The sequence below is a fragment of the Solanum lycopersicum genome, chromosome 8 (genome assembly GCF_036512215.1).
Source record: "Solanum lycopersicum chromosome 8, SLM_r2.1".
Lineage (NCBI taxonomy): Eukaryota > Viridiplantae > Streptophyta > Magnoliopsida > Solanales > Solanaceae > Solanum > Solanum lycopersicum.
The window spans coordinates 27122236-27194324 of record NC_090807.1 but is presented as its reverse complement, the minus strand read 5'-3'; the positions used below and the strand labels follow the sequence as shown (position 1 = coordinate 27194324).

At 37.3% G+C, this 72089-nt stretch overlaps 4 protein-coding genes and 1 long non-coding RNA gene across 5 annotated transcripts; 4 read left to right on the top strand and 1 right to left on the bottom strand.

Annotated features, from left to right (window-relative positions):
• Positions 1–25718: 25718 nt before the first annotated feature.
• LOC104648764 (uncharacterized) lies at positions 25719–26225 on the bottom strand. The gene has a single exon (XM_010326628.1). The coding sequence runs from the start codon at positions 26223–26225 to the stop codon at positions 25719–25721; it is 507 nt and encodes a 168-aa protein (XP_010324930.1).
• Positions 26226–33216: 6991 nt separating this feature from the next.
• Positions 33217–36292, top strand: LOC138337741 (uncharacterized). Its single transcript, XR_011211135.1, has 2 exons — positions 33217–33411; positions 36051–36292. It is a non-coding gene; the product is annotated as an uncharacterized lncRNA (long non-coding RNA).
• Positions 36293–39074: 2782 nt separating this feature from the next.
• Positions 39075–49439, top strand: LOC101263737 (DEAD-box ATP-dependent RNA helicase 3, chloroplastic). Its single transcript, XM_004244900.5, has 10 exons — positions 39075–39619; positions 40341–40477; positions 40559–40970; positions 41227–41325; positions 41411–41635; positions 42406–42783; positions 43494–43637; positions 43776–43871; positions 43993–44267; positions 48818–49439. The coding sequence occupies exons 1-10, from the start codon at positions 39224–39226 to the stop codon at positions 48894–48896; spliced, it is 2241 nt and encodes a 746-aa protein (XP_004244948.1). The 5' UTR covers positions 39075–39223; the 3' UTR covers positions 48897–49439.
• A 539-nt stretch (positions 49440–49978) lies between these two features.
• LOC101256203 (uncharacterized) lies at positions 49979–50903 on the top strand. The gene is made up of 2 exons (XM_004244940.1): positions 49979–50459; positions 50542–50903. The coding sequence occupies exons 1-2, from the start codon at positions 49979–49981 to the stop codon at positions 50901–50903; spliced, it is 843 nt and encodes a 280-aa protein (XP_004244988.1).
• Positions 50904–69376: 18473 nt separating this feature from the next.
• On the top strand, positions 69377–70537 carry LOC109120875 (uncharacterized mitochondrial protein AtMg00810-like). Its single transcript, XM_019215125.1, has one exon. The coding sequence runs from the start codon at positions 69377–69379 to the stop codon at positions 70535–70537; it is 1161 nt and encodes a 386-aa protein (XP_019070670.1).
• The last annotated feature ends 1552 nt before the right edge of the window (positions 70538–72089 follow it).

The window sequence follows — 72089 nt, the reverse complement described above, 5'->3', positions numbered from 1 at the left end:
GGCAGTTAAAAACAAGGTAATTACCTCAAATGATGCTTCCTCGATACTGATCACATACCGAAATTCCATTATAGTCCAAAATCTAGAAGAGGGCGAGGGATCGAAATCATCTTGGGAGCCTCGAGATGCACACGAGGGTCATTTTAGTCCAAACCCCATTTCAAAGCTAACCAAACTGACATAATTCTCATTTGGGAATGTTTTCCAAGAATGTTACAAATGTCAAAGTTAGGAAAAAACTCAAAAGTTAAAATTCCAAATGACACAACTCCCTCGAAAGAAAAAATCTTCGAAAACGTGATTTGGAGTGAAAACTATTGGATAGAAATTCCTTCCCTAAAGGACTATGACCTCTCTATTCTCTATCATCCAGGAAAGGTGAATATTAACGAATGCCTTGAGCTGGAAGGCAGTGAGTATGATTAGTCTAGTCTTCTTGTCTAATATGGAGCGACCTATCGCTTTGAACATTCAGTCCTTAGCCAATAGAGTGAATTAGTTGGATAGTTCTGAGTCTAGGCATGCATTGGCATATGTGGGAGTTTAGTCTTCCTTGCTTAAGCATATTCGTGGTCGTGAATTTTGAGGTTGATACCTTGGTGGCTCTTTGAGATCGAGTGTTAAAGGGTGATGCTGGTTAGGCTAGTGTATATTAAAATGGGGTTTTGAGATTTGTTGGCGGCATTTGTGTTCCAAAAGTCAGGGATTTGATTCAGTTTATCCTTCGTATGACCCATTATTTCTTTCAATTGCTTACGCAAGTATACGTGGTCACACAAGTAATATAGCGACTCTTAAAAGAACCGGATTATCAAACCCAAAGGATTTGTGAATTAACTATTTACTATATTATAATAATTCTAATTATTTATTAAAGAGGTGGGGGATTTCAAAGGTGAATATATATTAGCTAAAATAAAATTAAAATAAAAGAACTAAAAAACAATTAACTAAAAAGGTTAGATGTTTACACAATCAATGGATGAATCGATCTAGGATTATGACTTAACTAACAATCTTATTTAGCATCAAATTCATCAACTTATTTGATTATCTAGTTATTGATTCATGGGGTTGATGATATAGTCATGATGTCCTGACCTCTAACCGTCTACCATAATTGACATCCTAACTACATCGTTGAGCTGGGATAAACTGAACCAACTATGGAGAATTACATTGTCTTCCCATATTTAGGACACACAAGACACCTAGGTATATCCCTATACTAGACACAAATCAATTCAACTGATATGCAAGAAAAAAACATGCTCCTTATATTCCACGTTCTATCCCTTTATTCCTCTTTCGAGTTCAAAAGAAGACAATAAATTTATTTAATGGTGGCCAAGTATCAAAATAAAAATCACAAGACTAAGAGAACAACTAATATGATAAACAAATCATACCGAATCAAAATCACTAAATAATTATTTTGTAAGCAAATATAATGCAAGAATGAGAAATTTAACTCCACATATATATAGAGCAATTACAACGAATCATTCAGAGAAAAGACGTAAAATAAAATAAAAGAGAAGAAAAGATAAAACCCTAAATAAACGTTATTTTCTACATTGTTTTCTCCTCTCTCAATATTTATTCCCTTATGGACTATTTATAGATGCAGGAACACTATGTAAAATAATTGTGTCCAAAACAAATTAGGAATCCAAAACTAAACAAAATTATATTTCACCTTAAACTCCTTTGCCGCCTCAACTCTATACCAACTTCCATCAATTGGCTTGCGTCTTCAGAAATTTGCACGTAGAAATGAGATACGAACCCCTATTTTGCTTTCTTTACTGTGCTAACATTTAATAAATTGAAATATTAATATAATATTCAATTTGATTCCTTAAGTTGTCTCCTTGATTTCCTTCTTCAACCATTTATCTTAATTCATTTTACCTTCAAACTACTTCATCTTCACACCAATTTAATCTTACAAATAAAATATACTATTAAGCACAATCCATAAAATTCATGGTCAAAATGGAAAAATATAAATACTAAATGTGAGGGAAATAATAAATTAAAATATGTAATTTGGCCTCATATCACCCATGATTCTAGATACTATTCATTCGGGCATCACGAAGATGTACCCTAATTTGAGGCAACACTATTGGTAGGACATCATTAGGAGTATATTGAAGATTATGTATCCTATTGCATGTGTTGCCAACAAGTTAAAGCTGAACATTTTGAAGTCTGGTGGTGACCTTAAGAGATTACCTATTTTGATGTGGAAGTGGGATCACATAACTATAGACTTTGTGGTGGGTTTGCCTCGAAATTAGGTGTTTACAACATTTAGTTCATCATTGATCGATTGACCAAATCAACACACTTTCCCTGTTTAGTTCATTTAACGCTGAGAGGTTGGATTGTATCTATATTCAAGAGGTGGTCTGTCTTCCTAGTGTGTGTTTCTCAATTCACTTCAAGCTTCAGGATGAGTTGGGCACTCGTGGTGACCTTATCACAACTTTAAGCTAGGGGATTGATGGGCAGTTAGAGCTTACTATCCATGTTCTTGAGGATTTGTTGAGTTCATATGTTTTGGCGTTTTGAGGTCATTAGGACCATTTCTTAAATTTGGAGGAGTTTTCACACAACAACTACCACTTTAGTATTGAAACGGTCCTAGTCGAGGATTTATATAGTAGGCATTGTCGCTCTCCAGGTTGGTTGGTTTGAGTCTTCAAAGCTGAGTCAACATGGTACTAACTCGATTTAGGAGGTCTTGAACTAGGTGAGGGAGATTCAAGATAGGCTGAAGGCAACTCAGAGTAGACAACATAGTTATGTTGGTCGTAGCCGTCTTTATTTGATGTTTTGATTTGGTGATTAGGTTTTGACGGAAAGCTTGCAAATAAATATATAAAAAAACTAAATAAAGTGAAGACTATTTTTTGTAAACAAACAACTTGTTATTAGAATTTATCCGACGTATCATTCATATTATTTTGAATATAGAGAACCAACGGTCCATAAGAAATAATTCAAGTATAGCTAATCCTAGCGTAACTTAATCCATCATAATTTATCCTATAATAAGTAATCCCATGATAACTTGTATTCAAAAGAAACGACCCCTAAAATATATAATTCACAGTCATATTTAGTGTTTCGTAGCAAAATTATCTCTTCCTTCCCTTTTCTCTTTATGTCTTGCCTCTCTCGCCCAAAGAATGTTCCACATAGTAAGGCAAACATGTATTTTGCATCAACTATATTTGTATTTGATATCAGTTGTATTATGACAATTTGTGTTCTACCAATTGTATTAATTAATACACATTATACAAATATATTCGATCATGCAAATAAAACGTATGAACTATTTCTTGATACAACAAATATAAGATAAAAAATAACTTCAATTAACCATGATTCAAAAAAATATTCCTTGTGGGATCTACACTATCCTTGTTTAGGTTTTATATTTTAGGAATGAACACTTTACACTTATTATGGGAGGTGCAGTTTGGATGTATCATTGTCTGCAAGAGTTAACATCTTCTAGGTTCTTTTGGATGTATAAACACATTCGTTCAAATATATATAGCCGATACTACTTAGGTCTATATTTCCACAATATTGTTCTATGGAAGTAGAGCTTTTAAAGATTTGGCTCATTTCACTTGGTTTCATAGGGTAGGGATTGACATTTTTATGTATATATAGTTCTTTTGATATGGTCCTGCTTATTTTTTTTCATCAAAGCACCAAGCAACACAAATCGATTTTAATTAGCTAAACATGTGCTTTTCTACAAAAATGATTTGCTTTATCCAACTCCTTTTTACATAATAAGGCAGAAATCCGCGACTTGTCACTTATTAGTTTCAAACGAAGAATAAAAAATGCCCTACCCTGGAAAAGCACCGCCTATCCAAAAGCAAGAGTTTACCAAGTAGGCAATAAAGATTATTGGAAAAATGCATAAGTACCCCAATCTATGCCCGAAATACGACACACTCACTTATATTATATGAAGGTCCTATTACCTCGTGAACTTATTTTATAAATAATTTTCTACCCCTTTTCGGCCTACGTGACACTATCTTCTGGACATAGCGCGTGTGAAATATTTTTCAAAACTGACACTTAGACCGAAAAGGGGTAGAAAATTATTCATAAAATAAGTTTAGGGGGTAATAAGACCTTAGTATAGTATAAGTGTGTCTCGGGGATTTCGGGCATAGATTGAGTGAGTACTTATGCATTTTCCCAAGATTATTTTATCTTATTACTCAAGCGCTAACAAGAAAGAAAATGGATGCACTAAGAAGAAACTACTTTTTTTTTGCAACTGTTGTGCCTTTGCTTTATATTACATAATAAAGCAACCTTTTGTGTTAGACTCTCACCTTATTTATAAAATAAAAACTTGGAAATTAGTAAATATCTACCCCTTGTTTCAGTAAGAATGATTCCTAAAGACCTCAGGATATTGACATTCGCCAATAGTGAACTATTAAAGATCGCATCAGTGCATTCTACATATGGCCTACGAGTGTTTAAGCTTTCATTTTTGGGAGATAAAATGGAGCTCGATTATTTTTTTGTTTCACAAGATATAAAGAACATAAAAAATACAAGAAGAAAGGAAATACCAAACGAAATGTGCTTTTGCACAATCACAATCTCACTCATATTACAAAAACCTACACATATTAATACAATATATGAGGGTCCTAGGCCAAAACCACACATGAAAACTTACTTATATATGACTCATTCGTACTTTTTGAGGTGATGATTGTGACTCAACATGGGAAAATGGGGCAAAAGTGCACACTTTTGTGTTTAGAGCATTGTTCGAGTGAGTAGACAACGTCTTCCAAGAAAATATTTCTTGAAGAGGCTGGGATGGTTCCTTTTTGATGCCCCCTTGTATTTATTTATAATTTTAGGTAAATCAATCCCTATAAAAGTATATCTAGGTCCATCTTAATCTCGATCAACATCTAACTTTTGAGGGGGTAGGGTCCTATAGAGAACAAGTCATTTATTGTGTTGCCCCATAAAACACTCCGAAAATTCAAGACCTAATCTAGAACCTCACATGAGTGTATACGGTTTGTAGCACTGTTTTAAGGTCAAAATTAATGTTTATAAGTCATGTAGGAAGTTTTAGAGTCAAGACATCAAGAAACGTCCATGACGTCCAGAGACTAGTGAAAGAGGTGTTAGTGTGCCTTAGCCTATTTCACGAGGTTTTAGGAGTTGGAATTTAATGAAATTTGGTGGAAAGGTGTAAAAATAGTATTATATTAGGTTTAGGTTCAAAATTCTGGGTATCTATCCCCAAATATAACCCTAAGGGTCCTTGAGGAAGACCCATCCATTTCGGCCAAAAAGCTGTCACGAGGCAGTGTCTACCTACGGTTCCAGGCGACGAGGCATAGGTGGATCGACGGGGAAACAATGCATCTTCGATATACACTTAGAAATTTTTACAAAATTTCCAAAAGACAACTCTCTGAACTTATTAACCGACCTGCAGGATGGTGGGTGTAGTTGGACGTCGACTGACCTACGCACCGTAGGTCGGGGTTTCCTAGGTCAGTCTGCATTTTCACTGTCTTGTTTTATGATGGTTCAATTAATTAGTTATTAGTTATGGGTTTAATTAGGGGTTAAGGGGTGTTTAATTAAGTTAGTTAAAGTGACTATATAAACTACCCTACGCCTAAACCCAACTTAACACCTCACAATTCCCAAACCCAAATTGATTTTCCTTCTCTCTACTTTCTCTCTACCAAAGAAGACTCAATAGAAGACCAAGGTATAAGGGTTATAGGGATGCAATAATATCACTTTTCACCATCAATCTTCAAATAATATCAAGGAATCACTTTTGGGATTTATTTCCCCAAAGGGTTCTTCCAAAATTGGTTTTCAAAAATAATATGATTTCATAATTGTTTCTTTCTAATACGAATTTGATATTCTAAAGTGTATTGTTTATGGTTTTTTATGACTTAACCTAGTATGTGGAATAGATCACAAAATGACCCGAATTCTCTAACCCTAGGTTATAAACTCATGTTGAATTGATTAGTATTGATGCAATTGACTTAGTTATTGTGTTAATTACTATTGAAAGATGTTATTACACCTATTGATGGATGAAATTGGATTGGTTGAGGTTAATATCAATGATGATGACTTTTGAAGGAGAATTGGTAAGACTTTGTGATCTTGAACCTTTACTTCAATTGTGATGGCTTGTACTTGGTGATGAAGTTCACTTGAAGTATATATTGTGATTGTATTAAATAGGTGTTGGTATGATGATTCAATTTAAATGTCTTGATTATGTGAAGGCTTGAGATTATCTTTAAGAGTAATGATATATGGTTGGTTATGAATTGCCTATGTGACTTATTATGATATGATGATGATGATGTGCTAATCTACATATAAGGGTTGTATTGAAAGGATATTCTCATGCAATTCCTAAATAGATAATGACTATGACATATAAGGGGTTATTATTCTATGACCTAAACTAAGTTATGATGAATAATAAAGGCTTAAAGACAGTTTAAAAAGGGACCCTAGTTTAGAACCGAGTGAGCTAGTAGTGAGGAGTGTCCCTTCCCAAGTAGGGAATGTAGGTTCACTGTTGTGCATTGGAGACTATAATGCAATGTGCATAAAGAGGGTCCCAAGTATATCTCCTAGTTCTTGAACTATGTTTCCCACATAGGAATAGCTAGTGGATCCACCCAAAATGCTATGTTCATGTTTTGGTACTACCTTGACAAGTAGTCCACCTTCTTTCCGTGTAAGGTTTCATGACACTAGATTCCACATTTAGCTCTTGTGGTCTAGGTCAGTTAAGTAAAGTGTTCCCGAAAGTAAAATGAACACTAACTAGGGTGACTTGAGGGATTGACTTAGTCTAGGTAGGGGTATGAGACTCTACCTATACATTGCATTAGTTAGCTTTGAGGGAAATCCTAGAAAGTTGTTCTTATGTCTATAAAGTAAATGATTATGCCTCTGTTGACTTTAAATGTTGATGATCCTATATGATATTAGTTTCACATATGAACATGATAATGGTCTATATGGCTAAATATGATGATGACTACTCTTGATGCTATGCTATGTGATGTTAGGCCTTTTTTATGATCCTTTATTGGGTTTACTTGGTTTAGTTAAGTTATGAGGTTTTGCTTGGTAATTGCATACATGTAGACTTGATGGTGGGTTATGAGTACATGTCTTGTATATGTTGTAATGTTATAATATCTTATATGTGCTTTGTGTTATAGCATGGTGTTAGAGTTGTTTTGACTGTGTACTCAAGTATGCTAGTATAAATGTTGATTTGATTATGCATTGATGATGTTGGTATTGTGTTATACATGGTTCTTATGTTGAGTTGTATTGATTATGAACATGACTTATGCTAGTGTGATTCTTATGAGGTATATGCTCTCTTGTATGTGCGATAAAGGTTTCCAAATGACTTAGCATGTTTTCTAAAGAAAATGTCTCTTTCTCATTCATTCTTTCAAATGTTTTATGTGCACGTTTCCATACTTATTACAAGTGAGTACTAACCCATATTTCTATGTTTCTACAATTATGTAGGTTTCAGCCGTTGAGGTTTTAGAGGGACATTGAAGATAATTTGGACTCTCATTCTCCAAGTTTGGTACGTCCTCACTTTTCGAGGACGATGCCACTATCTACCTATTGGATGTTGTTTTAGTCTTAAAGATAATTTAGTTTCTTTTTCTTTCATTAGAAGACTATTATTGTATATACCCATATGTGTTGTTATTGTAATGAAGTAAGGGCTATGCCCGAATGTTGTACTCGATTTAGATTATTTAAATGTGAGACAATTTCCTATTAGAATATATTTATATATTTTGTGTGTGAAATAAAAGTGAAGCCTATGTATTGCTTCCTATGCGAGGAGTCTATGTAAACTCCCTATAAATATACATATATATATATGATGTGTAAGAAAGAGGTCTATGTAAATATCACATGATAGAAGTATATGAAAAGTTTTAATTTTTTTGCAATTTAATCTATTATATGTAATGACGAATGCTAAGAGGTTAGTCTTAGTCCTCTCCAAGGACAACGACACCGGTTACGTCTAGAGGGTGCTCCCCGGATATGACACCCCAACCCAAGGAAAGACATTTGGTGAGGAGAATTATTTTAAGGGAGAGAAACTGTGGTTCACAAATAAATAATCAATGGTAACTATACTTCTTTCATCAAATAATGAATATGTACTAAACGATTTCAATTGCAAGTGGTTCCATGATTCGGTCATACCAGTCGAGAAGAGATTCAATAGAGACCACGACTATTATAAATCTTTTTCCTTGTTAGCTAATAGGGACATGGTTTCCTATAGTCCCATTGTGGCCTCTAAACAATCATCCCATTTTAAATAGATACGGACACACTTAGTGTCAGGATCCGAAGTATACCCAAAATGTGGCATGACATATAAGACCCTAAGAGGCCCTACACAATCAACTTGACATAGATACACATAATATCATAGACTAAAGTAGGAAATCTCGTACAAATAAAACAGTTTGACATTTATAAGCATAAATCTATTATAGTCTTTACAAGGCATCTGGTACTTTAAGAAAGTGTTCAGAACATAACTCGTGCACCACATACAACATCTAAAAACTAAAGACATATGAAAGATATAAAAATGATATGGTCCTCGAAGTATGATGACTCACTGTAACACTCTAAAAGTTCATCACATAATCTAGAGTCTCACTTGATGAACAAAACCTTAAAACAATGTTTCTAAGCTTAAAAAAACATAATGAACTTGTTTAGGAAGTATTAGAACCAAAACGTGAAGGGACGACCACGACGTCCGGAGATTTGTGAAAGATCAACTAGTGTGCCTTGGTATGTTTCAAGGGGTTTAAGGAGTCAAAAAAAATATCAAATTTAGTGGAAAGGTGTGGAACATACATTAAGTGTGTTTAGGGTCGAGACATTTGTGTACGACTCCCCAAGGACCACCCCAAGGGTCCTTGAGGAGGACCCTACATTTGACCCTCAAAATTGTCTTTTGGCAGTGTGCAAACACGAGACAAAAGGATGAGCCATCGTTTGAACGACGCTCCATCAATAGTTCTCATTGGTTTAAACTTATACAATTCACCAAATGGTCCCAAAATGCAGGTTCTGAACAAAACCACGGATGACCAGTATGGTCCGTGGTTTGGTCTACGCCCCATCGATGGGGAGTCGTCGTTTGGGCCTTGACTTCATTGCCCAATTTTAGTTAAATGAGCAGAGTTTAGTTAATTAATTAGTAATTAATTGGTGTTTAATTAAGTTAGTTGGGGAAAATAAAAGGGTAAGACTTCATTAAACTAACTTACTACTTCATTATTTCCCAAACCCAATTCGCTCCCACTTCTCTCTACTTTATCTCACTACCCAAGACATCCATTGAAGACGAAATTCAAGATTCATTAGGGATTAAAAATTCAAGTTTTCCATAATTATTATTCAATGATTAGAAAGGTATAAAAATATTCACTCTTGGGATCCCTTTCCCCAAGAGGCTCTTTAAAATTGATTTCCAAAGATGTCTAAAATTATGGTTTTCATCCAATTTCGTGGGTTGTCTTCTAAATTGATGTAATGTTATATTCCTTTGATTTATATTGATATATTATGATTGTTTAATGGTGGATTTTTGTAATTCCTTAGACTTTTGCCTAGTTTCAATAAAAGATTCATGAATGACCCATTTGCCCTAACCCTACCTATGAATTAGGTTGATAGATGATTAGGGATGTCGGAATTGGATATGTTAATTCTTAATTTACTATTATATGATGATTATGAGTGAATTAATGGATAAATATTATAGAATTGACGGTGAAATCATGAAGGAGATTCTTTGAAACAGTTAGTAAGACTTTTGAGAATATGATTCTTTACTTCAATTATGATGGTCTATTCTTGATGATGATATTCAATTGAAGTATAATTATGTGAATAGAATAAGAAGATGATAATTTGATGAATATGATGGCATGTTATGAATATGATATCTTGATAGGGATATTATCATGCAAGGTTGAAAGTGATTCTCTTATGTGTCTTATTATGATATGACTATGTTGTTATGATCTCAATAATGATGGGTTGTGGTGAAAGGAAGTTCTTATCCTATACCTAAGATCTATTATCTATGATTATACAAGGGGTTAGTCTCTAAGGCCTATATTGAAATTAATGTTCAGGATGGCTTAAAGACATTTCAAAAAGGGACTTTAGCTTAGCACCGAGCGAACTAGATATGAGAGATGTCCCTTAGAAATGTGGGAATCTAGGTTCAATAATGTTCTCATGACATAGAGACTATAATGCAATTGTGCATAAAAGGGTTTCAATACATATTACCTAGTTCCCTAACTCTGTGCCCCCATAGGAAGACTATCCACTGGATCCACTTAGAATGCTATGTTATAATTCATGGTTCTACCTTGGAAATAAGAGCACCTTCTTTCGGTGTATGGTTTCTACGGCACCGGACTTCATGTTTATCTCACATGGTCTATTGTCAGTTAAGACGAATTTTCCCAAAAGTAAAATGAATGAATGAAGGTAATAAAGATGAACACTAACTAGGGTGACTTAAGGGATTATACTTAGTGTAGGTAAGGGTATGAGACTTTACCTATGCATTGCACAAGTTGACTTTGAGAGGAGTCCTAGGAGGATGTCCTTATGTGGTGATGCTATGAATGAAATACTTAATGTTGACTTTACATGATGATTATTCTATATGATGTTGGTTTCATTGATGAACATGATATTCATCTAAATTGCTATATATGATGATGACTATGCAGGATATGATGTTATATAAAGTAAAGACATTTCTCATGGCCTCTTTACTAGTTGACTTAGTCTATGTTGGGTTAAGGGGATTCACATGAGCATTGTACTAGTTGTCTTGGCTTGGATTGAGATTGTGAGTAAGGATCTTGTATGTTTTGTTGATATGAACTCTAAGATATGATATGTTGCTTATGGCTATATTATGATGTTGTTCTTGTACATGAGTGTGACTATGTCTTAATGTTGATATTATTATTGACTTGTATATGCTCTTAATGTACACAAAGGCTTTCAAAGTGACGTATCATGGTTTTGAACAAAATGTCCCTTTTGTGCAAGATTTCAATGGTTTTACTTGCATATGTTTCCATACTTAGTACATGTGGTTTGTAATAACCCATATTCTATTTATTTCTTCAATAATGTAGGTTCAAGCCATTGAAGAGTCCAAGCCATTTTTAAGGAAGACTTGGATTTGTTCCTAAGTTATTGATGAGTCTTCAAGTCCGAGGATGATGCCACTTTTCTACTCTAGCTATGATACTGACTATGTCTAAGATAATTGTTTTTTCCTTATATTTTGAGACTTTTTTGTAAGGCTATATGAGGCATATTGTATTAGTGTAAGGACTATGCCTAAATCTTATACTTCTATAATAGATGGTTATGTGTGAGACAATACTAGACTACTTTAATTAATTGTCTATGTTGCATAAATGAGAAGTCTATGTACATTTCATTAATGAAAAGTCTATGTAAACTTCATATATGATAAACGAGAAGTCTAAGTATACTTCATATGTAAAATTTTATGTTTTCCACATTTTCTCTACCTATGATATGCAATGATGTATGCTAAGGGCTAGTCTAAGGCCTCTTCGAGGACGAATATGCCGATTATATCTAGGGGTGCTCCCCGTTCATGACAAACTTTGTACCTGATCATGATAAGTAATCTTAGGATTGATGTCTTACTAAACCACGTCTATGTAGAGTCTTATTCATAATTGTGAAGTGCACCACATTTATGAATGAGAGGCTATGTGATGCTTAGAAAATTCTCACCTCTTTGTTATTCTTGAAGTCGTGCCTCAAGAGTCCTAACTCTATGTGTACTTTTATTCTAATCTTTTTCTTGTGGTTATATGCTATTACTACTAGAAGGGCATCCTCAAGAATGGTTGAAGAGGAGATTTCCAATGAGGGAGTTCCTCCCCACGATAATTAAGCTCCTCCTCAAGGTGACTAACCTCCGGTCAATCCTCCGGCCATGATGGATGGAGAGATAAGGTCGGCTTTTCTAAGTTTGGATCAAGATATGACTAATCAAGCTTAATCTATAACGGCTCAAGCAAATAGGGAAGTTGGACCCTATGTGAACCAAAATGCTAGTACCACAACTTCTCACTTGAGGGACTTCATTAGGATGAACCCTTCAATGTTCTTTCTGCCTAAAGTAAATGAAGACCCCAAGAATTTCTTATGAAGTCTACAAGATCTTGTATGCTATTGGAGTGATTTCTAATGAGAAGGCCAAGCTAGTCGCTTATCAACTCAAGGATGTGGATCAAACTCGGTGACCTCCATGGAAGGACAATAGGGCTTTGAGAGCGGGTCGTATAAGTCGGGAAGTCTTTAAGAGGGCATTTCTTAATAGGTTCTTTCCAAGGGAGAAAAGAGAGGCTAAGGTGGAAGAGTTCATCAACCTTTGTCATAAGTTCAAGAAGAGGTTCTCCAACTAAGTTCCATCCAATTTCCTCAAGGCTCGTAATCATAGGGTGTCTAACCCTAGATCTCAAAGGGGAATAGGTTGTTATTCACCAAGTGTCAAACCTAATTGTACCAAATGTTGTAAGAAGCATGTGGTTGAATGTCTAGTTGGGATGGATAATTGTTTTGGTTGTGGATAGACTGGCCATTAAGTTAGAGATTGTCCCTTGCTTAAGGCTAAGGGGAAGGAGAGTAATCAAGCAAAAACAAGAGGTCCTAGTTCTGATGCTCCAAAGAAGAATCATTTGTATACTCTCCACTATAGGGGGTGATCAAGAAGATTCTCCCGATGTCGTCACTGATATCTTACAAGTGTTCTCCATTAATGTCTATGCTTTAATAAATCTTGATGCTACTTTTTATTTTATAACTCCATTAGTACCTAAAAACTTTGATGCTCTACGCAATATCTTAGTTGAACCTTTTTTTTGGTTACTACCCCGGTGGGTGACTCCGTTGTCGCTAAAAATGTATATAGGAGTTTTCCCATATTGTTGTCCAATAGAGTTACATTGGCGATTTGGTATAACATGACATGTTAGACTTTGATGTTATATTGGGGATGGATTGGTTACATGCTTGTTTTGCTATTATTGATTGTTAAACAAGGTAGTTAAATTCCAATTTCCTAATGAACCCTTATTAGAATGGAAGGGAGACAACTCAATCCCTAGAGGCCGAATCATTTGGTGTTTAAAATCCTGTAAGATAATTGATAAGAATGTCTTTACCATATTGTTAGGGTCAAGGACCTTGAGTCCAAGGTTCCTCTATTAGAGTCGGTACGCGTAGTGACGGATTTTTTGGAAGTCTTCCCCGATGACTTGCCCAGAATTCCTCTCGAATGGGAAATAGACTTCAGCATATATTTTTTGTCAGATATGAAGCGTATTTCAATCCCTTCTTACTGGATGGATCCAGCCAAGTTGAAGGACCCAATGCTTTAACTCAAATATTTACTAGACAAAGGTTTCATACAACCTAGTATTTACCCATGGGGCGCTCCTGTGTTGTTTGTGAAGAAAAAGGATGAGTCTCTTAGTATGTTCATTGATTACCATCAACTAAATAAGGTTACCATAAAGAACAAGTATCCTTTACATAGGATTGACAATTTGTTTGATCAACTCCAAGGGGAAAGCTACTTCTTTAAAATTGATTTGAGGTTGGGGTATCACAAACTTAGGGTGAGAGATGAAGACATACCAAAAACGGCTTTCTGAACTTGGTATGGTCATTATGAGTTCCTAGTTATGTCTTTTGGTCTAAGTAATCTCCCGTTGGATTTTATAGACCTCATGAATAGGGTGTTTTGAAATTATCTTGACTCATTTGTAATTTTATTCATTGATTATATCTTGTTATATTCTAAGAGTGAGGATGAACATATGGATCATTTGAGTGTAGTATTTGTAAGCCCTCAAGGAACATAAATTCTTTTCTAAATATAGTAAGTGTGATTTTTGGTTGAGATCGGTTACTTTTTTTGGTCACATTATTTCAAGTGAGGGTACTGAGATCGATTTGAATAAAATGGCTGAGACCTTAGAATCCAAAAGTTTTTTGGGTTTAGCCAGGTATTATAGGAGATTTGTTGATGGTTTTTCATCCATTGGTTCTCCTTTAACAACCTTAACCCAAAAGAATGCTAAGTTTGAGTGGTCAGAAGCTTGTGAAAGAGGTTTTCACGAGTTGAAAGATAAGCTTACTTCCATTGTGGTGTTGACCTTATCCGAGTGTAATCAAGGGTTTGTAGTGTATTGTGACGCTTTCTCAAGTAGGTTTGGGTTCTGTCCTCTTGAAAAATGGTAAGGCGATAGCATATGCCTCTAGACAACTCACGGTGCATGAGAAGAACTATCCAACTCATTATCTTGAACTAGCGGTCGTAGTATTTTTTTTGAAAATATAGAGACATTACCTATATGGGGTACATAATGATGTGTTTAAGGACCACAAAAGCATTTAATGTGTTCACTCGAAAGAACTTAAATCTCCGACCAAGAAGATGGTTGGAACTCTTTAAGGACTACGACATGAGTGTTCTTTACCACCCCTTCAAGACCAATGTGGTTGCGAACGCTCTAAGTCGGACGTCATTGGGTAGTGTAGCCCATTTCCCGAAGATAAGAAAGAGTTAGTGAAGTAAGTACATAGATTGGCCTACTTGGGTGTTCAGTTAGAAGATTCTCCAAAGGGAGGTTCCATGGTTCATCATAGATCCAAGTTATCTTTAGTGGTGGAGGTGAAATCTAAGCAACACCTTGATCCTCTATTGATGGAGTTGAAGGAATCAGCTTTTAGTAAGTACAATGAGCCATTCTGCAAAGGTGGGGATGGGGTACTTAGGTACCAAGGTAGGTGGTGTGTACCAGATGTGGATGGTATAATGGGGCAAATTTTGGAAAAAGCTCATGGTTCCTAATATTTTATTCATCCGGGTGCCACCAAAATGTATCGTAATCTTCACGAGGTCTATTCGTGGGATGTTTGAGTAGGGACATAGACGAGATTGTGGATAAATGTCCTAATTGTCAACAAGTCAAGATCGAGCATCAAGAACAGGAGGGTTTACTCAAGTGATGGATATCCTTACTTGGAAGTGGGAAGATATTAATATGGATTTCGTAGTGGGTTTTCCTCAAACACATAGGGAAAATGACTCAATATGGGTGATTGTTGATAGATTGACGAAATTTGCCCACTTTATCCCTGTCAAATATACTTATTTGGCAGAGAAATATGCTAGGTTGTACCTTATTGAGATTGTGAGTCTACATGGGATTCCTTTGTCATCATCTCGGATAGAGATGCCCAATTCACTTCTCGTTTTTGGAGGTCTTTTTCAAAGGGACTAGGTAATCAAGGTAAACTTACCACCGCTTTTCATCCTCAAACGGATGGCCTAGCGAAGTGTACCATCCAAACCGTAGAAGATATGTTAAGGGCTTGCATCATTGACTTCAAAGGTAATTGGGACGATCACCTACCGTTGATAGAGTTATCATATAACAATATTTATCATTCGAGTATTTGTATGGAGCCATTTGAAACACTCTATGGTAGGATATGTAGGTCTCCGATTGGGTGGTTTGAGATTGGTGAGTCTTCACTCCTTTGTCCCGAGATAGTCTATGAGGCTCTGGAGAAGGTTCGAATGATAAAGTAAGTGATTGGGTCTACTTGAAGATTTCACCCATGAAAAGGGTGACTAGATTTGGTAAAAAGGGGAAACTTAGTCCCTGATATGTGGGCCCTTATGAGATAGTGAAACAGGTAGGGAAAGTTGGTTATGAGTTGAAATTACCAAGTGCATCAGCCTCGGATCACCCGATATTCATGTCTCTATGCTCAAGAAATGTATGGGCGACCCGGTGTCTATTTTCCTATTGAGGGGGTTAGGGTAGAATGAGAACCTTTCTTATGAAGAGGTTCTGGTTGAATGCTAGATCTTCAAGTCAAGAAATTAAGGAATAAAAAGGTGTCCTCCGTAAAAGTCCTATGGAGAAACTACCCAGTTGAGGATGCAACATGGGAGGCCGAGGCCGACATGAAGTCCGACTACCCTCATCTCTTTCCTCTTACTAATAGTCAAAGTTAAGGTTAGTAGTTCCTCTTAAAATAAAATTTTTGAATAGTGTGAATTTGATTTTTTTTCTAAGTATGTGCATATCTTTGTAAAGGTTCATGCTAAAATGAGTTTTTATGAAACATGTTCTCTTGTTTAACTTGCACTTATATGTCTGTGTATAATTGTCTTCACAAGATTTTTAGTGAGCATGTTAATTGCATGGTAACTCTTGATGTTCATGTTGATCTCATGTTGATATTTGAGAAGGTAGTTCCTCATTATGTGATATGAAATGTTGAGCTGTTATATATGGTAAATTGTGAATTGAGTTGCTATGTGTAATGTCACAATTATATGTTGAATGGAGTTGTGAAGTACTCCTATGAGTTGTGACTCATGATGATTTTATGTTGTTGTTTTTGTTGGTTGAGATTCTAGTATTGAGTATCTTCTCTCTCTATAAAGAGATTTACGTGTCATTCAGGTACGAATGCTCCTAAGTGGGGAGATAATGTAATACTCTGGAAGTCCATGACTTAGTCTAGAGCCTCACTTGATGAACAAGCCTTAAAACACTGTTTCTAAGTTTAAACAAAGGTAATGAACTTGTTTAGGAAGTATTAGAATCAAAATGTCAAGGGACGGCCACGATGTCCGGAGATTTTTGAAAGATGAACTAGTGTGCCTTGGTGTGTTTCGAGGGGTTTAAAGAGTCAAAAAAGGTCAAATTTGGTGGAAAGGTGTGGAACACACATTAGAGTGTGCTTAGGGTCGAAACGTCTGGGTACGACTCCCCAAGGACCACCCTAAGGGTCCTTGAGGAGGACCCTACATTTAAACCTCAAAATTGTCTTTTGGCAGTGTGCAATCACAAGACCAAACGACAATCCATCGTTTGAACGACGCTCCATCGTTTGAACAACACTCGGTCAATGGTGCTTGTTCGTTGATACTTATGCAATTACAAATAGTCCCAAAATGCAGGCTCTGAATAAAACCACGGATGACCAATAAGGTCTGTGGTTTGGTCTACGCCCCATCGACGGGGAGTCCTCATTTGGGACTTGACTTTATTGCCCAATTTCTATTAAGTGAGGGGAGTTTAGTTAATTAATTAGTGATTAATGGTGGTTTATTAAGTTAGTTGCGTACTATAAAAGGGTTAGACTTCATAAACTAACTTAACACTTCGTTATTTCTCAAACCCGATTCACTCCCACTTCTCTCTACTTTCTCTCACTACCTAAAGACCCCATTGAAGAAAAAAGTCAAGCTTCATAGGGCTTAAAGATTAAAGTTTTACTACATCATTCTTCAAGGACTAGAAAGGTATGAAAGCTATTAACTGTTGGTATCTTTTTCCCCAAGAGGCTCTTTAAAATTGGTTTCCAAAGATTTCTAAATTATGGTTTTCATCCAATTTCGTGGGTTGTTTTTCAAATTGATTTAATGTTGTATTCCTTTGATTTATATTGATTTATTATGATTTTTTAATGGTGGATTGTTGTAATTCCTTAGACTTTGACCTAGTTTCTATAAAATATCCATGAATAACCCATTTGCCCTAACCCTAACTATAAATTAGGTTGATAGATGATTAGGGATGTTGGAATTGGATAGGTTATTGCTTAATTTACTGTTATATGATCATGATGAGTGAATTGATGGATAAATATATTGTGAAATTGAGGGTGAAATCTTGAAGGAGATTCTTCGAAACCATTGGTAAGACTTTTGAGATTATGATTTCTTTACTTCAATTATGATGGTCTTATTCTTGATGATGATGTTCAATTGAAGTATAATTATGTGAATAGAATAGGAAAATGATGATATGATGAACATTATTACATGTTACGAGTATGTTAATGTGAGATACTGATAGGGGTATGATCATGCAATGTTGAAAGTGATTCTCTTATGTGTCTTATTATGATATGAATATGATGAGTTATGATAAAAGGAAGTTCTCATCCTATAACTAAGAGATATGATCATGATTATACAAAGGGTTATTCCCTAAGGCCTATATTGAAATTAATGTTAAGGATGACTTGAAGACATTTAAAAAATGGACTTAGCTTAGCACCGAGCAAACTAGATATGAGAGGTGTTCCTTCTGAATGAGGGAAGGTAGGTTCAATAATGTTCTCATGAGATAGAGACTATAATGAAATTGTGCGTAAAAGGTTCCAATGCATATCTCCTAGTTTTCTAATTATGTGCCCCTACAAGAAGACTAGCTAGTGGATCCACCTAGAGTGTTATGTTATGATTCATAGTTTTACCACCTTCTTTTGGTGTAGGGTTTCTATGACACCGGATTCCATGTTTAGCTTATATGGTCTATTGTCGGTTAAGGTGAATGTTCTTGAAAGTAAAATGAATAAAAGAAAGCAATAAATATTAACCCTAACTAGGGTGACTTAAGGGGTTCTACTTAGTGTAGATAAGGGTATAAGACTTTACATATGCATTGCACAAGCTGACCTTGAGGGGAGTCCTAGGAGAATGTTCTTATGTGATGATGTTATAAATGAAATGCTTAATGTTGACTTTACGTAATGATGATTCTATATGATGTTGGTTTCATTGATGAACATGATATTGGTCTAAATTGTTATATATGATGATGACCATGCATGATATGATGTTATATGAAGTAAAGGCATTGCTTATGGTCTCTTTACTAGTTGACTTAGTTTATATGGGGTTATAGGGCTTCACATGATCATTACACTAGGTTGATTTGATTGGGATTGTGAGTAAGGGTAATTATGCTTTGATGATATGAACTCTAATATATGAAATTTTACTTATGGCTATATTATGATATTGGTATTGTACAAGAGTCTGACTATTTGTTAATGTTGATATGATTATGGACTTGTATATTCTCTTATGTGTGCACAAAGGCTTTCAAAGTGACTTAGCATAGCTTTAAACAAAATGCCCCTTTGTACATGATTTCAATGGTTTTACTTGCATATGTTTCCATACTTAGTACATGTGGTTTGTACTAACCCATATTCTATCTATTTCTACAATAATGTAGGTTTAGGCCATTGAAGAGTTCAAGGCCATTTGCAAGGAAGACTTGTATTTGTTCCCAAGTTATTGATGAGTCCTCAAGTCCGTGGGTGATGCCAATTTCCTACTCTAGATATGATATTGACTATGTCTAAGACACTTATTCTTTCCTTATATTTTGAGACTTTTTTGTAAGCCTATATGAGGCATATTGTAATAGTTTAAGGGCTACGGTCAAATCTTATACTTCTATAATATATGGTTATGTGTGAGACAATACTAGACTACGTTAATGAATTGTCTATGTTGCATAAATGAGAAGTCTATGTACATTTCATTAATGAAAAGTCTATGTAAACTTCGTATATGATAAACGAAAAGTCTAAGTATACTTCAAATGTAAAAGTTGAGTTTTCCGCATTTTCTCTACCTATGATATGCAATGATGTATGCTAAGGGCTGGTCTAAGGCCTCTTTGAGGAAGAAGTCATTGGTTACATCTAGAGGTTGCTCCTTGGTCGTGATACTCACCAAGTCTTCAAATTCTTATAGTTATCAACTAGCCAAGGGCGGTAAGAGAGGAAGCATCACACCCTACATTAGTGGAACAATATTGGTAAAAGTATGCATAAGTACATGAAACATGATAATAAGGGTACATAATCAATAACATGATATGCATGACTAAGATAAAATAGAAAAGTCTTTCTAAAGAAACATCATAAAACTTGAACATTGTCAATGCATCTTAAATTCATAAGGAAAGCTTCATAAAATATTTAAGAACAACTTAGTTAATTTTTCGTGATATGTACTCTTAACCGACACAGACCACTTGAGTTGTAACGTGGAATCTGGTGTCTTACTCCTGAACCGAAAAGAGATTTTCTTACATTCCAATTTAAGGACCTTAACTTCTATCTTAGGTGGATTCCCTAGCTATGTTACTTAAGATAACCTACGGGGACACATAGTTAGGGACAAGGAGGTTTCTACTAGAGACTTGGCCTTTACCAATGAGCGAACCTCCATCTCAATATCCTCTCGGTGATAAGTAAGAATCTCAACGGAATAGTCATAAACATAAGCATATCATCATGGATGAAAAAAATACAATGAAGTTACTAATCCAAGCTTAAACATCATAGAATAATTCTTTAAATCTTGAATAATGTATGTGACTAAAAACCTCTCACCAAAGCATGATCCTTTAATGTAAGAAATCCTTTCAAAATTTAACTTGTGTTAATCTTAAAGCAACATATATCATAAGGCAATCTTTATATATATATATATATATATATATATATATATATATATATATATATATATATATATATCCTTCATCAGAACATTGATAGTTGTTTTAAAACTCATTCAAAAATTCACTCTTCTAGGTTCTTGTCAAAATCATGCATCATGTTGTAACATTTGCAACTTGAAATACCTATGAAGAATCTAAGAACTAGAAATAGTCATTTTTGGAAATAATTAAAAATCTGGAAATTATCTTATTTTAGAAAAAGTGAACTTTTGATCAACTTCAAGCGATCATAACTCCTAGCATGATGCGCTGGGTGTACTTTGAGATACAGTTAGAAAGATCTTGGAATAATCTTTCCAACACTTCTGAGTTTGCTCGATTTCGAGTTCGTATGAGTAAATTATGCCTTTTGGAAGTTGGACTATTGGAATAAGGAAAGTCCCATCTTACTTTTAGAAGGGTAGTTTGGTCTTTTCCTTTCCTTTTTATTTTATTCATTTTTGGTAATCAATTAATGTCTAAATCAGAATTATACCAGTTATGCTTTTACCAAAATATGCTAAGGCTTGGAGAAAAGAGATAAGAAAAGAACGAGGAAGAGGAAAAACAAGAATTCGCCACGAACGTTCGATTTTGGTTGTGGATTTGCCAAGGAATTGATCCTGCAAGGTATATTAGTCTTTCATAGCATTGAGTTCATTCACCCACGCGCCAAACATATTTAGCTTAGCACAGTTCGTCCTAAAAGAGTTTGAAATTTGATGTTCTTGACATGTATTCATGAATTAATGTTGTTCTTGAATTGGGCTGAATTGTGGAGTTTTCAAGATCTTTACGTTGAGTTTTAGAGTTATATTGAGTCAGGTTCTTGAGTACATATGTTGGGTACTAGTATCTAAAATGAATTTCAGAAAAAAATTCGAGATTAAGCAAATTGGGATTGTAAAATGAAGAAAGAAAAAGTTAAGCGCAATCTGGCACGTAGGTCCGTGTCGCAGACTTGCTCCCCCAGTGAGAAAAGAGTTGCTATGTGTTGTGGTTAAGACGCATACTCCTCAGTCTAAGAATTAAAATTTGGGAGGAATTCTTTAAAACATCTCCGCGTCGCGGAGTTGTTACAAGACGATCATTTCGTAACTTTTCTCTTGTTTAGTTATTCAAAATCATTCCTAAACATGATGAGACCTTTGCTATCACAATGTCAATCCTCGAATCCATAATGTAATTCAAGGATCGGTTAAAAGTCAAGTCAAGAGAAGTTAAGAGTCAAGTTAAGAGAAGTTCATAAAGTCTTCAAAATTCCTTTACCAATGTTTTAACTTTGTTTTCAAGCTTAAGTTTTGAGTTCAGTAAACAGTAAAGTTGAAGTTCTTTACTTCAAAGTATATGGGGACTATGTATTACCAAAAGAGTTAAAAATGTTTTCACATTTAAAGAAGAACGGAAACTAAGATTTCAAAAAGAGCATTTGAGCTAGTTATTCAATAAAGAGTCTTTGAGCTAGTTTTTCAGTAAAGAGCCTTTAAGCTAATTTTTCGAGTAGTGAGCCTTTGAGCTAGTTTTTCAGTCTAGAGCATTTGAGCTACTTTTTTAGTATAGAGTAAATTCTTTCACAATTAAATAATAGAGGAAGCTGAGATTTCCAAGATAGCCATTGAGCTAAGTTTTTGAGAAATTATCTCAAATCACAGAAATAAGTATGTTTTCAAACATAAAGCACTAGTATCATACTATGGGATTTGTACTGAGCACCAATATAGGGGAGCGTTCATAGAACTCACAACCCCCATAAACAATGTAGTCATCATGCTTAGAAAAGGGTCCTACTTTTTAGATGAATCCTTTAATGTTATTTAGCATAGACAAGTGGATCCACTTAGCGAGTTAGGTCCTACACCCTTGGCATGGTATAGGATAGTACTTGGCAGCGTGAGGTTAAGTGTTGTATCATCACTGTAGCTCTTAAGTGATGGTTGTTGGTTAGAGAAACTCCTACCATATTATTTGTACTTTTATATACATTAGATATATTTGTTTTTTCATATACAAACAGAATTCATATTGTATATTTGCATACATAGAGACTTATTATTGTATTTTTAAATACACAGAGCTGAAAAGCATGTTTTAAAGCTCTTTTTTATATTGCACTTGTTTTAAACTACTTTATATTAAAATGAGTTTATCATTTTGAGTTCAGTTGAGCCAGGTAAGTTATTCAGATTCCTTTCAAGCCTATGTTGTGTATAGAATTCCAACTCGCATACTCGTACAATCAATACAAATGTGGGTAACTAGTATCAGCATCCAGTGCATCGTTGATCCAATGAGCAGTTCAGAGTTTGTTGGTGAGCCTCTTTGCATTCCGGAGGACTTCTTTTATTGATTTCAGTTCTTTTCAATATTTTATTAGTTAGGATGATCAGGGGTCCTATCTCGACATCCATCTTAGTTTCAGAGGCATCATAGATAGTCAGTAAGATGTTAGTTCATTCGTCATTATCTTGTTATTGGCTTATGTTCATATTTGAGTTGCCACTTTGGCTAAGTTAAATGTTTATTTTTAGAACATTATGAGTTAAGTTTGAGAAATTTAAGTTGTTTAACATTTTAATTCTTTTCTTAATGCTGTAATTATTTCATTCAGTAAGTAAGGCAGGTCAATGGTTTGTTTGAGACCAGCAATGGTCTTCGAGTGTCATTTCCGCCCAGGATGTAGGCTCGAGGCATGATACATGCATGGATTCATGTGAAATAAATTGGAAAGAATGTAATTTTTTTGAAAAAATCATTAATATATTAATATCAAACGATTGAATCAACACTGTTAAAACCCATGAAGAATTAAATGAAAACCTAACCAATTTAAGGAAATGGAATTGGAGAATTTGATAAATATTTGAGACTCAATGGGTGAACGGAACCCATTGATGAACTCCCACATACCTTGATATTGAATCTCAAGACAAAGGAGGAATTGTAGACTTGAAAGCTTGAAGAACCCTAGAATCCCTTATGAGCCTTGGAGAGAAAACTAGAGAGGAGATTTTGGGATTTAGGGGAATAAAAGGTATGGATAGTTTCTTAGGAATAAAATCAGTTATAAGATCTTTTTTTTATCAGAAAAATAAAGTCGTATAGGTATTAGATGCATATGAAAAGTTCCAACTACCCATAAAAATAACAGCCAGAAACACAATATGGTTGAACCTATGGCTTTTAGGAAATCCAATAGACCTTGCTAGTCAACTATAGGTTGAGTGACTAAGGCCTAAAATTGACCAACTTTCTATGCACTCTTCTACAAACCGCCTAAATATCATATGGTTTGTAGACCCGGTCAGTAGACCTCAACTATTTAAATCAAAATTTCACTAAGTCGAGATTCGTTCTATGAGACAACCCTTTGACCCGTAGAAAAATCTATACCCTATCGACCCATTCCATAAGACTGATGTCTTAATCCAATTCTATAAATCCATCCCACAAATGCAAAACACAACTTTTCAAAACTCCTAGGTTCTTCATGTCAATTCGTGGGTCAAACTTCATGTTCTAAATTTTCCAAAATCAATTTTGGGTTCTACGATTCACTTCCTACGGCCCATAGGTTGGACTCGTAAAACATTGCCTTATCCATTTTCTAGTACATTTCTTTCCAACTCAACTTTCCAACATCTGAGGTGTTACAATATTCCCCTTTTAGAAAGATGTGTTCTCCAATGGGACTCAATGTAGCACCAGTAAAGTATGAGAGAAACTAATAACCCAACATGAATGGAAATCTCATCATAATGCACATAAACATGGAGAATCCTCCAAGCTTAATCATAACATCAAAATCAAGTTTTCATGAACATGCATGCATATGGAAACATGAGGATAACGCATGAATATGATAGAATGAACCATAGGGATATAATAATTATATCTAGAATAGGAGAGAAAGGAAAGATTTGAGGATACCGAAATATCATATCGGCTTCTGCCTCCCAAGTAGATACCTAAACTAATTGATTCCTCCCAAGAACCTTCATGGAAGCAACTTCTTAATTTCTCAGCTTCCAAACTTGTCGGTCTAAAATCTCAACCAGGACCTCTTCATATAAACAATTTTCTTAACTCCCAAACCTTCTAAAGGAACAATGATGTAGGATCTCCAACAAACTTCATCAACAAGGAGATATGGAATACCATATGTACCAATGTAAATCATTATGCAATTTAAGTTCATATGAAACCTTGCAAATACGCCTCACAATTTCATATGTGCCCACATATCAGGGACTAAGCTTCCCTTTATTTCTAATTCTCATTACACCCTTCATGGGTGAAATTTTCAAGTAGATCTAATCATCAACATTAAATTTGAATATGTACTTCTATCATCACAATAAGACTCTTATCGACTTTGAGCCATTTTCTATAGTATCATGCACCAACTTGGGCCCTATCAAAGCAACCTCACCAACTTCAAACGAACCAATAGAAGACCTACACTTTATATTGTAAAATGTCTCAAATAGTTCCATCTTAATGCTAGAATGATAGTAATTATTATAAGAAAATCCAAACAAAGATAAATGATCATATCAATTAGCCTTGAAATTAATACACAAAGTCTTAACATATCCCCTAAAGTCTGAAAGGTAAGATCAGCTTATCCATCAGTGTGATAGTGGGAAAGTTGTGTTGGCTTTCACTTGAGTACCAAGACCCTTTTGGAATGACTTCCAAAACTGAGATGTAAACTAAGTACCTTAACCAGAGATAATGGAAAAAGTTACTCCATGAAAACTTATAATTTCCCGAAGATAAAGCATGTCTTAATCTTCTGAGGAGAATGAAGTCTGGATGTAAAGAAAGTGAGCCAATTTCGACATTCAGTCCACAATAACCAATATTGAATCAAACTGTCAACGAGTGTGACTTAAGCCTATAATGGAGACCATATTCAAATATTTCCACTTCTATGCCAGAAAACAAATGTTTTGAGCCAAACCACCCAGTTTCTGATGCTGAACTTCCACTTATTGACAACTCAGACATTTAGCCACAAATTTTGCAATATCCTTCTTCATTTGATTCAACCAATAGACTTCCCGTACATTAAGATACATATTGGTGGCTTCTGGGTGAAATAATGAGAACTATGAGATTCTATAAGAATATGATTTATCAACTCATCAATATTCACAATACATAACTGACCTTGATATCGAGGGGCACTATCTCCCTATTAGAAAAAAGCCTTGATGGATTTGTCGGAATTGACTTCTTCAATTCAACCATAATCATATCAAGGTCATGCTTAGCCATTATATCTGATGCAAAAGATAATTTCAAACCATTATGAGCAAGTACACCACCTTCATTAGAATCAACAAAATGAACACCCATTCGGAAAAATTTATGCACATCATGAACCAACTCCTTCTTATCATCCTCAACATGAGCAACACTACCCATCAAAAATGGACTAAGAGCATTCATTACCATATTCACTTTTTTGAGATGATATGGGACAGTCATGTCATAATTCTTCAACAACTCGAGCCACATCCTTTGGAAAAGATTTAAATCCTTTTGAGTGAACACATACTTTAAGCTCTTATGGTCAGTGAATACATAACCGTGAACACTATACAGGTAATGTCTCCAAATCTTTAAAGTAACACCACCGTTGTTAACTCCAATCATGAATCGAATAATTCTTTTCATGCATCTTCAACAAACTTGAAGCATACGCAATGAATATCTCATGAACATCATAATATAACTAAGACCAATCCATGAAGCATCACAATAAACAACAAAACCATTCAATCCTTCTGGTAATGTCAAATTAGGCGTCAAAATGAGTCTATCCTTCAACTCTTGAAAACTCTTCTCACAACTTCCGACCATAAGAATTTTACCTTCTTTTGAGTTAATATTTCCAAAGGTGAATAAGTAGAGGAAAATCCTTCCATGAACCTTCTATAGTAACCGTACAAATCTAACAAACTCTACATTTGACATAGACAATGGTGTAGGACAATTCTTACCTGGCTTGTTTTTTTGGATCGACTCAAACACCTTCGTCGGAGACCATATGGCCAATAAAAGAAACAAACCTCAACCAAAACTCACACTTCCTAAGCTTAGCATACAACTCATGGTCCTTAAAAAATTGTAACATGACCCTAATCGACATGTTTTTCTCACTCCATGAGTATATCAAGATATCATCTATAAACACAATGACAAACATGTCGAGATATTGCTTAAAGGCCCTATTCCTTACCATAATCACTTTTTAGAGATGATATGGGACACTCATGTCATAATTCTTCAACAACTCGAGCCATATCCTTTGGCAAAGATTTAAATCCTTTTGAGTGAATACATCCTTTGGCAAAAATGAATCAGTAGAGGGAAATTCTTCCATAAACCTTCTATAGTAACCGGAAAAATCTAAGGAACTCTATATGTATGACGCAGACAATGGTGTAGGACAATTCTAAACTTGCTTGGTTTTCTTAGGATTGACTTAAACAGCTTCGCCAGAGACAATACAACCAATAAAAGCAACAAACTTTAACCAAAACTCACACTTGCTAAACTTATCAAACAACTCATGGTCCTTAAAAATTTGTAACACGGCCTTGATCAACATGTTTTCCTTACTCTATGATTAAATCAAGATATCATCTGTAAACACAATGACAAATATGTCAAGATATTTCTTAAAGACCCTATTTATCAAATCGATGAACACTAGTGGAGCATTATTCAAAAAAAAACATTACCAAAAATTCATAATGTCCATACCAAGTTTGAAATATCATCTTCAGAATGTCATTCTCCTTCACCCACAATTGGTGATAACCCAACCGGAGTTCAATCTTGTAGAACTAACTCGCTCTTTGGAGTTGAACACAAATATAATCTATTCTTGGAATATGATACTTATTCTTAATAGTAATCTTATTCAATTGTCTATAATCAACACACATTTTGAGAGATTCATCCTTCTTTCGAACAAACAACACTGGAGTACCCCATAGAAAGATACTCAATCTAATAAAACTCTTATCCAACATATCTTTTGATTGGTCCTTTAACTCCTTAAGTTTTTTGGGTCCATATGATAAGGATGAATAGAAATAGGCTACGCATCTGGGAGATTTCCCTTTCGTGAGGAATGCTAGGATGATCATCGATAAACACTTTAAAAAACTTATTTACTATTGGAACTGTATCACGAGTAGGGTTCTGGAATCCTTATCCCTAAACCTAACAAGATGATAAATGCAAACCTTAGAAATCATCTTTCTAGCCTTTAGGCAAGATATAAATTGACCTTTAAGAATACAATATTTCTCCCTTGCCATGACATGATAGGTTCATTCAGAATCTTGAAAGTGACCAATCGTTTCTTCAATCTATGGAAGCATAAGCTGAATGAAGTCAATCCATCCCAGGAATAACATTAAAATCTAAATTATCAAGATTTATAAGATTAAAATGAGTGACTTTGTGAGAAATACTAATAGGACAACTTCAGTGGACTCTCTTAGACACTATAGAATCACCAACGAGAGTAGAGAAATGAAAGAGATTAGAACGGACTTCGGAACAAAGATCAAATCACATGGACACATAAGGAGTAATAAACGGTAAGGTAGCACCCAGATCAAGTAAAACATGCACATCGAAATGAAAGATTTTCAATATGTTGTTCACTATATCTTGAGAATACTCGCGATCTTGTTGAGCCTGAAGAGCATAAATTTATTATGCTTTGGAGCACCCAAACCATAGCCACTAGATTGAAATTTCCTACACCCCTTTCCTTTGTAGCAAGAAATGTACAATCTCTCATGTTGTCACTATTTTTCCACATTTAAGCAACCATCTATACCGGCCAAACACTTGTCCTCATGCTTCTTACTACACCTAGTGCAAGAGAGAATAGAAGATCCATTTCAACCATTTCTTCTTTCAGGTTAAGGGTTAGACCCCCTATCTTTTGTTGAAATTAGGAGCCGGAACATTCGAATAACCTTGACCAAAAAAATTTTTCCAGAATGGAGCACACCCTTATCTACTAGACATAAAATGAGAATAATCACCATCACCAACCCTTGCCCTCTTGGACCCTTTTTCCCATTCTTGAGCTTCTCCTCTTCAATTTATTGGGCATGTATCATCAAATGGGAGATATTTATATCTTTAATCAACATGGCAGTACGACATTTTAATGACCATATTAGACACACCCGACATGAACTTACTCATTCTTGCCCTAGAGTTGGCAACCATACTTGGAAAATACTTAGATAATTGAGTAAACTTCAAAGCATACTCCTTCACACTCATATTTCCTTTTGAAGGTTGATGAACTCAAAATACTTTCGCTTCTCTCATTTCAAGAGGAGAGAAATGAAAAAATGCTCCTTTGAATTTCTCACAATCAAGAGGACTCATATCAACCATCCTCTCACTTTTTCATTGTTCAAATCACACTTAAGAAACACCATTGAGTTGATTAGACCTATTCTGCTTTCTCAACTGTAAACAATATCATAGTTCCCACTATATTATATACCTCATCAGTGAACTCGTAAGGATCCTAATCTAAACCCATGAAACTCCATAGGATTCATATTAGTGACTTCTTTTATCCTTGTCACCACCGTACCCACTTTTGGGTTCATAAGAGCAATGACCTCTCTATTAGTTTGGGTCATTATGGCTTGAGACAATACTTTGAAATTAGCTTAGGATTCAGCAGGATTCACTTGCTCGGCCAAAAGGGTCAACAGAACTAAAGAACCTCGAGCTCCACATTCTCCCCAAAACATTGCTTCTTACATAATCTCTACGAGGGGTGATATCTTGAAACAGACTGAACATGATTTAGGAGAAGAATCTTATAGAGAAGAATATTCATAAATCGGATGCATTACACACTTATGATTAAGACTTTATGCAAAGTGACTTATCAGACATCCTAGGAACTTTTCTAAAACCTTGAATACCAAGTTTTGTCATGACCCAAAGTACACCAGATGTGGTATGGCATATAAGACCCCAATAGGACCTACACAAGCCACTTGACATATATATACACAATGTTATAGACAAAAGTAGGAAATCCCATATGAATAAACGAGTTTACATTTATAAGTGAAAATCTATCATAGTACTGACAATCCGTATAGTACATTAAGGGAGTGGTAAAGACGTAACCATACACCACATAAAATATCCAAAAATTAAATGTGGCATATGAAAGCAATAAAGGTGACATGGTCCTCAGAATATGAAGACTCACCAAGTCTTCAAATTTTTAGAGCAATGAACTAGCCACGAGAGAAAGTGGAGAAAAAGTGTCACACCCTACATTAGTGAAGCAATATCGGCACAAGTACGTGTTAGTACATGAAATATACTAAGTATATGGTATATGCATAAAATATGAAACATGATATGCATAACAAAGATAAAACAATGAAAAACCTTTCTATAGAAATATCATAAACTTGAACATGATCTATGCATCTTTAAACCATAAAGAGAGCTTCATAAAATACTTAAGAACAACTTAGTTCATTTTGTGGTATATTTATTCTTAACCTTCATAGACCATGTGAACTGTAATGTGATATTTGGTGTCTTTCTCCCACAACTAAAAGAGATGTCTTTACTTCCAAAGGCAAGGACCTTGACTTCTAGCTTAGGTAAATACACTAGCTATGTCACTTAATGCAACATGCGGGGGAACATAGTAAGGTATTAGGAGATTGCTACTAGAGACTCGACCTCTATATATGGGAGAACCTCCATATTGATATCCCCTCGATTCTAAGTAAAAATACCACTAGAATAGTCATAAACATAAGCATGTCATCATATATGGAAAAGGACAATTACATTACTGATCTAAGCTTGAACATTAAAAAATAGCTCTTTAAATCATGAATCATCCATGTGTGAAAAACCCTTTTACAAAATCATAATCACTTAATATACGAAAATCTTTCACAATCTAATTGATGTTGATCTTAAAGCAACCTAGATCATAAAACATTCGGTTCTATAAATCTTGCATATCTTTCATGTAAACATCGCTCATAGTTTTAAAACTCCATAATAAATTCACACCCTTCTAGTGTTCATAGTCAAAATCATGTATCGTGCATGAGTTCATCTGAAATGAATTGAAAAGCATGTAATTTAGTCAAAACAATCATAATGACATCAAAATCAAACAATTGATCAACACCATTAGAACCCATGAAGAATTGAATAAAAACCTAACCATATAAGGAAATTGAATTAGAGAATTTGAGAGATCTTTGAGACTCAATGGATGAATAGAACCCATTGATGAACTACCACGTACGTTTATATCGAAGCCCATGACAAAGGATTAATTGGAGACTTCAAATCTTAAAGAACCCTAGAATCCCTTATGAGCTTTGGAGAAACCTAGAGAGAAAATTTTGGGGATTTCAGCGAATAAAAGGGAATGGATAGTTTCTTAGGAATAAAATCAATTATAGGGTCTCATTTTTATAGGCAAATGACATAGTATATCTATTAGATGCATAGAAAAATACTCAACTACCCTTTGAAATAACTGTTGGACAGACCTTACGGTTTGGACCTACGACTCGTAAAAAACTTGCAGACCATACTGGTCAACCATAGGTTGAGTGTCTGAGGCTTAAAATTGGCAAGCTTTCTACGACACCCTTTTACAGATTGTCTAACTTCCTATGGTCTCTATCCTCATCCGTAGACCTTAATATTTTAATTAAAAATTTCACTACGTTAAGATTTATTCTATGATACAATCTTACGACCCATCGAACCCTTCCGTATGACTAAGATCTTAAACTAATTCGTTAAATACATCATATGAATTCCATCTACGGTTCATCAAAACTCTTACAGTTAATCCTCTCAATTTATGGGTCAAACTTCAGGAACTAAATTTTCCAAACTCAACTCTGGATCCACCATTCAATTTCTACAGACTGTAGGACTGCTTATGGTCCATAGGTTGGACTTGTAGAACACTGCCTTAACCAATTTCCAGCAACTTTTCTTTCCAACTTCCAAGGTGTTACATTTATGTGTAGCCAACCATGTTAGCTCCACATGATACCCTTTTAAATAAAGACTAAATAGGAACACTAGTTAACTTGACCAATTTCCTATATTTTGTTGTTTATTAAGAGAATAAGTGTCAAAAAAAACCATGACTTGCATTATCTATATAGACTTTCATGCATTAACTAATAAAACATACATAAATTCCCTTCTTATTATAGTGAAATGGGTGAACACCCCTCTCTAGATAAGAATTATAACACTTCATAGCCTACAACCACTTCTCTATCTGCTATAGACTTCAATTAAGTGGAAGCATGTGGCATCTAGGGACTTCCTCAAACTTAAAACATGTGTCATCATTGTATGCTCCACTTTTTTTCCTAGTTTATATCCAGGATTGCACCTATGATCGATATATGACCAAACCTACTTAAACAACCTAAAGACTTTGCCCCGTCCCATTTGGAGAATGACCCCTTATAGAATAACTTATTCAATTAGTCTTGCAATTGATATAAGACTAAAATTGGGTTAGTTAGGTCTTTGAAAGCATATTTCTTTATTTCTACCCCTTTTGAGCTTGTCCATTAATTAGGTGATCACTTTCTCTCACATTTGACCTTTAGGTTAAAAGTTCAATACTCTATTAACTAAGTTATTGTCACAGCCCAAAATACAATCTAGACGTGACATGTCGTATATAATCTCGAGAGGCCCTATACAAGCCACTTGACATACATACAACTCAATGAAATGGACAAAAGTAGAAGTTAAGTAATAGTGTCATATCGTAGAATAGTTTGAACATAAAAACGGAAGTTAACAGGCTAATATAATACATCAAAAGAAGTGGTTGTGACTTAACCTATAAACCACATACAATGTTCGAAAATGAAAGACATAAGAAATAATAGTAATGGTTACATGGTCTATATGTAACAACTCTAAAAATGGATATACTAAGTAATGCTTAATGTGTCTAGAATGCCTACGATTAGATCGGGTTCACACAGATTGATACGCATAGAACCAGACCTCGGAACCCTTGCGACAGCCAATCCAACTAACTTGGGGAGTTATTTGAGCTAGGAAAGGTTGGGTCCAGCCATGTAGGGCTCCCGAATATGAAGATTTACCCGGATGAGTCTTTACCAAACTTAAAAAAGGGAAATCTTAAGTTTGGAGGGTCTAGGGGTAAAATGGTCTTTTCCAGGCTAAGGGTAGTATCGTAATTACTCTAAATATGTAATTAATTATTTAATTAATAAATTAGAGGGGCATTTTGGGGAGAGAGGGTCGAAAATTGGCTTTGAGTGAAGTCTTGCTCCACCCGGGTTCGAACCTAGGTGGAAGCAATGATTTAAATTATTTTCATTTAAATTGGTAAATTAATTTAATAAATTAATATTTATTATATGATTTAAGAAAAAGGAAAATCAGATTTTTTTCAAAGGTTTGAACGAGTCCTAATTTGACTAAGTCCTTACCTAATCCTAAACTACCTTTCACATTTCACTCTCTCACGTCAATATCTCACCTTCACGACCATTCTTTTTTTTCATGTTTCTTTGCCAAGAAAAAGTACTAAAGCAGAAAAATTACTAAAGTTCTTCACACTTGAAAAACTTATACGAAAATATATGAAAAACAATCTAATAAAAAATGTTAGGCAAAAGGGAGGATTATTCCATCGGTTTGGTGTTGAAGTTGAGGGGATTTGGACGTGATTTTTGGAGAAGTTTTTGGGAAGCAATTCAAGGTTTGAACTACATAAAAGGTATGGGTTTTTCTTACTCTTGGTACCTTTCCCCAAAGACCCTCAGGACTCAGATGAATCTATTTCGAAAATTAGGGTTGTTCACTGTTGCATGTCCATGTCACTAGCTCCCATCGATTTGTAGGTTGGATATGTTTGCTTGTAGAAATTAGGGATGTAATGTGTTTCGTGATGATTACGTTCATGTATGTATGTTCAAAGTTATGTGAATATTAAGCATGATGTCCAAAACTATGTGTTTATGTGTGTGCAATGTGTAGCCGTGACATATACTCTTGGTTTGAAGTTCCAAAATGACATGTTATGGTTGTATTCTTACGTGCACAAACTTATATAAATAGTGATGTTCATATGAAGTATAAGGTAACTGATTTAAATGGAAATTATTAGCTAAATGAATCCATGAAAATGCACCTAAAGATGTACTAAATGATCCATGAATCACCCTAAGAACTAACATGTAAACGTTGATGAAAATGGCTGAAAACCGTACATAATTTCCAGCATCTTGTTAATGAGTTTCGTCCAAGCTAAGTGGTGTATCATTCTATATAAAATGAATTAAAAATAAGTGAGGTCACTGAGAATCGAACCCGTGACCTCACCAAGTTAAAAATATTAGAAATAAAGTGATAGAAAAAGAATGTGGCATGTGGGATTCGAACCCGTGTGCCCTGACCAAAACATGAATAAGATAATGAAAAATAAAAATGAGAGGTGTGGGGTTCGAACCCACAAACCTCCGGTCAAACTTAAGGAAGAATTAAAAGAAAATTAAAAGTTGAGGCATGTGGGAATCGAACCCACGACCTCTAGGCAGAATAAAAGGAATTTAACGAGAAAATTTAAGTGAGGTTGTGGGAGTTCGATCCCACACCCTCTCGGCCAAGAAGGAGAGAATTTAAAAGAAAAGAAAATAAAAGGAAATAAGGTTGTGAGGTTTCGATCCCACATCCTCTCAGTCCCAATGAACGAAAAATAAAGAGAGAAATCAAGGGGAAAATGAAATGAAGGCGTTGGGGCTCGATCTTGGGTCCCAAAGCCGTGTTGATCAAACCAAAACAAATAAAAACATAAGTGTTTTCCAAGGGACTCGGAATCGAGTTCCCTTGCCCAAATTTCATATTGATACATAAGTCATATGTAATAAATGTTCAAAAATAATGTTGCCTACATAGATTGAAATCGAGATCTTGGCATTCTTACAAGATGCGTAAGTCTTGTACCACATAATCTTACGAAGATATTAATCACTTAAACGAACTATGATTGAAGCCTCGTGGATTGTATGTATAGACCCATAAGTCTAGCATACATGTAAAGCAAGTGAACCTAAGATGTATGTAACAAAATGATTAAACCATAAAAGGGTCAAGTAAGAGTGTGAAACACACTAAATGGCCAAGTGCATTGGCATATAATGAAATGACATTCACGTAAAAGGGAGTGAGTAATTATGAAGAGAAAATATGCTAAAGATAATGAATGTGGTGACAACATGATAAGAGTCTAATGTGAAAGATGAGAGCAATCTCAAATGACCTAAGTAAATGTTACCAAAACATACTCACATATGAGAGTGTAAAGCTAAAGAAGAGACCAGTCTCTACGAACACTCTAAAGAAAGTATTGAGATTAATGTATACTTAATGCTAATGATTAGATGAGAAATCATCTATTGAGCTATGATGTCCTCATACTAGAAGCCAACTTTCATGACGTATGAGTTGAATGTAATGGAACTTTATACTGAGCATCGATAGGCTAGCTATGAGCGGTGATGACTTCTTTTGGGAAAGGTGGAGGTTCACGTAACTATCATGAGATGAGACTGTCCGGCATGCCGGGTATAAGTCTCCTTGTATCTCCTAGTCTTTGAACCTATACTGCCAATATAGGGATCTAGCAAAGTTCAATTCCCTATATGCGCTAGCATGTTTTGGGTCACTTTGGCCGGTGATTCCACCTCTTTTCAGTGTGGGGCAGACACTTGATTTCATGATGCTCACATGATTTATGTCGGTTAACGTTAAAGTTCCCAATGAATGAATGAGGCCAGCCTCAAGTAAAGAACATAATGAAATGAACGATACCAAAGGTGTTAGGATAGGATAATCAAGAGGCGATCAAGACTTAAGTAATGACACTAGGTCATTCTTGGTCATTGCACAACGAACTCGATGAAAGTCTTAAACTACATCCTAGGTATGGCTGGTGTTTACACTAGCTTATAAATGAATGAAAATGAATCGCGTACGAATGAATGAAGCAGACCCTGTGTTTGCTAAAGAAGTCTCCCTAGTTGAGGTCCCATATGTTGAGCCCTCATTTTGGGAAGTCTTAATTTCAAGTCTATGATTCCAAGGTCTCATGGCGTATGAATGAATGATATGAACTATGTTATATGCTAATAAGCAATATGTTATGTGCAGTGTGCAATATGTTACGTACGATGATGCATGTTATTCTCATAGCATGACTTTCCTAATCTGATTTTGGCAAGTCCACTAACTTAACTCTCCATAATTCATATCGTTAGGAGAGAGATCTTCTTAATCATGCATGTCCTTGGTGTGTGCATGCATATACCCATACTTAGTACAAGTGTGTACTAATCCCATACAACTCTCTACTTTTAGGTGCAGGTGCAGCTGGACGCTAGAACTTACGAATCGACGTTGAAGTTATCCCGACGTGGTGCTTTCATCCGGGTTTGGTAGGCCCTTATGCTTTCGAGGATGCTTACTATTTTATTCTAGCATTAGACGTAGACATTATCTAGTGGAGTATGTTTCACTAGTGTTTCTTTCCCAGTTATTTTCATGTGTTGTATTGAAGCCATTTTGGCAACTATATATTTATGATTATATCTTTCGTTTGATTATCTTGATTTAGATGGTTGTTGTGAATGCTTATGAGTTCACAGGATAGTATTATGCAAGATCAATGTTTTCCAATATAAAGTTTAACTAAACAAAAGTTCAAATTTTCCGTTAAAATTAACCTAGATGAAGTAACGATGACGTATGTAGGCTTGTTTGCGACCTCTTAAAGGTCAACGACCCAGTCTCGTCTAGGGTCTAGATTCGGGTCGTGACACTATAGAACACTAGGATTCACCAAGCCTTCAGCTATCAATAATCAACTATCCAGGAGCGAGAGGATGAGAAGCGCCAGATCCTACAATATAAAAATAATGTAGGTACAAGTATGCATTAGTACATGGTTGAATATAGTACGAGGAAATGCATGAAAACACGAACATGATCATAAGGATACATAAAGAAAAACATGATATGCATGCGCAAGCTAAAACAACTTGAAAAACCTTTAAGGAAGAATCATACATCATGAACATGGTCAGTTCATCTTCAAACATAATGAAAGCTTCATAAAACCTCTGAAGTAACTTTAGTTTGGTTTGTTGGATTTTAGTTTCAACTGACAATAGACCATATGAGCTATAACATAGATTCTAATGTAACTCCCACACTGAGAAGGGAGTGTCTCCTTGCCGTGGTCGAACTCAGTATCATTTTTTTCATATGCTATTTGTGAATCCAGTAGGTAGGTCATTAAGATAATCCTATGTCGTACATAGTTTGGAACTAAAGGTTGCAACTAGAGACTATCCTATTTGAGCCTCCATCTCAAGTATTTCGATGCTAAGTTAAATCCCAGTGAAAAAGATAAAGTCAATTATCAAAGCAAAATATTAGCATATGTTATAATCAACATACTAATCCAAATTATAGAATCATCATTGAGTAGCTTCTTGAATCATGAATCATGCATATGTGAGAAAATCCTTTCACCAAATCATGATTTGTTAATACGTGAGAAAACCTTTCACAATTTATGTAATGCTTATATTAAAAGTAACCTTAGATCATAAACTTCTTTTAGATTATAAATCATGCATAACTTTTATAAATCATATTCATATCTTCATAAATTCATAGTCAAATTCATAAGTAAATTATGGGTCTATATAAAATCAATTGAAAGATATGCAAATTAATCTAAACATATACAAAACATTAAGAAGATTGAAATAGAACAATTTACATCAAAATCAAATAAGACCCATGGAAATTGCATGAATCTCAATCAAAACTGAGTGAAATTGAATTGGAACTTGAAGATCTTTTGGGACAAAATGGATGAATAAAATCTACTGATGAATTCCCACATATCTTGATGAACTAAGCCCAAAAGAAATGGAAGAAAAAAGAGACTTGAAGCTTGACACCTTAACTTTCTTCCTTGAGCTTAAGAGAGAATCTGAGAGGAGGAACTTGGATGTCAATTGGGAATTGGATAGACTGAGAGGGTTTGAATAGTTTTAGGAATAGAAAAATAGTTGTAGGGCTTAAATTTGGGTCATAACGACATATTTTAGGTATTAGATGCATAGAAAAAAACTCAAACGCCCTTAATAAATAACCATCATAGTGGTCTACGGTTGAGACCTACGCTCGGTAGAACTTTTTACGGCCCATACTGGTCAACTTTAAAATCAACTTCAAAAACCCAAAATTGATCATCTTCCCACGAGACCTTCCTACGGTCTCTTGGGAAGTCCCACGGCCCTTAGATCTCAAGTTCAAGTTCGAATTACACTAAGTCTAGAACCTTTCTACGGAACCTCATCTACAACCTGTAGAACCAATATGACCCGTCTTGCTTACTTATATGTCCAACATCAAAGATTCAATATTTCCAATAACTTAGCTCAACTCTACGACATCCTTCCTAGCCAACGTCCTACTTACTCATATGTCCAACATCAGAGATTCAACATTTCTAACAACTTAGCTCAACCCTACATCTTCCTTCCTAAGCCCTATAGGAGTTTCTATGGACCGTAGCTAGGCCTCGTAGTTCTTGCATCACTGTCAAAAACTGACCTTTTTTCCTTTTTAATCCTACTTTCCTATTTTTGAGGTTTTACAGTTATACACCAAAAAAATATGTATTAGAAAATAAGGATTAGTATGGAAAAGAGGTTGACCCCTCTTCTTCTCATCATGATAAAGGAGTGCGGCTTTGCATTAGACCTATAATGCAGAAAAATGGAAGAAAATGTAAGGTCGCGTGTAGCACTCTGGTAAGAAAAAAGATGTTCTAAGGTGCAATAACTTTCGCGCAACTGCAACACCCTTGCTCCTTGCCATTTATTTCAAACTCAAGAAAAACCTTGATCGATATAAAAAATATGAACTCAAGTTCCCAACCTATACATGTGGCTTGGTCACGAAAACGGACCTTACTCAAAGAACACCTTTGTTAGTAAGGTTGCATCTTACATGTGTTTAACAATCTTACAAATGAGCAAACCATAATTCATACACAAGATATCGAAATATCCTAAGGCGCCGCATTGATAAATCACATATCTCCATTCCTTTTTATAAATAAATATTTACATTTTTTTCAAATACAAATAATTTTACAAAAGATTTACTAGTCAACAAAAATAGTAACCAGTTATTCTTTAATATAATTAATTCACGTTTAACAAAAAATCTTTTCGAGTATGAGTAATTCTTTTTGGTTGCAAATTTGAATCAATAATTCATTTTATTTTATTTATAGATAAAATATAAACTTGGATCAGAATTTAATATTTATATTGAAAATAATTAAATTTTATGCTTACTCATTAGGAGTGTTTTAAAGGAGTGGTAATTCTGGTATTTTGTTGTGACTGAACCCATAAAAGACCCTGGGCAGTAGGCATTCGTTCCTATACTATAAACCTTCCCACCCTTATCATCACTTCTATCTATCTCCTTATCCCTTCTCTCCCATGGCCTCTTCTTCTTCCATTATAGGAGTTTCCTCCATATACCAAACCAATCCTTCACTCGAACTTTCTCGAAGACCCACTGCTACTCCTCCTCTATCTCTTCCTTTCTCCATTGAAAAATCCAATTTTCATGTTCATGTTCGTCTCAGACGTCCTTTTCTGGCTTCTGCTGTAGTAACTCCTACTTCTTCGGTGCTAAGTGAAGAAGCCTTTAAAGGAATTGGGGGTTTTGGGAAGGATTCTTTGAATGTTAGTGAAAGTGAATATGATTCTGAGGATGAGGTTGAGGATAATGAGTCAAATGAGGATGAACTTTCTGTTTCTAAACTTGGTTTACCTCACAGGCTTGTTGACGCTCTTGAGAAGCGTGGAATTACTCAACTTTTCCCAATTCAGGTTCTTTGTCTTGTTCAACTGTTTAGTGCAATTTTATCAGCTAATTTTTATGCCAAATTGGTACAATTAATTGCTTGATAGATATCCTAATGGTTTTTAAATAAGCTTGTATACCAAAAGGGACTGCACCGTGCACCATTCTGAGCTATATGTCACTAATAAGCAACACTACCGTTGCAGTATTGCACTAAGGCTCGCCCTCAGATTTGTGTTCTAATTTGTACTATCTGCAAAAGTAGCTGGACAACTATTTAGAATCCGTATTTAACTATGTTTAGTGGGCTATGGTTGCTCATTTGATCACCGGTTCGAGGGTCTTATCAACTTCTTTGCAGAACTGCAAGGGGAAGACTCTGTGATATGCACCCATTCTCCCTAGCACTTGTGTGTGAGGGGTAAAGCCCTTCATTCAGCTGTATCTAACTGAAATATACTTAACTACCCATATAACGTTTGTAGCAGGCATAGACATTATCATAAGATGCAAGTATTCACTGTGGGATGCAGCCCAAGTCATTACGGTTGCGAAATGTGTGCTTCTATATTAACTTTATCCTTCATGATTTGGCGTGTGTGTTGATTCAGTGGACTATTTTCTGTGATATATTCCAGTTGTTTATGTAGGTTATTGGAACTAAATGTGATTTTGAAATGGAAGTAAGACTTTTTCACTGCAAATATAGATAGATTATCCTAAATCATGTGTTTTATTATTATGTAGAGAGCTGTTCTAGTGCCTGCACTGGAGGGTCGGGATATAATTGCTCGTGCAAAGACAGGGACGGGGAAGACACTCGCCTTTGGTATTCCAGTATTGAAAAAGCTTAGTACAGATGAAGAAATGAGAAATACTCAGAGGTATAAGTTTTATCATGATGGTTAGAGTTTTTATCAGTCTAATTGTTGACGAGGATGCTAATTTTCTCTTTTAATTTCTAGACGGGGACGGCTTCCCAAAGTTTTGGTACTTGCACCTACTCGAGAGTTAGCCAATCAAGTTGAGAAGGAAATGAAAGAGTCGGCACCGTACTTGAACACAGTCTGCATATACGGAGGCGTTTCTTATGCTACGCAGCAAAATGCACTTTCCCGTGGGGTTGATGTTGTTGTTGGAACTCCAGGTAGACTTATTGACCTGATAAACAATAACACCTTGAAACTTGGGGAGGTGGAATATTTGGTCCTCGACGAGGCTGATCAAATGCTCGCAGTTGGATTTGAGGAAGATGTGGAAGTTATTTTGGAAAAACTTCCACCACAGAGGCAAAGCATGCTTTTCTCAGCCACCATGCCTGGCTGGGTAAAGAAACTGTCTAGGAAGTACTTGAACAATCCTTTGACAATTGACTTGGTAAGTGTTCGTTCTTTCTCAAAGTCTCGTATCATCGTCCTTCTTGATTATGATATCATCTTGATATATGCAATACTTCAATGTGCCTCCTGAATGATCTCTAGCTGCTTTTTTTTAACAGCAAATGCCGTTGTTTTCTAATTAGAAATAAAAATTGTCAGTATATTTCCTTACTTCTCCAAAGAAGTTATGGATAATTGGTTTTAATTGTTGTCTTACCTCTTGCGCTTTCCCTTCTTTTCAAATACTCATTTAGGTTGGTGATCAAGATGAAAAGCTGGCAGAGGGGATCAAGCTTTATGCTCTATCAGCTACATCAACATCAAAACGATCTATACTTGGTGATCTTGTTACAGTATGAATCAACAGCCTATTCTCATAGCTTTTTTCCACCAATGCAGAATTCAGAGCTTTAGGGTTTTGCTTTAAACAATTTTCAGGTTTATGCAAAGGGTGGAAAGACAATTGTTTTTACACAGACAAAACGAGATGCTGATGAGGTTTCAATGGCATTATCAAATAGCATTTCTTCTGAGGCATTGCATGGTGACATTTCTCAACATCAGAGGGAAAGAACACTAAATGGATTTAGGCAAGGAAAATTCACTGTGCTTGTTGCGACTGACGTTGCATCTCGTGGTCTTGATATACCTAATGTTGACTTAGTAAGTTCATACGGTTATATACGTGACTGCTTTATTTTTAACTTCTGTTATTTATGGTGCGGTTTCTGTGGATAAAGTTGGCATTTTGGGCGTTTATCTAGGTGAAAGAAATGCTTACATTTTGTAGCTGAGAGTAAAAATTTGAGTAACAGAATCCATTGGTTATGTTAGAAAGCGGGCAGTTTTCACAGATGGGTTGTTGCATATTTTGACTATTTGTGTAATTGCCTAAAGCTGCATATACACTGGTGAAATGTGGAAGAGATATGGGTTTGATCAATCATAGTACTAATTGTTATTGTATTTCATCGATATGATATAGTCAATTTTGTTATTCTCTTTCTGTCCAGCTTCTCCTTGTTCTCGTTCCCCCTTCGTTTTGAAAATTTTCAATTTTTCACTTCTGACTTCTGAATCAGATCTTGGAGAAAGCCAAGTGTTATGGAATATCTATATTGATGTAAAATTTCTGCCACATTGAGGTGATACTCTTTCGACTGCGTTGTAAGTGTGTTTGTAATACAATCATAAAATCAGTGTTTAAAGTCTTGCTTTTTGTGGGTGGGGTGGGGTGGGGTGGGAGTTGATGTTGATGTTGGTATTCATTATATTCCATCGTTTGCCGATGACCAGAATTAACTGTTTGAATCTCTTCTGCTTGAAAAGTGCTGCACAGTCACTTGGACATTGTATTTTCCAATTCTATGCTCTGTTTATAGGCATCAGTTAACAGTAATAACCCTTTGGATCCATCCTCCCTTGTTATTTAGGTAATCCATTATGAATTACCCAACGATCCAGAAACTTTTGTTCATCGCTCTGGTCGAACTGGCCGTGCTGGAAAAGAAGGCATTGCTATTCTGATGTACACAGGTAGTCAAAGGCGAACTGTCAGATCTCTCGAACGTGATGTTGGGTGCAAGTTTGAATTCGTTAGTCCTCCATCTGTCAAAGAGGTTTTAGAGTCATCAGCTGAACATGTGGTGGCTGCACTTAATGGAGTTCATCCCGAATCTGTTGAGTACTTCATTCCAACTGCGCAACAGTTGATGGAGCAACAAGGAGTGAATTCCCTTGCTGCTGCACTTGCTCTTTTGGGTGGATTTTCCAAACCGCCATCTTCTCGATCTCTAATAACTCATGAACAGGTATGATCAGTTATTGAGGTATTTATGTTGATTGATAAATTTTCTTGGTTGCCTCTGTTATTGAGGCACTTAAATGTATTGATAAACCTTAATGATTGCTTCCATATTGAGGTAATCAGCAATTAAGAAATTTCTGCAGTACTTTCTCTTTCCTTCCTTTCTTCACCCTTTGTGCTGCGGACTGTTAGGCTTCTTCTGTATGCAACTTATAATGGCCAATTTAATGGTCAAGTGAGGTGCTGAAGTGATATGATATTTCTCCTATATCTATTCATCAGCTGTTTATTTCATCCCTTGTCCTAACCCATTCTTGGGCTGTCATAGTAATTGACACTAATATCCTCATTGTGGTGCGAAATTGTAGTATCGACAAGTGATATGTGCAATTGAACTGCTCCAAGCCCACTCTGCAGGCCTTGTTAGATGGGTGAGTTCCTTGGCCTGCAAGTGGGCCATGTACTTGGCCTATTCAACTGCCCAAAAGGCAGATAGCTCTTCCAACGTTAAATATGCTTCTCCTTTTTCTTTCTCATTTGGGTCTTTCCTCACTTGATGATGCCAATCACCGGATGCTACCACTGTGCTCAAAATGCTAGTATAAGTAACCATGACTTGAGATTTTGATCCATCTCTTTTCACTTTCTTTTATGCCTCCAGTCATCAAGTATATGCCCATTGCATTTTTTGTGATCAACATATTTTCACTGCAGGGGTGGACTACATTACAGCTGACACGTGATTCTGAAACTTCCCGAGGATTCCTGTCGGCAAGATCTGTTACTGGTTTCCTCTCTGATGTCTATTCACCAGCTGCTGATGAAGTTGGCAAAATTCACCTAATTGCAGATGAAAGGGTGTGTGACCAATATGCTAATGATGTTGCTATATGTTCTGCATTGTTGATGCCCCTAGGGAGATGTGTTGTGTTGTTTTCTGATCCCCTTCTCGGTGTCTTTGCTCTAACCAGACCATTTCACGTATTTTGAGCTCAGGTTCAGGGGGCCATCTTTGATCTTCCTGAGGAGACTGCTGCAGATCTACTAAATCAGGAATTACCTCCTGGAAATACTATTTCCAAGATTACCAAGGTTAATCTGCTTCTTACTGTGGTTCTTGTATATATTCTGTGACTTAGCTGCACAGTTCATTTTGCTGTTAACTCTTACATCTGAGACAGGATAGTAACCTTTATAATCCTCTGTCTTGCAGTTACCTGCTTTACAAGACGATGGGCCAGCTGGTGATTTCTATGGGAGGTTTTCAAGCAGGGATACTAGGGGGACACGAGGAGGTTTAAGAGACCGTAGAGGCAGATATTCCCAGGGTTCTTCTAGTGGCCGTTACTCTGATAATGATGATGATAATTGGGGGAATGACTCTAGGTCGCGAGGTGGCCGGACAAGAAGGGGAGGAAGTGATTGGCTGATCAGTGGTGATAGGGATAAGCGCTCTAGCAGGTCTTTTTCTGGAGGAAGCAGAGACAGGTTTGTTTCTCATCTTAATGGGCACACAATTTAATATGATTTTCTTCTACTTATGTTGTATATCTTATTCTCCTTTCTTCCTAAGCAACTTGCTCTTGTTTGATTGCATTACTAGCATAGTCCTGGGACTTTAATCCAGTTACTGGTGCCTTGTTAAAAAGGAAGAGTTAACCCAGTTACCGCTGGCATTATTTGTATGATGGGACGGATTATCAGCATTGTATTGTTAATTGCTTAGATGGTCATTGTCACTACTGAAACTTGGGTAGGTCATGACGACACTTAGCGAGCATCTATTTTCAGTAAGCAAATCAGCATTCATAACAAGAAGCTTAATCTAAATAGGCAAATACCATAATACAATTTAACATGACAGTGGAATTGTGGAAACCATGTATCAGCAGTTCAACATGAGTAAATAATGAATCCCATAATCCAACAATCTAGTCATGGAGCATATAATACTGTCTGAATGAATAAAACCCAATATCTTAACTAAGAAAGCATAGGTAACAACATTCATGAGTAGAGTGGATGGCTCACCTCAGTAGCAAGAATTAGTGTTTTAAAAGGTGGGGGCGTGAGGCGATGCGTTTTATGCAGTATGGGACGATGCGTAAGTTCCATAGATCTATGGGTCGTATATCTCATATATCTTCAATTTTATCATTTTATTATTAAGAAAATAAGCAAAAGAAAAACTTTGAATAACTCTACAAATAGATATAAATAAATCACCAAATATATCTAAAATTTTTGAGAATAATAACACAAAAAATGCTGATAGTTGAGATAATCTTTCAAATATAATCAGTGTCTATCTCCACATTACTAGTCCTTTCCACCCTCAAATATTTGCAGTGATTATTTGTTTATATATTTCAAACAAGGATCTAAAGAGTAAGTCTAATGACAAAATGGATAAAATTGCCTAAGGAACATACTGCTATGAAAGCTCTATCCTATCAGTTTGAGGCACGATTATCTAAAAAATTATTTTTGGCAATGTCATTTCTTATGAGAGTTGCTTTGTTTACCAACCAAACGTTGTGTAAAATTAATAAAATTGTATGAATTAATACATCAATAACTTTTATTTTATTTACAAATGAAACAATGTATAAAATTAATACCTGAATGACCAAGTTATTTATGTATTAGCTTGAACCTTAACCAGCTACCAAACAGCCCCTTAGCTGTTTCAACTCTGTTGGTGCCATATGATATATGGAATTGAAATAGACCCTTATCTTGGGTAAATGTCCACACATAACTCAAAAAATTCTCACATCGAAGGTAGCCCGGTAAGCCATCCAAACACTCTGGATACTCACTTATTACTGGCACAGTCAAGCATAACCATCCAAACATTCTGGATACTCACTTATTACTGGCACTGTCAAGCATAATTCCCTCCGCTTGGGTGTCCAGAACTACAATAATGAAGCCCAAACAGCCCTTTCTTACCCATCATGAAAGATATCCTCTTGTTGTTAATTGTAGTTGTCTTGCCTTCTTACTCTTGACACACTTCCATTGGAATTACAAACTTACAATTTTGACGTGATAATTAAGTGTAGTAGGACATGATGCTAGTCAATCCATGCTCATGATATCATCAAAATTAATCATTTTTTTATACAATGAAATGGATCGTGGTCCTTCCCTACCCCGAGACTGCACAATCCTGGTAAACCTAATCTACGACTATAGACTCCCCTATTTGAGTCGCAACTAAAGACTAATCTAAGAATTTGAGATCCCTCTCTAAATAAGATGCAAAGTAGAGAGACATGCATGTGTAGATCCGGGATCTATAAGTGCAAATGCCTAAAAATAGAGCAGATATTAAGGCATGTCGGACACCACAACATGGGTTGCCTCAATATTTTGCCTATAGCCATAACATAGAAGACCCTGGTTGGCCTAGTGATTGGGAGGCTTTTTTTTTGAGAAAAAAGTACTTTTTTCTCAAATCAAGGCGTTTGACCAATTAGTTAAACAACTTTTATATAGAAGAAGCAACTTTTACGCTGTTGAGATGAAGCTAAAAAAATTTGCTTCTTAAAAATAGCCGAAGCAGAAAATTATTTTTTCTAGACAAAAGTATTCCTACCATTTATACATATTTACCAATATATCTCTTTCTAATTAATTAGCATATCTCATAAGTTTGGTTAAGTTCCATTTAGGAATTTTATTCATCATTTTTTCACAATAAATTCTTTACATTATTTTATATTTAATATATTATTACAATATGCTTTAATGTGTGGAGTGATTTTTAATTTATTTGACTTCATATTTTTATTATATTAAAATCATAATATTAATATTATATCAATATTTAATATTTCTTTGATTTATCTATGTAAAATATTGATTGAAAATTTGTAATATTGTATTATTTAGTTAAACAAAAATAAAAATAAATTGAATTTATAATAGATATTTAAAATAATTTCTCTATATAATATATTCTTAATATTAAAAGTGCATTGATGACTGTCATTTTTTCGTGATTTGATTCTCAAAAGCACTTTCCAAAAGATTAGTCAAATGCAATCTACCTATCAAAAGCATTTTTCAAATAATTTAGCCAAAGATTATTTTCAAAAGCACTTGTCTGAAAAATTATTTTAATAGTGCTTGTAAAATTAAGCAGTTTTTAGCCGCTTGGCCAAATAGGCTCAAAATGGGGTGGTACTCCTGCACCTTGTGCACCCTGCTGACTAATACACCATGTGACCTTAAGAGCGACCAATAGTTGTCTGAGCTGCCTGAATACCTTGTTCATAATTTACATAGTGCCCCTGTTCTCCACAAGAATAACAAACTCCTGAGCTCCTCTTACACTGACCAAAGTGGCTTTTATTACAATCAACAGATGTTGGTGGGGTCCATAATGGAACGACCCGCCACGTCTTCGATGCTGCGGCTGTAGTTGTCTCTGTTGGGAGGAAGGAGCGCTGACTGAACCACTATCTACATTGCACTGAAGATCTTGCTATTATTCAAACCATCGAATTCTCAACTTGGAATATTAGGGCTATGAATATCCAAGACAAGTATCATGTTTTAAAGACAATCTTGTAGAAATCAATGCATATTGATCCAAAATAATACTTGGGATCACACCTTCATATATTGGGGTATTGTTTCTCATTGGAACAGATACTGCTTTACTAAAGCTTGGCATGCATTTTATATTGCCTATTTTTTTCTAATCGTAGTGAGCCACAACCCAATCCTTATTCACTTATATTATTATTATTATTATTATAATCTTCTTGCTACTTGATGACGTAAATGACTCACTCTTTAATTTGGGATAGACTTATTTTGGTCCTTTATATATAACATTGGGAATAAATATCTTTGCACGAAGTGGACACTCTTGGTACAAGGTCAGAGAGAAAGCCATTCACTAATGGAAAAGCTGCTGACTAATGTTAAAAGCTAATGAAATAGGGTAACATAAAGAGTTAGAGAATCATTAAATATCATGACTTCAAAATTCTATTCAGAAGTGTCTCTGGTATTAATTTTCTTCATCTATATCAAATCTGACATTCTTGAGGTGCATCCAAACTTTTTTCTTCCCTCTTGGTCCTGCTTTTAGAAAAAATTCCTAGTACAGAACCATTCTTGAAGAGTGAATCAATTTCCTTACCAACAAGATTATGTGCTAAGGATTTAGCTTTACAGAGACTCAATCTGATTTCCAACTTTGACACTTCTTTTTGGGCCTCTTAACCATTGAGAAGGACTGCTCTCAGATTTTCTGGGTCTCAGTTGCTATCACAATCACCCTTCTGATTGGAATTGCAAAGAAGACGTACTTATGAAAAGTTTGACACGAGTGAGTGAAGGCATTGATGCTGGGCACTGTGAAGAACAGAACTTGGAATGAGCGCCATTTATAATCTACATCTGCCCAGAACATAATTTAAAAGAAAAAAGAAAAGAAAGAAAAGACTAGAAGTCTGATCTGTTACTCGGACAATGTCAATGGATTTGTGTCCTTCAACAGTTGAGAGAACAAACCATTTGCTTAGAGTAGAAAAGAGGAACATAATTAATTTGAAAGTCACTTGTCTATTAGCTGTTAAGCACATCCTCTACAGTTGATACTTGCAAAGGCCTTGTTTCTAGGTGCGCGCACCCATGGGTGTGACCTAGTGCTCGTTGAAATGGGTTGAGCATCATGAGGTCTGAGGTTCAAATCCCAGTAGAGACAAAACACTAGGTGATTTCTCCCCATCTACTCTAGCCTTGGTACCTGTTTCTGGTGGGAGGTGGCAGGTACTCCCTGGTCTGGACACTATCTTGTTTCTATGCAAGAAATCACTGTTAGATCCAATACTGCTATTAGGTTTTTACTTTTTACGGTACTATTTGTCATTTCTGTCAATAAATGCCAGTGAAGATGGACTATTTATGTCCAATGTTATTTGTGAAGGGCCAAGATAGTCCTTCCCCTATACTTCACGTTTTTTTTCTCACATTTATCGCCTGTAACATGATATAATTTTTGGTTTCTATTGCAGAAGCTTTGGTGGTGCATGTTTCAATTGTGGGCGCAGTGGTCACCGAGCATCTGAATGCCCTAACAAAAGAGACTACTAGGTCCTGTAGGTTGTCTCATCATCCTTGGTGCAGTTTTTGTATGTGGGTGACAATTTCTGATATACCTCTCACTATTTCCTGTGAAAGCCAGCAATGAAGATAAAGGAGTTTTGAGTATATGTGATACATATGAGCAACAGCAAGATCCTTTACTGTTCCCTCCAGAAAGCACCATCCCTAAAGCTTCACATGGCCCTACCGATGATTAATTGATTTTCTGTTTCTGAAGCATGCAATCAGTTGCCAGTTATTTTCTCTTAGTTTGTTGATGTTGTAGGTGAAGTAGGGTAAGATATATCAACTTTCAGTATAAATATGTCGGACTGCAGAGTCTTCCAATTTATCTCATCTTTGAGATGAGAAACAGATGCAGCGTTTGGGTTCAGGCATGTCAAATATACTCTGTTATTGTAAGCAAGGTTCATTTTAGGAGTAATACTTGTGGTACCACTATATTCTGCATCCTCATTTTCCCAAGCTTGTTGCATTTGGCTTTATCTACCTAACAATATGGAAGTGACAATACTAAAATATTTTATTTTAGTGTTTCATTTGCTATTTTATTTATGGAAAATGGTCAAACATTTTAAACTATGAAACTAACAAAAATGCCTTTAGTCAAATAAATGGTCTTAAAATGTTTGTATTGCTATTAGTTTGATCTAAAATACGCTAATTGTTACTTGACAGAACAAAAATGTCTTTTTCATGATTAATATATCTGTTGTAAATTCATTGTATATGTGGATGATCCATTAGAGTTATCCAACAATTAATTGGATTCATGTATTAGTGTTTCCAATGTGATAAAATATCAAGGTGATATGAACCTTGATGATAACTATGTAAAATTTCAAGGTGACCTTTGACTATGATATCTCAACACTATAAATAGAGATAACATTCACAATTGTATGAGATACTTGAATAAGAAAATTATCTCCTCTATTGTATACTTCTTGTCTTTTTCTTCTTATATTCTGAGCTTTCTTTACAACACGTTATCAACACGAAATTGCTACTTGCAAAGGTATTATATAAATATTTTTATTTAATTCACATATTCTCTCATAATTTTCATTATGTCGAATTTATCCAAACTTGAGTTTGTGGCATTAGATATTTCTGGAAAGAATTATCTTTCATGGATACTCGATGCTGAGATTCACTTGGCTGCTAAAGGTCTTGATGCCACTATTACTCAGGGAAATGAAGCATCGACTCAAGATAAGACGAAGGCTATGATTTTCCTTTGTCATCATCTTGATGAGGGCCTAAAGATTGAATATCTGACGGTGAAAGATCCACTTGAATTGTCGACTGATTTAAAGGGGAGATATGACCACCTAAAGGCAACAGTGTTGCCAAGAGCTCGTTATGAGTGGATGCAACTATGGTTTCAAGATTTTAAGACAGTAATTGAATACAACTCTGTTGTATTCAGGATAACCTCCCAGTTGAAATTATGTGGAGAAACTATAAAAGATGAGGACATGTTGGAAAAGACATTTACTACTTTCCATGCCTCAAATGTGATATTGCAGCAACAATATCATGAAAAGGGTTTTCAGAAAATATTCTGAACTAATCTCATGTCTTTTGGTGGCTGAGCAACATAATGCTCTTTTAATGAAAAATCATGAAGCTTGTCTCACTGGAGCTGCTCCATTACAGGAGGCAAATGTGGTGGAAGCACGTGATCAATCTGAAGTAAAAAGAGATGATCATAGGGGATATAATAATGCACGGGGATATAATAATGCACGGAGACATGGCAAAGATAAAAGACGATACACTAATCCTCAAGGTGGTGGTCATAATAAAAGGGAGAACAACATGAGCTCTCAAAATAACCCCTCAAAAAGTAATTATTGTTGTTGTGGCATGAAAGGCCATTGGAAGAATGAATGTCGCACATATGAACATTTTGTAAGGCTCTATCAAAATTCCTTTAAAAAGAAAGGAAATAAAAGTGGTGCTTCCTCTTCCAATGCTCGAGCTGAGTAACATATGACTCTTAAAAATAATGATAAGCCGGGAACATCTTAGAAATATGATAAGGATGTTGAAGCAAATTTGGCTTTAAAGGATGATGTTTTTGATGACCTTGGTGACATTACTCATATGGAAGTTGATGACTTCTTTGGAGATCGAAACTGATGTTTGATCTTTTAGCTGGGGAATGAAGTCTGTTAATATTTTACTTATGTATTTTTAATTATTATGTTATTCATGTTGAAGTATTTAAATTTCCGTTGTTAATTTTGTTTCTTCCTTCTTTTGATGTATTTTATTTTAATGAAAATCAACAGAAATTCCCAGTTGTCAGTTGGATTAAAGATGAGTAATGGAGAGGTATGCCTTCTTGATAGTGCTACAACGCATACAATATCAAAAGAAAAGAAATACTTTTCTAATTTGGTTATGAAAATGGCATATGTCAACACAATATCAGGTAGTACAAAATTAATTGAGGGCTCTGGAAGAGCGACCTTATTACTACCTGGAGGGACAATATTAAGCATTAATAATGCATTATATTGTAGTAAGTCTCAAAGAAACTTATTAAGTTTCAAAGTTATTCGCCCAAATGGCTATCATGTTGAGACGGCTAATGAAGGAAAGGTTGAATACCTTTACATTACTACAATTAATGTAGAGAAGAAAATTGTGCATGAAAAATTACCTGCATTTTCTTCTGGGTTGTACTATACAAGTATAAGTACAATTGAATCACATGCCGTAGTAAACAAAAGTTTTACTAATTTTGATAATTTTATCGTTTGACATGACCGGTTGGGCCATCCCGAATTTATTATGATGCGCAAAATCATTGAGAATTCACATGGGCACACCTTAAAGAGATCAAATATCCTTCAATCAAAGGAATTCTATTGTGCTGCTTGTTCTCAAGGAAAATTGATCATTAAACCATCAACAATTTAGGTTGGAATTGAATCCCCTGCGTTTCTGGAACGTATACAGGGTGATATATGTGGACCAATTCAACCTGCATGTGGACCCTTTAAATATTATATGGTCTTGATAGATGCTTCTACAAGATGGTAACGTGTGTGTTTATTATCAACTCCCAACATGGCTTTTGCGAGAATGCTAGCTCAAATAATAAGATTGAAAGCACAATTTCCAGACTATACAATAAAGACAACCCGTCTAGATAATGCTGGTGAGTTTACATCTCAGGCATTTAATGATTATTGTATGTCTACTGGTATAACAGTTGAACATCCAGTTGCGCATGTTCACACTCAAAACAGTCTAGCAGAATCATTGATTAAACGTCTGCAATTGATAGCTAGACCATTACTAATGAGAACAAAGTTATCTGTGTCTATGTGGGGGCATGCTATTTTGCATGCAGCAGCACTTGTGCGCATAAGGCCGACCAATTATCATGAATTCTCCCCATTACAAATGACTTTTGGTCAAGAGCCAAACATTTCCCATCTTAGAGTTTTTGGATGTGCGGTGTATGTCCCAATTGCTCCACCACAACGCACAAAGATGGGGCCCCAAAGAAGGTTGGAGATATATGTTGGGTATGAATCTCCTTCAATCATAAAATATTTGGAGCCTATGACTGGAGATTTATTTAAAGGAAGATTTGCTGATTGTCATTTTGATGAATCAGTATACCCAACATTAGGGGGAGAACATAAGTCATTGGGAAAAGAGATAGATTGATATTCATCATCTCTATCTCATCTGGATCCTCGAACAAACCAATGTGAGCAAGAAGTTCAAAGAATAATTTATTTGCAGAGCATTGCAAATTAGTGACCAGATGCATTTACTAATCTTCCAAGGATTACTAAATCGCATATTCCAGCTGTTAATTGATACGCTCAAACTTACTTCTCAAATGAGAAGTAAAGCGGTCGCGTCAAGTAAATAACCCAACTAGTGAGGTTGGGATCGTTCCCACGAGGAAAATAGTCTAGACTTAACTCCAACTTGTAATTACTATTGTTCGGTTGATGACTTTCTTAAAAAGTAAAAGCATAAAAGGGGGTTTTTGTACTTCCTAATAAAATAAAAATAACTAACGAACTTGACAGAGACACTTAACAGCTTTTAATGTTGAGTTTTAATCAAGTAATCAAAGTAACTAGGGTTTACGTGTTCCCCACAGGTTCATAACTTGATAATTCTAGCTATAACATTTCTTTCCTAGTATCTTGCATGCAAAGTGATAAGTTATGTATTTCTAAATCCTTGGTCTGGCATCTAGAAAATCTCACTCCGCACCTTGGTCCGGCTACGTGTGTTGCTTTCCTAACCCTTATCCTTACCTCATATTAAGCATCATATTCGATATTTGACTCAGTTATTATCTCGTACCAATCAATACTAGCCTATTAGATAGTATACACTAAATCTATGTTAATAATTCTTTTCCTATTATCTACCTCCTTGGTCCGGCAAGTAGCATTAAGGCGAGTTCTAACGTTGATCATCCGTTAAAAAGATTTCTAAGCGAAAGAATTATTAATACATGCAAGACACTCTTCTAGAATTGTTATTTTAGCTAGGGTTTATCTCATTATTTGCCTATGGTTCCCACAACCCTAGTTATAGAGTTTAGTTCCTCATAGCCATAAACACAATATTCAAATATATTAAACAAGAATTCATGTACTTACTTTAATGAGAAAGAATAAAGTCTGAAAATTTGCTTGAATAATCAACAAAAGTTACTTGTAAGAATCTCCAACAATCAAAAACTTAGAAAAACAAAGTCTAATAATATGATGTTTAATCTCCAAGAGTCTAACCTCAAAAACGAGGTTTTTCGAACTATTTATAAAAAAATAAAAACCTAATTAAACAAGGATTCTAATTACTGGAAATCTGCAAAAACGCGGCTGGGTCGACGGACCACGCGACGGAACGTCGTGGTCATGACGGACCGTCGTGGGCTCCGTCGCCCCATACTTGGGTGCAATTCTTCTGCTGCTTTCTTCATTCCCCTCGATGGCAAGTGTGACGGACCGTCACAGGCACGACAGTCTGTCGAGGGTCTTCGTTACAAAATACTTCAACTTTTGGAATTTGGGTACTGGGATCACTTCTCTGATCTTCGCGACGAACCTGCAGGATGGACCGTCATATCCATGACGGACCGTCACAAGCTTCGTAATCCCACACTTGGTCAGACTTCCCCATCTTCCTTCAGCAGCTTCTCTACGCTGCCACCTACGAACCGTCACAAGCACGATGGACCGTCATAAGCTCCGTAGGTGGTCTCTTCTACATTTTTCGCTCAAAATCTCCGCATTCAGCTTTAGACAGATTTCCTGCAAAACAAAGAAAAACTTATATCAAAATTAGCACAAAAAGGGCTTTCGGACACACTAAACTTAAGGAAAAAGTATTAATTATACCGTGAAACCACGGTATATCAACACCCTCAACTTAAATTCGTTGTTTGTCCTCAAGCGACACACTATGACTCACTACACAATCTTTGTACAATAGTATTCATGTTTTATCCTTTGCAATCATTTGGCTATCAATCCCGACTAATCCCATCAAATCTATGCATACTATCACTATTAGGCTTGACTTTTGTGGGATTCGAACATGACACAGACTCACCATGCACTAACACCTATCCTCTTCAATTTCTCACCGAGGTGCTAATAATTCTGGTATTGCAACTAGTGTCCTCACTTTAGAACAAAATCCTCATTTTTCACACAATGATTTCAGTTTGAGTATAAGGATTACATTTCAACACTCGCTCTCAGAACAAAGTCACACTCATTCATACCTATTGCCATAAGCTTGCCCTTATTTTCACTGCCTTAAGTTCGCTATACAACCCTTAGGATCACGATAGGACTTTTTTAGCTTGTAACGTAGGCTCAGAGTCAGGTAGGGTATATTTAGGTATACTTTAGTGACTTTTTGCCCTCCTTGACATGTCGGCTAAACCTTCCGCTCTATATCAATTTATCTCGCCCAGTTTCTCCTATTCTTTCACCTTGCTGTTTCCCTTCTTTCTTCATTTGTGTAAGTGACTCTTTTCTTTTCTTGTTTGTAATTTTTGAATATTTCCCTCTTTTTCTTTTTTTTTCAACGAGTTCTTGAGTCACTTTACTTTTGTTCTTTCTCTCTCTTTGTTCTTTCAACCCCACTTTCCAGAGCATTCCTCAAAACAGCCACCCTCAACTCATGGCTTTGCCATGAGTCAAGGTACACAATACCCAAAATCGGGTCAGGGCCATAACGAAGGTTGTTTATACTTTAGCCACCCTCAACTTATGCTTTTGGCATAAGCTGAGGTGCACATGTCCAAGGAGGGACCAGGGCCAACATATTGTTCCCAGAAAAGATCAGTTGGGGTGAAAAAGAAAGGTCTAATTTTAAGCTCAAATTATTTGGATCAACAAGGATAACTGTCATTTGGTTTCTTTTATTTAGGCTAGAAATGGGCTATATTGAATAAGGGCCTATGATCCTTTCCTATTTGTATGTTACAGCTTACTTTTAGCAGGACTAACCAGACAAGTTCTAGCTCAGTATCAGTAGTGGACTATTCAACTTTCCTCACACTCACTTGACATCTCATCACTATACCAGATTATCAGACACCTAGTTCGACTTGAAGGTTTAGGGTAGTGCAATGGTGTAACTCTATTTCATGTTTAGATCCACACAATTATTAGTTACTACGCCTTTTCATGCAACCTTTTCCAGTTTTATCGGGATATCATTTCAGCCATCATGCTTCAGAGTTAAACTATGTACAAAAGATATAACGTGCCGGTTCAACAGAAAATGTAATCAGTCTTTTGGGGAAAAAGAACACAGGCAAGAAAACCCCAAAAGAGGATAGTGAGTTGGGCTACTCAGACTTCACCCTAACACTCACTTTCCATTTACCCCATCCCCAACAAAAAAGCATGCAATTGTCCCCAATGCATAAAAAAATCTAAAGATTAGAGGGGTAGGTGAAGCAAACCTGTGGCGCATAGCGCCGTCGATCAACAAGCTGGTGGGTCTGGTTTCCCAGAACCCACATCCTCTGCAATCTGGACACCCTCAGTGATGTCCTCAGCAACAACTGCACCCTCAGTAGTGCCTCCTGTTTTCTCTACAGTGCGGGAGCTAGACGCCCCAGCTGCTATCTGTGATGCTCTGATCTGGTGTGCCTCCGCCTCAGCAAGTGAGGCTCTCCTCGCGGCCTCAATCTCTCGGCGCTCCTTCTTTCTTGCTCGAGCCTCATCCTCTGATCGACCCCTCCGCCTCTTGGCACTCTCTCTCGGGGAAGATGGGGGAATGTCTGGAGTAGAAAAAAGAGCCGCCAATACAGTATCCTTAGTAGGCTCGACAGACTCTGACACTCTTGTCGCTAGGATCGTGTCGATGTCTGCACGAAGACTGGCGACTGCAGCCTGGAGAGTCGACACATCTACCGGAGGGGCTGGTCGAGCTAATACTCTCAATTCAAAGGCATCGAGGCGCTGGTTAACCGCAGCAATCTTCCGCTGCATCTGCCTCTCCATACGCGCCTCAGACTCAGCAATAGACTTCTGCATCCACGGCTGGATATGATGCAGAAGAGTGGCCATTTGTGCCTCCAGTTTTTGGACTCGAGCAAGCGGGGCCGGTGTCGGTAGAGGGGCTGTGCTGCTACCCGGGATAGACTCGACCGGGGTAGTGTCCGTGGATGCCTGTGTAGCTGTGCGAGCCTGGGCCACCGTATCCGCAAGGTCATCAGATAGTGGTGGCAACTCTGGACGGGGCCCTCGACGTGGGGCCAACTCATTGGCCTCGTCTCTGATGAGGCCGACGTCAACGGTACCCGGCGGGGTCCTCAACTGATCTATGTGCCATATGGGCACACCTGCAGACCTGCAAAGGGCAAAGATCATGCACGGAAAGGGGTAGGTGGTGGTGACCTTGAATTCCCTCTCGTGCATGACTGCCTGGAGAAGCCATGCATAGTCCACCTCGAAGCCAGCTATCATCGCCGCCATCAGCACTGCTCGATCCCAGGTGACTATGTTATCAGCAGCTGTGGGGGAAAGGCAGTGACGCACGAGCAGCCACAAGAACTTGGCAACGAACGTGAGGTTGGCCTTCTTGATGGCCCCCTTCGGCTCGGTGACCCAATCTGCACCCTCTCCGTCGACTGATAAGTGTAGGGCCATCCACCGCTTGGTGGTCTCCCTCAGTGCAGGCTCTCGCAGGAACTGTCCATCCTTCACTACCTGCCAGCGGTAGTCAAACTCGGCAGTGATGGGGGTCCGAGTAGCATCTGCACTCTCGCCGTATAGGAACCGGCGGATGGCGGGCAGGGAAATGTCAACCTGCACGCCCCGGACTAGAACCTGCTCCAATGGGGCCTATTTCACGGGAGCAGCCCGCCTGTCGATCTGTGATCGGAGAGTCGCTACGTAGGACGCGTAGAACTCTCGGACCATCTCCTCACTGTATCGTCCCAAGGGACGGGCTGTCCACTCTAGGCGATGCCTGGTGAATATGTTGTGGATCTCCGGCATCGAGGGGAGACTCCCTGTAAGTACCCGCCGCTCCAGGGTGAGTGTTCGAGTCATTACTCCTTTATCGGTCAAGAACTTCGCGTCGGAGTAAACCTGAAACTGGCCTTCAACGCACCACCGGTTTGGCTGATCAGAGGCTGGGGTGGGGACCGGGGCTGGTGTGCCGGATGTGGAGTCTGAACTGTCAGCCTCATCAGACGAGGCCGACGCTGCAGCAGTGGCGGGTGCGGGAACCTCAGTCGATCCTGAAGCTTCCTCGGACCAGGATGCTCCCAAGGAGCCAGACGCTCCTTCCTCGTTTGTGGCCGACCCAGAGGGTGTGTCGGTCAGTGTGCGCTCCTCATCAGACTGGGAGGCAGTGACTACGCCGGACGCCACCGTCTTGGGTGTGGCTCTGGAGGCACGTGTAGCACGGGAAGGAGCGGAGGTGCCTGGGGGCATGTATTCAGGGTCCCGCTCATCATCAGACCTGATGATCAAGCGTGCAGACGGGGCGACAGACTTAGATCGCCCGCGTGCATAAGTGCGGTCTTGCTTGGGTGCCATAGTCGATAGTACCTGTAAAGGGGCAATGTTAGTATGAGTAGTGGCAATCAAATCAGGCAAGATCATATGACATGAAACTTTAAAAAAAATGTGTTAGTAATATTGAAACTGTACCACACGACGGGACCTATGACGGCTCGTCGTGACTATGACGGACCGTCATGAGGTCCGTCGTGTTATACTTGGTATATGTATATATAGGGAACCCTGAAGGAGGGGTCGCTGACCATCATGACGGTTAAGCAGGACAGACCGTCGTGGGTATGACGGTCCGTCGTAAGGCGTCGTTGGGGAGGGTGCTAGGGCTTATGCGACGGGCCCTACGACGGTCCGTCGTGAATACGACGGACCGTCATCGGGGTCTTGTTCTGAATATCAGAGACAGAACTGTAGGTACCCTAAGCAACCCCAATGAACACATATAGTCGTGTAGTGTTGTGGACCTCTATGTGTCTATCCCAACTACCTAGAAAACTATTAATGTGAAATCACCTATGTCTGGGGTTATTATTATGGCAAATTCAAACATTTAGAGCCTAGGTCTAGACATAATCATATCAAGGTAACAAGAGATGACTAGGAACGAAATAATAACTAATAAACAAAAATACAAGAGAAATGAGTACAAATTTAGAGACACATACCTTGAAAATGGAGAAAACACAAGTGGGGAATGATTCAAGTGGCAAGGTAGATACCAAAAACAGCAGCACCGACAAGTAACTGATAGTAATAAGGTTGGGGAGATTGTGGAAGTAATGATCAGTGAGGGAAGTGTGGAAGTGGAAAAGAGAGGGGAGATGAGAGGAAGTGGAAGTAATGGGGTGGAATATGGAGGGATGGGGAGTATAAACGGTCAAATTTTGAAAAGGGGTCCAGCTGGGTCGGGTCGGGTTAATTTCATTAATCGCGCGACGGTACCCCGACGACGGTCCGTCGTACATGCGACGCCCCGTAGTGGTGTCCGTCGTGTGTGCCCTAATTTCAAAAATGACAGAAATATGTACCTGGTGTGACGGTGCATACGACGGTCCGTTTCACAGGCGACGGTTCATCGTTGTATCCGTCAGTGGCTACTGCGGAGTAGTTTTCTGCAGAATTTCCTGGTGATGTGCCTGCAAATTTAAAACCCATTTAGAGAAAAATGCTACCATTATTAAAAAGACGACAAATATTGGGTTGCCTCCCAACAAGCGCCAGATTTAACGTCGCGGCACGACTGGGGCCACTTGATTACTCAGACTTCATCAAGATGGCATGCCTCTATCACTTTATTCCCCGATGCTTTATGCCCAAAATAGAGTTTTATTCTATCTCTATTCTTCTTAAACCGCACTCCCTCCTTGGCTTTTAACTCAACTGCCCCATGAGGGAATATTTGGGTAATCAAGTAAGGGCCAGTCCATTTGGACTTGAGCCTACCTGGAAGACAAGGCACCCCAGAACTGTCTACAAGTACCAAATCCCCAACCACGAACTCTTGTTTTGCAAATTTTTGTTCAGTCCCCCTTCTTCATCTTTTCTTTGTGGGATATGGCAGATACCGATTGGAGCTCACCACTCTGCCTCATGGTCCTACAAATGTTGAAGGTTGCTTCTTCATTATTCAACCGAAATGTCATCTGTCCCTTCTCCATGTCAACTAAGGCTCTACCTGTAGCAAGAAATGGCCTCCCAAGAATAATGGGCACCTCGAAATCGACTTCGCAATTAAGAATCACAAAATCTGCTGGAAAGATGAATGACTCCACTTTTACTAGCACATCATGGAGTATCCCTATGGGCTTTTTCACAGTCCGATCGGCCATCAGTAGCTGCATCGCAGTGGGTTTTGGATCCCCCAAACCAAACTTCTTGTAAATTGAGAGGGGCATTAGATTTATGCTTGCCCCCAGATCACATAATGCTTTCGCAAAATGTAATGACCCAACTGTGCAAGGAATAGTGAACGCACCCGGATTTTCTTTCTTTTGTACTAGGGATCTTGTAGCGATAGCACTACAATGTTGCAATCTATCATCATCCTCAAACGTGACCGATCTTTTCTTGGTGACCAGATCTTTCATAAATTTGGCATAACCGGGCATTTGTTCTAGAGCTTCTACCAAAGGGACATTGATAGAGAGCTGCTTCAACATTGTTATGAAGCGCCGGTATTTACCATCCTCAGTCTTTTTCACTAATCTCTGAGGGAAGGGTCGTGGTGGCCTAGGCATGGGGATTACCTTGATAGGTACTTCTGCATCTGTTCCATTACTTTCATCTGTTTCACCACTACCCTTTACCACCCTATCATTATCCTTTCTTACATTTTTCTCAGCAGATGGCATGGGTGGGTCAATGGTTTGCCTACCACCCCGAGTAGTAATTGCCATACAGTGTGCATCATTCTTTGGATTTTGGACAGTGTTGCTAGGAAGAGTGCCCGGTTGCCGTGTGTTCACTGTCGCAGATAATTGGGCCACTTGCAATTCGATCTGTTTAATCGAAATTGCGTGTGTGTCCACTTTTTGCCCAATACTAGCTAACTCACCTCTTAATTCTTTAATGTGCTCATCACTAGCATCGAACCTCCTCATCATTTTGTGCAACATATCCTCAACTCGCGCCATACTATCTCCACCATCCCTAGGAGTAACTTCACGATTTTGAGGAGGAACATAGGGTCCACTCCTGTCGTTTCTATTACCATAGTTACTCCTGTTGAAGTTGTTGTCGCGGTTTTAGTTATCTCGGACATAATGACCCTCACGATTGTAGTTACCATAGTTCCGACCTTGGTTCCCTTGACCTTGGCGCCAATTATCCTGATTTGAGCCTTGGGCGCTTGGTCGGAAACCCGCCATTTGTTCATTGACTGCATAGGAATCCTCCTCATAGTAACATTCACCGTTAGGGGGTGGTGGTTTAGCCAAGTAATTGACTGCATTTATCTTCTCTGCACCCCCAGTGACATGTTTTAGTACCAACTCAAGCTCAGTTCTCATCTGAGCCATTTCCTCACGAATGTCATCTGTGGCTGGGTTGTGAGTGGACTGCACTGCGAAGGTGTTTCTCCCTGTATCGGACTTCCTAGTACTCCAAGCTTTGTTGTTACGGGAGATTTTCTCTAATTTCTTAGCAATCTCATCATAAGGGCATTCTCCATAAGATCCACCTGCTATAGTGTCCAACACCGTTTTATTGTTATCATCCTGTCCCCTATAGAAGTATTCCTTTAGTGACTCATCATCAATACGGTGATTTGGGACACTTCTCAAGAATGAGGTGAATCTATCCCAAGAACTACTAACTGACTCTCCTGGTAGTGCCACAAAGTTATTCACCCTGTCTTTGTGGTTTAATTTCTTGGAGACCGGATAGTAGCGTGCTAAGAAGACATCCCGTAATTGGTTCCAGGTGAAAATAGAGTTGTATGGGAGCTCAGTAAACCACATAGCAGCCTCTCCCGTCAGTGAGAGAGGAAACACTCTGAGACCTATTACATCTAGATCCAAATCAGGCCTCCCCACACAACTCTTACACACTGCCCTTACCTTAGCTATATGGGCATGTGGATTCTCAGAAGGTAGCCCTGAAAACAAACCTCTGGCAGTGAGCATTTGCATCAGACTACTAGTTACCACAAAAGTGTGGCCTGTAGGTAGAGGAGGCAAAACCAGTGGCCCGTCTGAATCTGCTATGTTATCATAGCCTCTGTAGTATACTTGGGGCCGTGGAGCGGGATTCTGTCCCCTCTGTTGATGTTCACCCGGAGCATCGGGTAACATCTGACCATGAACATCAGCCGGAGCTTGGATGTTCTGGTTTGGATCCTCATCATTGATTCCCAAGTTACGATTCATGTTTCGCAGTGTACGTTCTAGCTCGTGATCGTAGGGGAACAACGGTTCTCTTCCTCTCCGTGTATTTGGCATACAAGGAGGATAATTCTGAAAAGGAATCAAAAACAATAAAACAAAGTAAAATCCAGAAAATATCAACTAAACTATAGTAAGAAGTTCAAATTAATCTAAAAGCTAAATTCCCCGGCAAGGCGCCAAAATTTGATACGCTCAAACTTACTTCTCAAATGAGAAGTAAAGCGGTCGCGTCAAGTAAATAACCCAACTAGTGAGGTTGGGATCGTTCCCACGAGCAAAATAGTCTAGACTTAACTCCAACTTGTAATTACTATTGTTCGGTTGATGACTTTCTTAAAAAGTAAAAGCATAAAAGGGGGGTTTTGTACTTCCTAATAAAATAAAAATAACTAACGAACTTGACAGAGACACTTAACAGCTTTTAATGTTGAGTTTTAATCAAGTAATCAAAGTAACTAGGGTTTACGTGTTCCCCACAGGTTCATAACTTGATAATTCTAGCTATAACATTTCTTTCCTAGTATCTTGCATGCAAAGTGACAAGTTATGTATTTCTAAATCCTTGGTCCGGCATCTAGAAAATCTCACTCCGCACCTTGGTCCGGCTACGTGTGTTGCTTTCCTAACCCTTATCCTTACCTCATATTAAGCATCATATTCGATATTTGATTCATTTATTACCTCGTACCAATCAATACTAGCCTATTAGATAGTATACACTAAATCTATGTTAATAATTCTTTTCCTATTATCTACCTCCTTGGTCCGGCAAGTAGCATTAAGGCAAGTTCTAACGTTGATCATCCGTTAAAAAGATTTCTAAGCGAAAGAATTATTAATACATGCAAGACACTCTTCTAGAATTGTTATTTTAGCTAGGGTTTATCTCATTATTTGCCTATGGTTCCCACAACCCTAGTTATAGAGTTTAGTTCCTCATAGCCATAAACACAATATTCAAATATATTAAACAAGAATTCATGTACTTACTTTAATGAGAAAGAATAAAGTCTGAAAATTTGCTTGATTAATCAACAAGAGTTACTTGTAAGAATCTCCAACAATCAAAAACTTAGAAAAACAAAGTCTAATAATATGATGTTTAATCTCCAAGAGTCTAACCTCAAAAACGAGGTTTTTCGAACTATTTATAAAAAAATACAAACCTAATTAAACAAGGATTCTAATTACTGGAAATCTGCCAAAACGCGGCTGGGTCGACGGACCACGCGACGGAACGTCGTGGTCATGACGGACCGTCGTGGGCTCCGTTGCCCCATACTTGGGTGCAATTCTTCTGCTGCTTTCTTCATTCCCCTCGACGGCAAGTGTGACAGACCGTCACAGGCACGACAGTCCGTCGAGGGTCTTCGTTACAAAATACTTCAACTTTTGGAATTTGGGTACTGGGATCACTTCTCTGATCTTCGCGACGAACCTGCAGGACGGACCATCATATCCATGACGGACCGTCACAAGCTTCGTAATCCCACACTTGGTCAGACTTCCCCATCTTCCTTCAGCAGCTTCTCTACGCTGCCACCTACGGACCGTCATAAGCTTCGTAGGTGGTCTCTTCTGCATTTTTCGCTCAAAATCTCCGCATTCAGCTTTAGACAGATTTCCTGCAAAACAAAGAAAAACTTATATCAAAATTAGCACAAAAAGGGCTTTCGGATACACTAAACTTAAGGAAAAAGTATTAATTATACCGTGAAACCATGGTATATCATTAATGCTCCAGTTCGAGTTGATATCCCGACGGGACAAATTGTTAAGGCAAATGAGTCTAGACCACATTTGAATCGTGTAGACCAATTGGTTCCAAGGATAAAAATCCTCGAAAGAGAAAAGGAATAAATGATCAAGATGATCATGGGTTGAAAGAAATTTCTCAAGATGAGACCCAAGTCATAACACATAATGAGGAGGAGGTTCGAACTTATGAAAATAATGAAATTTCAATGAATTATGTCTCGACGAGAAAGTTGTGGAACCGAAATAATGTTGTGATTGACAACATATTTGCCTATAATGTTGCTATTGAAATAATGCAATAATATGAAGATTTTGAGTCAAAATCTGTTCACGAATGTAGATAGAGAAATGATTGGCCAAAATGGAAGGATGTAATTCAAGTTGAATTAACTTCACTAGAAAAACGTGAAGTTTTTGGACCGATAATCAGAACACCTGAAGGTATCAAGGCAGTGGGATACAAATGAGTTTTTGTATGAAAAAAAAATGATAAAGGTGAAGTCATGAGATATAAGGCCCGACTCATTGCTCAAGGTTTTTCTCAAAGACCTGACATTGATTATATGAAGACATATTCTCCAGTGGTAGATGCAATCACCTTCAGATATCTCATAAATCTGGCAGTTCATGAAAAACTTGAAATGTGTCTAATGGACGTTGTCACAGCCTATCTATATAGCTCATTGGACCACAACATTTTCATGAAAATTCCTGAATCATTCAAAGTGCCTGAAGCATACAAAGATTCAAGAGAAACTTGTTCAATTAAGCTTCAAAAATCTCTGTATGGATTGAAACAATCAGGAAGGATGTGGTACAATCGTCTGAGTAAATATTTGTTAAAGAAAGGGTAAAAAAATGACCCGATTTGTCCCTGCATTTTCATTAAACAGTCGGGGTCTGAATTTGTAATAATAGATGTGTATGTTGATGATTTGAACATCATTGACACTCGTAAAGAACTTTTGGAAGTTGTTGGGTGTCTGAAAAAAGAATTTGAAATGAAAGATCTCGGCAAGATAAAATTTTGTCTTGGCCTACAGATTGAGAATTTGTCAAATAGAATACTTGTTCATCAATCAACGTACACAGAAAAGATACTAAAACATTTTTACATGGATAACTCACATCCATTGAGTACTTCAATGGTGGTAAGATCGCTTGACATCAATACAGATCCATTTCGACCTCAAGAGAATGATGAAGAGCTTCTTGGTGATGAAACTCCTTATCTTAGTGCGATTGGGGCAATAATGTACCTTGCTAACAATACTCGACCAGATATCTGTTTTGCAGTAAGTCTACTGGCAAGATTTAGTTCCTCCCTAACAAAAAGACATTGGAATGGTGTTAAACATATACTTTGATATCTTCGAGGGACCATGGACATGGGTTTATTCTATTACAATGAATCCAAATCAGAACTGATTGGTTACGCAGATGCAGGGTATTTATCAGATCGCATAAAGCTCGATCACAAATAGGCTATTTGTTTACATGTGGAGACACGGTAATATCTTGGCGATCAATGAAGCAAACGTTAGTAGCCACTTCTTCAAATCATGCAGAAATAATAGCCATCCTTAAAGCAAGTCGAGAGTGCGTCTGATTGAGATCAATGACCCATCATATTTAGGAAATGTGTGGTTTTTATTTGAAAAAGAATATACCAACCACAATGTACGAAGATAATGGTGCATGTATAGCTCAATTGAAAGGAGGATACATCAAAGGAGACCGGACAAAGCATATCTTAACAAAGTTCTTTTTTACGCATGATATTCAACAAAATGGTGAGATAGAAGTTCAACAAATTCGTTCAAGTGATAATCTTGCTTATTTATTCACTAAGACATTGCCAACATCAACGTTTGAGAAGTTGAGATACAAGATTGGATTGCGCCGTCTCTGAGATATCAAGTAAAGTTTTCATCAGGGGGAGCGAAATACGTGTTGTACTCCTTTCCTTAACTATGATTTTGTCCCAAGTTGGGTTTTCCTGGTAAGGTTTTTAACTAGGCAACATTCAAAGCGTATTATGATATATGTGTACTCTTTTTCCTTCACTAGGCTTTTTCCCACTAGGTTTTTCCTAGTAAGGTTTTAACGAGGCACATAATCTATGGATATCCAAGGGGGAGTGTTGTAAATTCATTGTATATGTGGATGATCCATTAGAGTTATCCAACAATTAATTGGATTCATGTATTAGTGTTTCCAATGTGATAAGATATCAAGGTGATATGAACCTTGATGATAACTATGTAAAATTTCAAGGTGACCTTTGACTATGATATCTCAATACTATAAATAGAGATATCATTCACCATTGTATGAGATACTTGAATAAGAAAATTATCTCCTCTATCTTATACTTCTTGTCTTTTTCTTCTTATATTCTGAGCTTTCTTTAGAACAATATCAATATTATTTTAATTATATATATTCTAAGAAAAATATTATTTTTAAAGAGTCATATTCTTGTTTTTTATTTCTAAATTACTTTAAATAATGAACAAGTAGGAAGTAATTTAAAGCTTCAATACCCTACGTAGGGGTGCTAATGACGATCAAAATGTGTATGAACTAATATGTTCTTTTAATAAAACTAATAGGAGTAACTATAATTAGCAATAATTATGTGACTCATGTGTAATTATTTATTCATGTTTTCTCTATATATATCGGATGTACAACCCTTAATCAATAAGACTCATTATTATATCATGGTATCAAAGCTAAGGTTAAACTCTTCCAAAACCTAAAAACAAAAAAAAACCCTAACCTTCTTCTTCTTCTTCTTCGTTTGCTGCCGATCAAAAACAAAAAAAAAATTCGGCTGCCTCTCTTCATCAACAATGACAGCCGATCCCCTTGCCACCCTTACCTCCGGTGTGAAATTGTTCCTTCGCAATCTTCACAATCTCATCCCAGAAAAATTAACCGATCATAATTATCCAGCCTGGTCGAATAGCGTCAAGACGACGCTCTCCGCAAATCTTCTTCTTGGTTGGGTCGACGGCACTGGAATAGTACCGCCAGTCAATGTAACTGTCACGGACAAAGATGGTACAAACTCGACAGAACCAAATCCCGCCCATATGTCGTGGTCTCTTATCGATGCTCAAATTCATACCTCCCTTCTCGCTGTGATTAGCCCGCAAATTCAGAAGTACGCTCGCGGTTTTACTACTTCTGGGGCTCTTTGGAATGCTCTTGCTACCCACTTTAGTTCCTTATCTACAACCCATATTTTTTAGTTGCGTGATCGTCTTCACACCCTTCGCAAGGGCACTCGCACCATGGTCCAATATCTGGACAAAGCAGCCTCGATCATCTCTGATCTTGATGCCCTCAATGAAGTTGTTCCCGAACGAGATGTCATCAATGCTGTTGTTCGGGGTATGCCTGCTAAATTTTCCTCTTTAAAACAGCATATCCGATATCACGATGGTCCACTCACACTAAATCAAATTCGGGCTGGTTGAATGCAGAAGAATTAAACCTTGCCATGGAATCCAAATTGGCCCTTGCTGACTCGACAACTCAGCCAACCCACACTGCCCTTTACGCGGGTGGACAGCGTGGTGGCGGCAGAGGACGCCAGCAGTCCGTCGTCCACAGCAGCAGACCCGACCAGGACAACCGACGTGGTGGCGGCGACAATCTATCCTCAAATTGCGACCTGCCCGTGTGCCAAATCTGTGAAAAGCGAGGCCACGCGGCTCGCGTATGCTGGTACCGCTATGATGAGCAATTTGCTCCTGCTCCAAACGGCGGCACTCGTGCGATGCATGAATCTACAGGCAACTCTTCAAGTGATTGGTATCTGGATACTGGTGCAAATTCTCACGTGACGCCTGATTACTCTCAACTCCATAATCCGACTTCATATTCCGGCGCCGACACAATCATTGTAGGTAATGGCCAATCTTTACCCATATCCAATACAGGTTCTGGCTATGTTTACACCCCCACAGGTACTTTCTCATTATCGACGCTACATCACGTCCCATCCCTAACATCCAATCTTCTGTCTGTCTATCTGTTTACCAAAGAAAATAACTGCACTCTTCTTTTCAATGCCCATAATTTTCAGATAGTGGACAATTTAACCAAACAGATCTGGTACAAGGGCCGCTGTGAGCAAGGTCTATACACTCTTCCTTCCAAGCTATCTGCATCAATCTCATCTTCATCAATTGCTAATCAAGCCATTCGTTCCTCAACTTGGCACCGCCGACTTGGTCATCCATGTGCCGAAGTCACTAAGTCCATTCTGTCTGTCTTAGGTTTTTCATTTTCCACTAAGGATTATTGTGAGTCATGTTATGTAGACAAATCGAGTCGTTTACCATTTATCTTATCTAATACTAAGGCCACCGCGCCATTTGAATTAATACACTCTGATGTTTGGGGTCCAACCTCCATTTCCTCTTTTAATGGTTTTCGTTACTATATCTGTTTTGTTGATGATTATAGTAAACTTACATGGCTTTATCCCTTAAAACGCAAATATGAAGCATATTCGGTTTTTGTAAATTTTGAACGCATGGTCAAAACCCAATTCAACTCCAACATCAAAATCTTTCGCAGTGACAATGGAAAAGAATTTTTAAACAATGCCTTTGGCTCTTTTCTCCAATCTCTTGGTATTGTTCATCATACATCTTGCCCCTATACTCCTAAGAAAATGGTGTTGCCGAACGCAAACACCTTCACCTCATTGAAACCGTCGTCACTCTCCTTCATGAGTCTCATCTCCCTGCACCTTTCTGGGTCGAGGCGTTGGCCACTGCCAACTATCTCATCAACTGCATGCCCACACCCTCCCTCTCTAACACATCTCCTTATGAATGTCTGTACACACACCGTCCGGATTACACTCACCTTCACCCATTTGGTTGTCTTGCCTATCCTTGGCTACGCCTCACACTCAACACAAACTTCAACCCCAGTCTACACCATGCGTCTTTCTAGGCTACCATCCCACCATAAAAGGATACAAATTGTTTTGAACCCATCTCTCAAAAAACATATGTCTCTCGTCATGTTCGTTTTATCGAGGAGGACTTTCCCTATCCCCGGTTAAGCTCCGTCACTGCAACGTCCAACCCACTCGGTATTATTCCAATCTTTCCACCGAGCTCACATGGCCTTATACCGGCACCCATTAACCCATCCATCATACACACACCACCCAATCCCAACACTCTCATCCCATCTGGATCACCCAGCACCCACAATCCACCCATCCCACCAATTTTCAACCCTCCTCACTAACAACCTCCACCAGCCGAAACAACACCACCCCCACCCCCTTTACATCACATGCAAACCCGTTCCAAATCCGGAATTTTCAAGCCCAAAGTCTACACCACCACTGTACCTGCTCCCTCTCCGTCTGAACCTACTACCTACAAACAAGCATCTACCAACCCCCTTTGGTGTCAGGCTATGGATGATGAATACAGGTCTCTTATTAATCAGCATACTTGGGAATTGGTGCCAGCACCCAGACATCGAAAACCAATTGGTTGCAAGTCGGTGTACCACATCAAACGTAATGTCGATGGATCCATCTCTCGTTACAAAGCTCGACTAGTTGTGAAGGGTTATCATTAAGAGTATGGCATTGACTATAAGGAAACTTTCAGCCCAGTCATCAAGCAGCAGACTATCCTTCTAGTCTTGTCTCTCACTCTTCATAATGACTGGCCCTTACACCAGCTAAGATGTGAGCAATGCTTTTCTCCATGGCACTCTCGACGAGGACATTTATATGGATCAACCGCCTGGCTACGTTGATTCCCGCCATCCACATCTTGTATGCAAGCTCAAAAAGTCCCTCTATGGCCTCAAGCAGGCCCCCCGTGCTTGGTATAATCGTTTCTCCTCTTTTCTGCAGGATATTGGCTTTCAAACGTGCACTCATGACACAAGTTTATTCACTCTCCGACATCCTCATGGCCTAGTCATAATTCTTCTCTATGTTGATGATATTGTGATTACCGGAAGCTCATCTGCTCTTATCTCCACCATCACTAAATCCATGCACCAAAATTTTCAGCTGAAAGATCTTGGCCCTCTACATTACTTCCTTGGCATTGAAGTACTTCGTACCTCCTCCAGTCTCCTACTTCATCAGTCAAAATACACTGAGGAGCTTCTCACTCGGGCAGGAATGGCTGAATCTAAAACTGCATCCACTCCAATGGTTGTCCGTCCACCATCCACCTCCGACAGCCGTCTATTCGACAATCCGACCTTCTATCGAAGCATCGTGGGTGGCCTCCACTATCTAGATGTTACTCGTCCAGACATTCAATATGCTGTCAACCGTGTCTCTCAATCCATGCACGCTCCGACTGAACAAAATTTTCAGGCATTAAAATGGATTCTTTGTTATCTAAAGGGTAGCTCACGTCGTGGACTTCTTTTCCAAAAAGGGAATCTGGAGCACCCCGTCTACTCCGACTCTGATTGGGCGAACGACAAGGATGATCGTCGCTCCACCACCGGATACCTACTGTTTCTTGGACCAAATTTAATCTCTTGGTGCACCAAAAAGCAAACAAGGGTATCTCGCTCTTCCACCGAAGCCGAATACCAAGCTATGGCGGCTGGAGTTTCCGAAGCTATGTGGCTTCATCACATTACGGATGCACTTGGTCTTCCTCCCTTTCGGCCAAAGATTTACTGTGACAACGAGTCCACTATTTGCGTTACAAAAAATCCAATCATTCACGATCGTATGAAGCATGTTGGGTCTGACTGCCACTTTGTTCGTGAACATGTCATGGTTGGTACTATGAGCGCACATCATGTTCCTTCTTCCGAACAACTTGAAGACATACTTACCAAACCTCTTCCACCGTCTGAATTTCATTACCTCGCTACCAAGCTTCCCCTCGTATCCGTGGATCAGTTTGAGGGGGGATAATAGGAGTAACTATAATTAGCAATAATTATGTGACTCATGTGTAATTATTTATTCATGTTTTCTCTATATATATCGGATGTACAACCCTTAATCAGTAAGTCTCATTATTATATCAACAATCATACGGCCTCATAACACTATATTTTATCTTGTAATTTATGACATAACATTTACCTCGTATTCGAAAATATAAACTCTATGTTTTGAGTGTAGTGAGAAATTATTTGTCATTATGTTGTATAATATCAAGATTGTTCATGAATTTGATGGTCACTATCAATTCACTAGACATTGAAGAGATTAACTAATATACATCATCGGCGCAACGTGTTTCTTCACAAAAAATTATTAGGAAAATGCACAAGTACCCCCTTAGACTTTGACTGAAATTTCAGAGACTCACCTTAACTAAACTATGGTCTTGTTACCCCTGAACTTTTTATTTTGGTAATTTTGTGCACCTTTTGTCTCAATTGGCACACTCCGTGATTGTACGCAATTGAGGCGCATGAGAGATATTTAGATGTCACGTAAGCCAAAAAGGTGCACAAAATGCGGGGTGGTGGTGGTGGTGGGGGTAATCGGACCTTAATTTAGTTAAGATGTGTCTCTGAAATTTCAATCATATTCTAGAGGGTACTTGCCCAAATTTTATCGACAAGTTACCCACTATTTTAGTTTTTCAGATTATTTTTCTTTTCTTTTTCTTTTTCTTTTTCTCAACTCTCCTTTCTATAACTCCCTCACTACTCTCTCTCTTCCTTTATAACACTTCATATCTATTTTCATATGTTATCTCTCCACATCAATATTTGTGATCACCGTTCTAACACCAAGGTATTCAAAATCTTATTTATTCATTTAAGGGAGAAAGCTCAACTACGCCATAAAACTGTTAGAAAAGGCTCATTTAGATTTGTTAAAATTTTGGCTCATATATGTCATTGATGTTAAGAAAAAGGCTAATTCATATCATTTTTAAACTCCGAATTAAAAAAAACTATTTTTATACCCCAGACAAGGTTTAACACTTTTCAATTTGAGTTATTGGATCAAATGTACATTTTTCCTTCTACTTCTTTAAAAACACCAAGAACAAATAAAGAACATTCATACTTTCTAAATTTCAATTTTGTTGAATTCTTCACGAAATCGCCTGAAATTTCAAGACTAGTTTCCCTTCGATCTAGATACTAAAAATCAATATCTTTTGAGCTTGAAGTCAATCTAACTCAATAAGCGTTGGATTTTATTTGCCCTAAATTTCTTACTATAAATAGGATTTTCTTTTAGGAAAAGGTTTTGGATTGACTAATCCTTCTTCTGGTAGGAAAAGGTTTAGGACTATATAAATAGAGGAATGTTCCTTCTTACTTAATCATCATTCACAATGTAGTCTTAAAGGCTTTGAGAGTTTTGGTTGGGGAGAGAAATTATGGGTCACAAGCTTGATATATTATCACTTGTGTGAACCTCCCATGTATTCCGAGTGAATTGATTGAGGTTGTTTCTCTCTATATTTTGTACTCGCTCATCTCCTTTGTGGACGCAG

Bases quoted from the DNA above. Each gene is read 5' to 3' on its own strand.
- LOC104648764 (XM_010326628.1), bottom strand. From the start codon at position 26,225: ATGATTGGAGTTAACAACGGTGGTGTTACTTTAAAGATTTGGAGACAT.
- LOC101263737 (XM_004244900.5), top strand. From the start codon at position 39,224: ATGGCCTCTTCTTCTTCCATTATAGGAGTTTCCTCCATATACCAAACC. The intron at 40,971-41,226 runs GTAAGTGTTCGT...ATACTCATTTAG, and splicing joins ATCCTTTGACAATTGACTTG to GTTGGTGATCAAGATGAAAA. The intron at 42,784-43,493 runs GTATGATCAGTT...TTTTCACTGCAG, and splicing joins CTCTAATAACTCATGAACAG to GGGTGGACTACATTACAGCT.
- LOC101256203 (XM_004244940.1), top strand. From the start codon at position 49,979: ATGTCGAATTTATCCAAACTTGAGTTTGTGGCATTAGATATTTCTGGA. The intron at 50,460-50,541 runs GTTTTCAGAAAA...AAAATCATGAAG, and splicing joins GCAACAATATCATGAAAAGG to CTTGTCTCACTGGAGCTGCT.
- LOC109120875 (XM_019215125.1), top strand. From the start codon at position 69,377: ATGGATCAACCGCCTGGCTACGTTGATTCCCGCCATCCACATCTTGTA.